Source organism: Rosa chinensis, chromosome 1 (assembly GCF_002994745.2).
Source record: "Rosa chinensis cultivar Old Blush chromosome 1, RchiOBHm-V2, whole genome shotgun sequence".
NCBI lineage: Eukaryota > Viridiplantae > Streptophyta > Magnoliopsida > Rosales > Rosaceae > Rosa > Rosa chinensis.
In genome coordinates this window covers 15,719,622-15,791,710 of record NC_037088.1, presented here as the reverse complement: position 1 = coordinate 15,791,710, position 72,089 = coordinate 15,719,622, and the positions used below count along the sequence as shown (strand labels likewise).

At 41.5% G+C, this 72,089-nt stretch overlaps 4 protein-coding genes and 1 pseudogene across 8 annotated transcripts; 2 read left to right on the top strand and 3 right to left on the bottom strand.

The window, feature by feature from the left end:
• Positions 1-7,648: 7,648 nt before the first annotated feature.
• Positions 7,649-11,103, top strand: LOC112202221 (pre-mRNA-processing factor 39). The gene is made up of 7 exons (XM_024343169.1): positions 7,649-7,816; positions 8,133-8,166; positions 8,460-8,563; positions 9,476-9,705; positions 10,343-10,510; positions 10,594-10,708; positions 11,044-11,103. Exons 1-7 carry the CDS (start codon positions 7,649-7,651, stop codon positions 11,101-11,103), a joined length of 879 nt encoding a protein of 292 aa, XP_024198937.1.
• A 31,381-nt stretch (positions 11,104-42,484) lies between these two features.
• Positions 42,485-47,042, bottom strand: LOC112202205 (disease resistance protein RPP2A-like). Of its 5 annotated transcripts, XM_040513679.1 has the most exons (7): positions 46,870-47,042; positions 46,253-46,756; positions 45,017-46,131; positions 44,171-44,467; positions 43,311-43,617; positions 42,742-43,126; positions 42,485-42,595 (listed from the first exon to the last, which is right to left on the bottom strand). In XM_040513679.1, exons 3-6 carry the CDS (start codon positions 45,230-45,232, stop codon positions 43,107-43,109), a joined length of 840 nt encoding a protein of 279 aa, XP_040369613.1. In that variant the 5' UTR covers positions 45,233-46,131; positions 46,253-46,756; positions 46,870-47,042; the 3' UTR covers positions 42,485-42,595; positions 42,742-43,106. The 5 variants fall into 4 exon arrangements, with proteins under 5 accessions (XP_040369613.1, XP_040369604.1, XP_040369609.1 ...); XM_040513670.1 differs by having other exon boundaries at positions 42,742-43,545; XM_040513673.1 differs by lacking the exons at positions 42,485-42,595; positions 42,742-43,126; positions 43,311-43,617 and adding an exon at positions 43,636-43,907.
• LOC112202195 (toll/interleukin-1 receptor-like protein) lies at positions 46,370-46,747 on the bottom strand. Its single transcript, XM_024343130.1, has one exon. It carries the CDS (start codon positions 46,745-46,747, stop codon positions 46,370-46,372), a length of 378 nt encoding a protein of 125 aa, XP_024198898.1.
• Positions 47,043-55,019: 7,977 nt separating the features above from the next.
• Positions 55,020-60,348, top strand: LOC112202186 (annotated as a pseudogene).
• A 1,375-nt stretch (positions 60,349-61,723) lies between these two features.
• LOC112193217 (dynamin-related protein 4C) lies at positions 61,724-64,061 on the bottom strand. Its single transcript, XM_024333292.2, has one exon. It carries the CDS (start codon positions 63,941-63,943, stop codon positions 61,943-61,945), a length of 2,001 nt encoding a protein of 666 aa, XP_024189060.1. The 5' UTR covers positions 63,944-64,061; the 3' UTR covers positions 61,724-61,942.
• Between the last annotated feature and the right edge of the window lie 8,028 nt (positions 64,062-72,089).

Genomic DNA, 72,089 nt, shown 5'->3' with positions numbered 1-72,089 from the left:
TTTTTTCTCATAAACCCTATGATGATTTATGAGTTTTTTGGTGCAACTTTGTTGTTTTTGACCATAACTTATAATCTACGGGTTAAAATATTTAAGGTTCTATATGATGACACAACCACTATAGTTTCATCAAATACCTCGATTATTTATTTTTATTGATTTGGATCTCTTTATATGCTGCACCTATAATCTATTTTTTCTACTGTTCCATATACCTTGTTCATACAACGATTTCGTTGCCAGGCATATGTTTAATCATACATGCAAGTTGAATGATTCATATTTATACACAATTTCTAATTAAATATTATTTATTTATTATTCTATTTGTTTGTTTCATCAATAGCTATACCATACCATAGTTACATAATCATGGAACTTACAAATTCGTTTTGAGATTAGGTTTCCTCTGGTCATAAGCCCCAGAAGCTCACGCATGTCTGGGCATAATTGATTTTCGCAGTTTATTTTAATCTCAAGTCTGTGACTGTACACACACTTATGCCGGTGAAATTTTTTTTTTGGATCTGCACCATAACTTTAGGCTTATCTCTGTTGATGCCAATTTTTTCGATTGTTTTTCACCAAGTATAAACTTTGGGTAATCCAGGTTATAAGAATTTCCAAAAATCCAGTCTTTCAATTGAAAGAATTTCAGGTATGTATTTATCTATTTTGACCATTTGATTCACCTTCTTCTTTCATTCAATTTGGAAAATTTATATGGTGAACTCACACTTATAACTACTTGTGAATTTTCTAATCAAAGTAGATTGAGACCCGACGTCTCTTGATTCAATTATAGAGGGCCTGAAGTTCCTCAAGAGTTACATATTCAAAATTGTGACATGAAATTTTCTCAAAGCTTCACAAGGGTCAGAAGTTCCTTAGAATTATACAATGATCAAAATCGGATGTTGCTTGATCCCTGATCATATGGGGACCTGAAGTTCCTCTAATATCATGAAATGTAAATTGGAAAATTGTGACATGAAGCTCTTTAGAACTTATGCAATTATGAGGGCCAGAAGATCCTCAGAGCTATATAATCAAGTATATGAACTCAAATGTTTCTTAATCCCCAATTATCAGAGGGCCTGAAGTTCCTCTAATTTTTTTTGGTATTGGGGTTCCCTCCTTCGTACCACAATGTGAATTTGAAGTTCAATTTTGAACACTTGGCTAAAACTAGAAGCCACGTTCTCCACAAGATAAAATTATGTTCTTGTGTGATTAGAGGGGAGAAAAAATATTATCATTTTGTGAAGTTAAGCAGACCAGAAGTTCTGTGTAATTTCTTCATTAATGGAACCAGAAGTTTCCACAATTAATTTTATTGCATAGTTTATCTATTTATTTGTCTTCCTTGCAATTTTTCTATTTTGTTATGTACTTTCGTTACAGTACTTATCTTTTAAATTTTTTTTGTTACTCATACGGACCAGCAGTCCTATACCTCGAACATATGAATTTTGAATGTAATATTTTTGAACCAGAAGTTCAAAATTTCATAGCAGAACTTGAAGTTCTAACAGTAAAACTTAAACCTGAAGCTTTGAGTATAAAATATAAATTAGTTAAAAGTGAACTTGAAGATTCACTTTAGTTACCTCGAGCCTGAAGTTTCGAGTACTAAATTTATTTGAACCCGAAGTTCAAATTACGAAATCTTAGAACTTGCAGTTCATTGAAAAAATATTCGAACTTGAAGCTTCGATTACACATATAATTCATTCATAGTTTATTTGACTTTATGTCAACTCGAACTAGAAGTTTCGAGTAATTTTCATATGTCGATTGATACATTCTTCTTTATGTATGCTTAAAGCATTCCACCTTAGAACCTGAAGTTCTAATTGTGCAGACTCGAGCCTTAAGTTTCGAGTGGATATATGGACAATTTATCGAAAAGTTTTAATCTGGGTCAACCTCAAACCTGAAGCTTTGAGGGGATTATTTTGACACCAATTTAAAAGTAAGCAGATATTTAACCATTGGTCTATGACGAATGAGTATGAGTATACCCCAAATTTGTGATCGTGGATTTTGTAATTAAAAGAGATCAGAACCTGTAGTTCCTTGATCCTTAATTACATGAGGACTTGAAGTTCCTCAATGATCAAACTAACTAGATGACCATCTAAAGTCCTTCACTCATAAGTTATGGTCATAAAGTTTAAACTCGATATTTCGAGTATATTATTTTGGCCAGAAGTTCAAAATGCATTTGATGTTAATCTACATCAGACAACAATACAATAATTGAACGTCATGTTTTAACTGTATAACACGGACCAGAAGCTTCGTGTATATCGTATGAGATCTACCGTTCAATTCTTACAAATTTGATTTGTGTCATCTTCAAACTTATGTTTTGAGTGATTTTCAGGCAATGCAATTTTATGCATGGTGTCCAGAAAATATTATTAAAGCTTATGCTTATGAGGCTAATATATCAATCATCTCAGATCTTACATATCTGATTGATGGCTCCAGAAGAACACACATTATTGTCCCTTTGCATTCTATGCCTTCAATATTATTAGAGATGTATAATCTCCCCGTCTCATAGATCTCATTATATAGTAAGAAAGCCGATTGACATGGCTATACCATGAAATGTCACCAGAAGTGGATCATGGCAAGAGAAAAATCAGGAGTCAATGTAAATACTGACCTAACATCCACATATGTGAGGAAATTGTAAATTGGGTGTGTGTCGCCTATGGTACACTATATGGTGGATGATTATCAAGCCACTTTCGAAAGGGCACTGGTCAAATTAAATTGCATTGACTAGTAAGAACATTGAGATCATCACACATCCCTGATGTCTTTTGCTTACAATAAGCAACTTGAAAGCACTATTGTGCTACTCCATAGATTTATTGTATCCTTTTGAGTTCCCATTGAAACTAAATATTTCTCAATCCGATTATCTAGGAACCTGATGTTCCTTAAGAGGTTATTATAAATTGAAAAAAATTGAAACCTCAAGTTTTTTGGATCTCCAATTATATGAGGGCCTGAAGTCCCTCCTCTTTATGACTACACATTTATATGTGACACAGAACTTGAGGTCCTCCACATGATAAAGTTACTTGTTCTTATGGATTGTAGTCTTTAACTCAAAATTTTCGAGTATATCATTTTGGCCAAAAGTTCAAAATGAAGTTGGTCCATTCCAATTATCAGTATTTCACAATTAATGTTTACTGAAGCTAAGGTAACAACCATATCAAGAGTTGTAGATCTTGATCTATGGCTCCAAATGAGCTACTATCATGTTACCGAATTTGAAATATTGTTGCATTAATTGCTTATTATATGGTTGGAGAAGACTTTATGCCATCAGATATATACTGTATCGAATTTTCTGCAGTAAATTAAGGCATATGATGTCATGAACCTGAAGTTCCCTTAACCAAATACTCTATTTTGGCATGACCGGTTACGTCATCTTTTGTCTACCATGTTGCATGGAATCACTTACGAGTTTGATGATTGCTAATCTTACTCACAAGCAAATTGTTTATTTACATATTTGCGAGTTGTCACTTTAATGAGACAATCCTCCTGCAATGAGGGGGAGAAATATTGTTCCTGAAGAACGATATGAATTGGTGTGAGATATTTATCCACCGTCTCATTTTGACTTTGAGAAATATCAAAACTAGTGAATTGATAAAAGAAAGTGACAAAATTATATGCTAAATGCAAAGGCATCTGCTTGGGTTAAAGTCCTTGAGACTGACTGCATTAATACAAACAATGTAGACTCCATTTGATTTATGGGATGCAAGTGTATCCAATTGACATGGTTCTCCTGAAGAGAATGTCATTAAACAATATCACAACTCCAAATATGGCTACACATATAAAGGGTGTAAGTACGCCATTATGAAATGATGTCTTAGTGATACAATAATAAATCAATATGGTTGATGCTAATGGACAAAACGTTTTTGACCTAAAACTTGGTTTGGGTTCGCCACCAGCCAATGAACACCTTCACTCCAAACAAAGTGATAGATTTTTGAATGCATCTTTTGAGCATGGTCATAATAAGACAGTCTTCCCGCCGTTAGGGGGAGGAAAGACTACTGTCATTTGAATAACGGCGTGAATTTGTGTGGATTGTATCTACTAGGTTTAAAGTTTTAAACTCCCAAAATAGGGAAGATTATACAAGCCCTATAATGCTCTATATGAGATTATAAGTAAAAAGATCCACATTCGCTACATAATTCATCTATGAGAGATGACTGTCCTAGAAGCGACAATGTATGCCCCAGAAGTGGCATGGGTACCCAATATCAATAAGCTTATTATAGCTAATGCATGCATATAAGAATGTGTGAGATCTATGATTGTTAATCATCGATGATAATTTACATTTGGTGGCTACCAAAAATATTTAAGGGCTGTATGAATGCTATACCACGTTTCACCATAAATATCGACAAAGTATATTATTGGCCAAATTGGAAAGAGGCAATTCCAATGAAATTGAATATTTGAAACGTGATGAAATACTTGGACCTTTAACCCTACATGGTACAAAAAGGTATTTATCAAAAGTGAAGATAAATCACTATGACACAATGTCTATTTATATAGACATGAGATTATGAATATCTTCCCTTATATGAATGACAATTTTCTATAAGTACAGTGTTACATATAGCTGTTATATTGACGAGAGATTTATGGCACTTTGTCGTTGTATATTATGAAGACACATTGCTAAAAGCAAAATCTCAAAAGCAAAGTGTCATAATAAGTGTATTTCTTATCAAATCCTCAAGGGATTCAAATACATGAATGATTCAAATGCAAGTCCATGAAAGGTTGAAAGAGCCTGAAGCTCATTCATGGAATCAAAGAGTCTAAAGCTAGCTCATATGTACTCATTTCGTTCTAGTCAACGAGATCTAAATTGCCTTAATGAGTACTATGAAGAGAATACTATCAAATTCGAATTATGAATATAATGTTGCAACATATTCTAACTTTCACAAAGTTATGAATTACTTAGAGCTCTTGAAGAGCTTATATGGACATATCAATACGCAAAGATATTGATGAGTATGGCTAGGTATGTCATGATGATTTTTCAATATTTTAAACTATACAAAGTTAAATGTGTCAATTTCTTTATATTGTTTAGCTCTTACTTTGTGTATGAATTTGAGCATATGAGATTGTTTCTAACCTTATCATACGAGATAAAGCTTATTGAAAATCGTCTAGTTTTGTTGGTATTGCTTAACCTTTGCAGGTATGAAATTTTGTGATGAGCCCTATATGCAAAGCACACATGGTCTCACTTCGGTGATAGACACATCAATCTACTATATATGGTACATGTAGCTTATCGCATACATAAATGAGGCTTGCAACAGTCAAGAGGAGATTCTCATCAAGGGGAGCATCCAGAAGCATGCTACCCAGGACATATGCGCGTTGTGCTCTTTTTGTCGTTCGACCAGGGTTATTTTTGTCCCACTGGGTTTTTGTTACCTGGCAAGATTTTTAACGAGGCAACAATAAGCGCGTCTAATACCATCATTCATTGATGGACATCCAAGGGGGAGTGTTGTAAATATTATTATCTATGTGGATGTCCATGTAAATACTCATTAGTTATGTACTTTGTTGTAAACCCTACCTCTATATAAAGGAGGCTAATGAGACTGAATGATACACTTCTACTTCCTCCCTACTATTCTCTCTCTATCTTCTCCCTACTTTATAACAAAAAGAACAGAAAATAAAAAACTGAGGGCATAATAGACATTTTGGTGTCAAATTAACGGCGTCATTGACGCATGTACTGATAGTGGGTCGAGTTTCAGATTTCGTGTACCGAAATAATTGGTTTGGAACTTTATGTATAAGAATTATTAGTGGCCTTTACTTGGTGTACTGTTTGTGAAATTTTCCCCTCATAATAATACAACTATAGAATGAAGGAAAGAATAATAGATATTAAATCTTCATTATATTAATAAAGATTAATCTCACAATAATATACTAAAAAAATATATTTTGAGTTTTTTTCTTTTTCTTTCTTATAGTGGAATATAAAATATTATGATTAGAAATCTAATTTTAAAAAGCTAAGATTAAGAAAAACGTTGTAGAACTTAATTTATTTTAATTTTCCAAATAGTTAAATAAAATTAATTTTTATTTGTTCAAATTAAGATTTTAAAATCGTGCCTTATAGTGGGTAGGCACGAGCACGACCCGTTATTGACCCGGCACAAGCACGGCCCGGCACGATATGGGCTAGGGACATGGGCCGGGCCGGGCTTAATGTTTAAGTAAATGGGCTGGCACGAGCCCGACACGATAATAAATGAGCCGGCCCAAGCACGACACGAAGAACGACTAAGCCCGCTTAAAATGGGCCGGGCCGGCCCGTTTGCCACCTGTGGCTGAGGCGCGGGTATCTCGCTCTCTTTAAGGAGATTCAAGCCCTCTGCGGAACAATGCTGGTGCACCAGAAATCTCTTGACTTGTCCCCTCCAGGATTCAACAGCCCAACAACAAATTGTATGGCTCACACTAATCTGCACAAATTGGAGGAACCCAAAGCTCCACCAAAAGAACACCTTTCACTACACCAATTTCGGAATCAGACAACACATATCAGATGACAGCAAACATTTTAACTGTCGTCTGATTTAATCAGACGACAGCAAGAAATATTATGTCATCTGAGTTTTTGAATCAGACAACAGTTGTTACATTGCTGTTGTGCAATTGTAATTCAGACAATGGTTATTTTTTTGATGTTGTTTGAATCAATTAATTCAGACAACAGTTATTACATTGGTATTGTCCAAGATTGATTAACACAATGGTTGAGAAAAGATGTTGTCTGATTGTTTTAATCAGACAACAGTTATTACTTCTCTGTTGTGCAATTACTATTAACACAATGGTTGAAATAGATGTCATCTGATTGTTAATTCAGACAATGGCTGAAATAGACGTCGTCTAATTGTTAATTCACACAACAGTTTTTAGTTGTCTGTTGTTCCATTCTCCATCAGACGATGTACTTGAATTGAATTGATGTTGTCTGAGTTTTAGGATTCAATATATATATGCTGGCGCCCTTCTTAATTGACTTTAACACTTGGCCAAATTTTCAATTTTTCACTTCCCACCATTCGACCAAAACCCGAGCTCGCGCTTCCCTCTCTCAAAATCACTCTTCATCTCCCCGAGCAGCCATCTATCTCTCCCACTCTCCCTGTCAGCTTTCTCTCTCTTCCACTCAACAAAACTACCTCTCTCTTCTCACAGTGCCCATCTTTCTCCTTCGCCTTTACAAAAATCAGAGAAAGTGGGAAGAAGAAAACATATAGCGCCATATAGACGATGATTGAGAAATCGAAACCCAAATTTCTCTTACTCTTTCTCTCCGCCCCCTTCTGCAAAACCCTAGCTTTCTCTTGCCGCCGCCCCATCAATTTATGTTTCAGAAGAAAGGGTCAATACAGAAGCCCACCGAACTGGTTGAAGATCTCTATTCCCGATGTAAGCAAATCTCCAAACCCTAGATTTCTGATGTGGGTTTTGTAATTTGGGGTTTTTTAATTGGGAGACCTAGAATTTTATATCAAAGATAGAGATGGACTCGAAGACGGAAAAAGTTTTGGAGATGGAGTCATGCCTGGGTCTTCAACTAGGAGGAAACTCTCAATATTTGAAGCTTGAAATTTGCCATATTGCTTCTCTTTGTGAGAAATTGGGTAAAGACCCTTTCCTTGCGTTCGTTTCTGGCTGTATAAATCAGAAGGCTAGATACTGACACCCTTTCTCCCTCCATTGTATTTTGCAGTGACTTTGGAAAGAGTGGAGCTTTGTGCATCGAATAGCCATTCAATTCAAAGATCAACATTTTGCAGGTGAGGCCAAAATCTGTTTTACGACCCATCCATCCGTCTGTTTTAGTTTTGGTAGTTGAGAGCATAATGAGAGATAGAAAGAGAGAGATATAGATGAGAGCAGCCCCAATTGAAAGCTGACGAATCTCTTCTTTGAAATTTGATAGATTTATCTCCCAATTGTCCCATCAGTTTGACCGATTTTGAGTCCTTCATCTTACTCTGAAGAATTTGAAGAAGGATGATCACCCAGATGGTTCTGGTATGTCTTTCTTGCATGTTTTTGACTTTTAGATGAGTTAAATTTGACTACAATACTATCCAGAAGTTAGGTTCGTGATTATATAATAGGACTCTGTTCAACAAAACTTATTTATGTAAATATCATCTGAACCTCGTTAAGGATTAGTTTGCAAAGTAAAAAAATCACATCTGGTAGTAATAATTAAATACAGCTGATAAAACAATCTCTTTTGAACCATGTTTCTGATCTTCATCTTTGCCAATTGCTCCTTTTGTTTTCTTATGTTATTTCTTTCTTTTTCTTTGTTGCAGCTATGTCTGCCAAAGAAGATAGACTATGGAACATTGTGAGGGCTAATTCTTTAGATTTTAATGCCTGGACTGCTTTAATTGAAGAGACAGAGAAGGTGGCAGAGGTATGTTATGTTTTGTGTCATTAGTTGGATCATATGGTTGACTGCTCCTGTTTAATTTTCTTCTGGTTAATTTTCATGGTTGTTTTATAAGAAACAAAAGAGAATGCTTTGGTCATGTTTCTTGCTCGGTTATGAATCGTTCATAAAATTTGGAAATTAACAATAAACTTTTCTTTTTAATAGCAATGTCATAATCAGCTGCTTGGGTATGTAAAATGGTTTTCTTGTGGGTTTTAATGTGTAGAAATGTGAAAATATGTACCTTTTGAATCTTTTTCGAAGTAGTGTTGCAATTTTGTGTAGCACTTTGAGGTGATATCTCACTCACCTCTGTAGTTTTATATGCTATTATATCTATAAATCTCTAGAGAACTAAGAGGTTAACTTTATATGGATTTTGCGGTCCAAACATCAAATTAGTAATAGTAATTGTCCTTGGCAGGGAGCGGAAAAGGAGGTTCATCCAACTATATAGTCTTGCTCTTTTGAATAGAAAATAATTAGATACGGGAAATTGGCACTCAGATTCTTGTTCGAACAAGTCAACCTTGTCTGTGTGTTTTGGTTCTTCAATAGTATATTGTCGCGTTAAAGATACCATCTAGTTGCTTTCTAAATGTTCTGAGTTCTCTTCCATTTCATAAATTGTCTCCCTATCAAAAAGAATATGATTATGTTATCCATTTCAATGTGAAAATAGTTCCTGGTTCCTTCAGTGAGAATTCTCCTTCAAAGGAACATTTAGTTTCTGACTGGTTTGATTTTCCGTGGTGTCTAAAGTTTCATATAATAGGTTTTGTAGGCTTTGTTCAGGCTTATGCATTCATTAATCACTTTGTGTATGAATTCTATCTATGTTTTATCTGTAGCTGTTTCCTATGGAACTAATTAATCTCCCTAATTTATATGCAGGATAACATCTTAAAAATTCGAAAAGTTTATGATGCTTTTCTAGCAGAGTTTCCTTTGTGTTATGGGTATTGGAAAAAGTATGCAGATCATGAGGCACGTTTTGGTGTTATTGATAAAGTTGTGGAGGTTTATGAACGAGCAGTTCAAGCTGTTACCTATTCAGTTGACATTTGGTTGCATTACTGCACATTTGCCACAACTACTTTTGGAGATCCAGACACTATCAGAAGGTAATAACTATGCCTTATGCATTCTTATTGTTAGTCATGTTGGGAGTTTATGATTGCATGGTTTTCTCTGTTGCAAAGAACTAGTATCCTTGTTTTCTAACCTCACTTCAGTATGATTGCAACAGTGGTTCCTCACATATATGACGGAAAGGTTTGGTGGGAATGCACTTTAGAAATGTTTTCTGATGTGCAATCCCTATGTTTTGAGGCTACTGTTCAGGTGTAGCTTTTTGTTTTGTCTTGTTCTTTTTCTCCCATCCCTAAGGATCTAATTCTATATTTTGGCTTCACTATACCCATTCTATCTCCCTTACCATGAAGACACACGTCTTCGTAATTTAGTGGTCAATGAATTCTGGCTCTATTTTAACTTTAACACTTTGAAGTGCATCATTATGCAAATTGCTGTTGGGAAGATCTCGTCCAGTTAAGGGCTTAGATGGCCTCTAGCACTGCTCCATTTGACAGACATAGTATGATTTATATCAGGAAGGTAAATGCAGTGTTTAGAAGTGTAATATGGTGTCTGTTCTGCGGTGTCTCCCCTTCATGGATGTGTTATCTCACCTGTATTAATACTTGTACCCATCTGATCTTTCTTTTTTTTCCTTCAATTTTTCTTTTTTATGACTTTCAGGCTTTTTGAGCAAGGATTGGCGTATGTTGGAACAGATTACTTGTCCTTTCCTCTTTGGGACATGTACATTGATTATGAATTTATGCAGCAAGCATGGGGCCAGCTTGTTGTGATCTACTCACGAATATTAGAGAATCCGTACCAACAACTGGATCGATATTTAAACAGGTGATTACTCTTTGAATGTGTTGTTTCATTCTAAGGTTTTGCAACTGTTTTGTTTGTATTCCTGATGCCAATGGTTTTAACAGTTTTAAGGAGTTAGCTGGAAGTCAGCCTCTCTCAGAATTGAGAACTGCTGAAGAAGCTGCTGCTGCTGCAGCAGCAGAAAGTGCCACTTCAGAGGATGGTGTACAAGCAAACGGGGTCAGTTTGAAATCGAAAATTGAAGCAGAAAATATATCTACAGAACTATTTCATTTAGTGAAGTTCACAATGAAATTGTTGTGCTCAAGGTATCTTTCACTATTATTGTTTACTTGGTTGTATTGATTGAATGCCTCTATTGATTGAATGCTTTAATTGCCAATAACTAAAATGATTGCTTGCTTAGGTTATTTCAGAAACTGCTTATAAGTATAGAAGTTAACAGTTCAAGCTTTCAAATAGCTTAAACTCCATAAATGAAATAACTTCTCTGAATAGATTGGATTAATCGTGCTATTACATTTGTTAAAATTATTGTTTACTTGTAAATGAAGAGGAGTAAACGGCCTTTCATGGGTGCAGAGTGTTGGATATGGTTGGACTTGATCTACTAATTAATGCAAAGTATCCTGATCATGAAATTATTAGGTGTACTGGAGTTGTTTATGGGATGGCATTTTATCAAGTTCAGTTTGCAATTAGATTAGTACAAAAGTGGCTCTTGCACTTGGATATTTGACATTCTTATTTTGATGCCATTTTGGTTTATGATGTTGTCTTAGTTGCTGGAATGAGACCATATATAATATTGATTCCTTAACGCTTTGACTAACTAAAAATTGATTGTGGCAAAGGCTTTTTCTTTATTAATAAGAATCTGATGCAATTATTAATTGTAGATAATGAAAGATAATTATAATCCTGAACTGTTATGGTTACTATGTCTTTGTTTCTGTTGCCAGTGTGATATCAGCTTCCTAGACGTTACAAGTTTACAATTATAAGCAGTGCTGCCATTAAAGGTGTGTTTACTTTTGTATAGTATATGGATTTGAAGAATTAATGATCTTTAAAGGTCGTGGCTTAGGCTCTGCATTTGGGAAAACTTGGCCAATGTATCTTGGTTATTTTATGTTATTTTCATGCAGCATCTATAATACTTGTTACTGTCGGACCCTGATCTTAGTAACTAGTTATGAGACATGTCAAAATTGATAACATCATACTTGAAATTGGTTTTGCAAAAAAAGAAAAGAAAAGAAAAAACTCTGTTGCAAATGATAGAAGAATTAATAGTTATTACTAATTAAAGGGTGTGGCCTATCTCTATGTTCCATTGATCTTTAGCCTTCGGCCCTGCAATTTGGAAAAGGTGGAAAGGTTATTTTAGATGTGTGATGTCCTGATAGTCCAGGAGGCAGTGTTCAAACTGAAGGTATTTTTACTAACTTGTTTTGCTTTGCTTTCATACGTTTGTATTGAATCTAAAAATGGAGAACTAACAACCTTAAAGCTTATGGCTTTCTCTATTATATCAGGAGCATTACATTAATCATCAAAAACACTTGGTTTCTGTGGCAAAATATAGCACATGACCAAAGAGTGTTACACCTTTAATGATAAGAACTGCCCTTACTAACATGTAAGATCATTTACCTTCCATATCTATCAATTGCTAGTAACAATAGAGGTACTAGCATTGAATTTCTATTTTTCACTTTTATATGCCAACTTCTGGATCCTCTTTTGATCAAAGGCTCAAAGCATCTCTGGTTGTTATGCAATACTGCCAGCCTGCAACTAAAGGTATTTCCATTTTTGAAGTCATTTTGCATATAATCTGAAAGTGAAGTTTCTTAATTTCCAGCTTCCAGGTCATCAGTTGCATATATTTACTTCTAATTATGGATGTAGGTTATGGAGAGCACCTGTGGATTCACTTACTCCTACAATAGTAGACATGCTCAGTGAAAAAGCTAAAGTAAATCAAAGCAGGTCCTGAGCCTTTGTTCTCTGTTAATTATATGCAGCATCTCAGCAAGGAAAATTTCTATTCTAGGACAACTTTAGGCTGTTGTTGATGCAGCTTCTGCTGGCATCCTCATTATCACCACAAAGTGTTCTTCAAGACTTGGTTGGTTTCAACATTTCAGTAAATGTTGTTAGAGAACTAGTTCTGTTGATGTAATGACTTTGTTGGATATATGGATGAATGTATCAGATTTTTACATAAATGAATGTGTTTTGGATGTGATGTCATTTTGAATGTATATCAGACCATTCAATTCAGCTAAAAACTATTGTGCAATAATTGATCATCACAAAATGCCTAACAAAAACTGTTGTATGAGCCATCTAATTACAATACTATAAAGACTAAAAGAACAAGAAAGTCATTGTCCAGCAAAACAACAAACAACAATTTTTTGAAGAAATCTATAGTATCAATAATGGATAGACAATGAGATTTGCAAGTACATATTGTCTGACCAAGCCTTCAGACAACAGCAAGCATATAAACCCCTGTTGTCTGGCACAGCCTTCAGACAATAGTAAGTATATAAGACGCTGTTGTCTGACTAAGCCTTCAGACAACAGTAAGCATATAAGCCCCTGTTGTCTGGCACAGCATTCAGACAACAGTAAGTATATAAGCCGCTGTTGTTTTTCTTGGCGTTCAGACAACAGACTGGGTAGTAGTCGCTGTTGTAGTAAACTTTACCAGATGACAGTTTTTTGGTATTGTCTGATCCATGTATTAGACGACATTGAGATAGACAACAGCAAAGTATATAATCAGACGACAGTGAAAAACTGTCGTTTGATTGAAAAATTGGTGTAGTGTTTCTTTGGCCAAAAAACACACAAGACTCTTTGAGGGATTTTGGAAAGAAAGTTGATGGGTGAATAGTTGAGTAAAAGTTTGATCTCTTTGAGCATGCAACAAATGGTGCTATGTATAGGCTCTTAGGACTCTCCCTAAAATCAATAGGGTAGTAACCAAATGCCATAGGTTACAAAAATTAAAAACCCAAAATAAATCAAAATAAATCACCATGAGTTACAAAATAAAATTCAAAATAAATTCTGAATTTTTTTTTTTAATCAAGAAGAACTTCATTAATAATGAATTGGTTACAACGAGTTTGGGCAACATCTCATACTGTACATACATGTGCATTTGCAAGCATAATTAGCTATAATGAGCCACGCTCATTGTACCGCCAGGGGTACCAACGCCCACCATATAAGTGACTGGCGTAAAGACAGCTAGCCAGGTTACCGCCTGAGCCCCGGAGCAACCCCAAAGCACCGCCGACGCGCCGCCACGCGCCGTGTCAAGTTAGCATCAGAAGCTACTGAAACTGGGAACTGAAGCACATCAGTCCCACATCGAAAACAAGGAGAAGATCATCCTCTTCCTCACCTATAAAAGGTCCTCTCCTCTCTCCTCATTTATTACGCATTCAATACTTGCTTACTGTTACTTTGTCAACATAAATACATCGACTAACTTAGGCATCGGAGAGCTGAAGACCGCCCAGCGCGGTCTCCCTCTGACGCCCCTTTGTATTTCACTTGACAGGTAACGGGAACTACAACAACATAAGTATCGATCCGCCCATCGGATCAGCGTTAGCTAAAGTCCAGCTACCGCTAGACTTTTAGACATCAACATTGGCGCCGTCTGTGGGAATCCTTGAACAGAAGGTCATCCCATCACAATTACCATGACTAACGGTAGCGGGGGAAATGTCGAAGAGCAGGCAGACCAGTCCGCCGTTCCCCAACCCGCCCACCCAGCGGTATGCATCAACCGCGCACTATTCAACACCCCGGTCAACCCAGGCGGTGAAACAAATCCAAGCAGCAGCCGTCCCCCAGGTCAGGACCTCACCGCCTTGTATGAGCTGGCGCTCGCGGACCTCCACAAAGCAAACAGGGAACGCGAGCAGGAACGCAAGGAGAAGGCGGAAGCCCAACACCAGGTGGCCACACTGATGACACGTTTCGACGAGCTAAGGCGGACGCTGGACGCAAACGCCAACCCCGCATGAAGTGAGCATTCACACAGCACCAGACACAGCCGGCCTACCGCTGGTATAGGACCCATCGTGCAAATGCAGGTACCGCCAAACCCACCTGAGCTGGCGGGAATGGGACCACCCCCTGTCCCACAACTGTTGGAGCAGGAGGCGGAGTCATCGCTGCGCACCCACCGCTCTAGGACTAGAGCAAGGACTGAGGGCAATCTACCCATTCCCGGGCGGGGGTTAGTTCCGCCGAGCGCCCGAGCGGGCCCCGCCGGCGACGCAACCACCCAAATTTTGGAGAGGATGCAGCAATTAGAACGGAGACTAATCCTGGCAGAGGCAGGCACCCCGGCGCCAGCCCCAAACCCACTCTTCGCGTCCAGGCCAGGCCCATTCACCGCTACAATTTTGCAAGCCGTCAAACCAGCGTTTGCAAAGACCCCAAAAATGTCACATTATAGCGGTAAGACCGATCCCTTCGTCCACATGGACACGTTCAAGAAGGTCACCAACAACAAGGGATTCGATGACGCCACCCTGTGCCACTTGTTCAGCGAAACGCTGGATAGTGAGGCAATGAGTTGGTTTTTCGAGTGTCCGCCAGGGTCCATCGACTCATTCCACGCATTATCTCATGCTTTCCTCTCTCGATTCATCTTATTGTCCGCCGGTCATCACAACACGAGCCAGTTGTTTGGCGTCAGGCAGGGAGGGGACGAATCGTTGAAGGCATTCGTCACAAGATGGCGAGCGGCAGCATCTCAGTGCCGCGATCTCGACAAAACGATGGCTTCGGCGGCTTTCAAGCAGGGACTCCTCAAGGGACCATTCCTCTATCACCTCAACTACAATCATCCCAATGCGGCGTATGATCACCTTATGAGTGAGGCGGTCATTCATGCCCAGGCGGAATTTATCACATATGGAGAAACCCCACCGCCACCAGCAACACCAACAAAGTCATCTCAACCCTCCTCCAGCCATCAGGAGACCACCAGCAAAGCCCCCACTGCACCGCCAGCTGACAAGAAGAGGGAATGGCAGCAGGGCAGTTATCAAAGCAAGAGGCAGAAAGACAACCACTACAAGGGCAACCGCCCATCCCATGGGGACAATCGCAACAAGCAGACGGAATCCTCTCAGCGGTATGTAGTATTCACCGTCCTCACAGCCTCGTACGAGGAAATTTACAATCAATGTAAGGATCAGATACCACCGCCACCCTTACCGAAATTCCCCAAAAAGGGTAAGCCAAAAAACACCGGCATGTGGTGCAAATACCACGAGGACAGCGGTCACAATACCAACAGTTGCAACGCTCTCAAAACGGCCATTGAGACCATGTACCGTGACGGCAAGATGGATAAGTTTAAGGTGCGCCAACCGCCACCTGTGATTGCCAACATTGAGCCACTGGGCCGCATCAACACCATCGATGGCGGGGCTCCAATCACCAAAATGTCTCACAGGGCAAGAAAGCGGTATGCACGCGCAAGTCACCCAAAGGAAGTCTGCAACATCCACTACGAGAGATCTGCCAAACTCCCAAAGTCTGGTTGGGAGCCCATCACCTTCTCAGAGGAGGAGGAGCGCGGAGTACATCTACCCCATGACGACCCATTTTTGATCGATGCCATTCTCGACAGATGGTCAGTGGGAAGAATCCTGGTGGACAGCGGATCTGCTGTCAATGTCATATTCAGCGGTTGTTACAACAACCTTAGGCGGAACAAGAAACTACTACAAGACCATGAGCCATTGCTTAGCTTCTCCGGCGATATCACTCAACCGCTAGGTTCTGATTACATGCGGTTAACCGTCGGTTCCAGTCCATGTATGGCACAGGTGCATACTGAATTTATAGTTGTGGATTGTTTCAGTTCGTATAATGCCATCATAGGACGGCCGGCACTCAACAAGCTCAAATGCATCATCGCCGGATACATGCTTCTCATGAAGTTCCCCACACCCAACGGCACGGGCTGTGTCAAGGGAAGTCAGCAATTAGCACGAGAGTGCTACTCAACCACCATTGCGCGGTCAACCCGCCGCCACGAAATCCTAACTGTAGGAAATCAGGCACCGCCACCAGATATCTTCGAGGATCCTAGGGATGAGGAGGAGAAATATGTAAGGAAGGAACCGGTCAATCCGGAAACATCGTTGAAGGTCATCAGCATCTCTGACGAGCACCCAGAGCGGACAGTCCGCATAGGAGCTCAGCTAGACCCAGAGGTGGCCGCAGAACTCACTCAATTCCTGCGGGACAACGCCGCCGTTTTCGCATGGTCATATGCGGACATGCCAGGTATCTCTCCCGAAATCATCACACACAAACTAACCATCAAGCCATCCTTCCATCCCATCAAGCAGAGGCGAAGGGCCTTCGACGAGGAGAAATACCGCGCCATAGGAGAAGAGGTCGCCAAACTCCAGGGCATTGGATTCATCCGCCAGGTAGTCTATCCCCAGTGGATCTCCAACCTGGTCATGGTCAAGAAGCCTAGCGGTAAGTGGCGGATGTGTGTCGACTTCAAAAATCTCAACAAGGCATGTCCAAAGGACAGTTTCCCTCTGCCACGCATTGACCAGCTGGTCGACGCGACCGCCGGGCATGAACTCCTCAGCATGATGGACGCCTTCTCCGGCTACAATCAGATCAAGATGCATCCCAGCGATCAGGAGTGTACCACCTTCACCACCGACAAAGGGCTGTACTGCTACAATGTCATGCCTTTCGGTCTGAAGAACGCCGGTGCAACTTATCAGCGGCTGATGAATGCTATGTTCGCTGAACATTTGGGCAAGATAATCGAGGTCTACGTGGACGACATGTTAGTCAAAAGTATAAAAGCCAGCGGACATGTGGCAAATCTCAAGATCATAGTTACCATCCTCCTGGCCTATGGCATGCGCCTCAACCCAGAAAAATGCTTCTTCGGCGTCACCGCCAGCAAATTTCTGGGTTATATTGTCAGTGAACGAGGAATCGAGGCTAACCCGGACAAGGTACAGGCCATACTCGATCTGGCGGACCCTGAGTATAAGATACACGTCCAGTGCCTCCAGGGCAAGTTAACCGCCCTTTCTCGATTCATCTCCAGGCTCTCTGACAGGTGTGCCCCATTTTTCAAGCTCCTCAAAACGACTCACAAGAAAGTCATCAACTGGAACCCAGAGTGTCAGACGGCGTTTCAGGGCTTGAAGGATTACCTAGCGGCAGTCCCACTACTCTCTATCCCTGTGCAAGGAGAGACACTGTTCATATACCTAGCGGTATCGGTATCAGCGGTGAGTTGCGCCATTGTCCGGCGGGAGGGACAGGACTAGCTCCCAGTTTTCTACGCCGGCAGAGGCATGAACGGGGCAGAAACAAGGTATCCACCCTTGGAACAGCTAGCTCTTGCGCTCATCGTTGCCGCCAGACGCCTCCGCCAGTATTTTCAAGCGCACACAATCCACGTGCTGACCAATCAACCACTAAGACAGGTGATGCAGAACCCTGAACATTCAGGGCGCCTCAGCAAGTGGGCCATCGAGCTCAGTGAATTTGACATAGATTACAAGCCAAGAACCACCATGAAGGGCCAGGCGGTAGCGGACTTCATCGCCGAGCTCACTGAGCGTCAGCCCAACCCCAGCACGGAGAATGAGCCCGGGACGGAAATGGTCACCGCTAAGGAGCCAGCTCCCCTACAATCAGATTGGAACCTGCATGTGGACGGCTCCACCAGCGCCAAGGCCAGCGGCGCCGGAGTCATCCTCACAGGACCTGGGGGGCTGAATGTGGAATACGCGCTAAAATTCAACTTCAAAGCCTCCAACAATATGGCGGAGTACGAAGCACTCATTGCCGGCTTACTCCTCGCCATCGATTCAGGGGCTGACAGTGTCAACATCTTCAGTGATTCCCAGTTGGTCGTTAACCAGGTCAATGACAGCTTCCAGGCCAAGGACCAACAGTTAGCGGCATACTTGGGGTACGTTAAGACACTCCTCAAGAAATTCAAATTTCATAACATCACACAAATCCCCAGGGAAAAGAACTCCAAGGCTGATTCACTGGCAAGACTGGCAACCGCCCAGCCACATCTGAGTCCAGCGGACACAAGAGTGGAGTGTCTTGACAAGCCAAGTATCACAAAAACCCTGGCGGAGATCTTCAACATTGAGGTCAATACCAGCTGGATGGACGAAGTCATTGAGTACAAGCGCAACGGCACATTGCCGGAAGACAAAGTTAAGGCACGACAACTCCAGTGGAGGGCAACCCGCTACAACATCCAGAACAGCAAGCTGTACCGCCAGGGATTCACCCATCCCAACCTCCGCTGCCTAACCCCAGAGGAGGGAAAGGTCGTTCTGGCAGCAATTCATAGCGGAGAATGCGGAAACCACTCAGGCGCCAGATCCTTAGCCAATCGCACAATGCGACAAGGCTATTTTTGGCCTACTCTCGGCGACGATGCCCGCCAGGTATCAAGATCATGCCACAAGTGCCAACAATTTGCTGACATCCCGCATGCACCGGCGGAACCACTATCGGTCATCGTCGCTCCATGGATCCACTCAACTTGGGGCCTGGATCTGATGGGAAAATTTCAAACCGCCAAGGGCCAGTTCAAGTACATCATAGTGGCTATCGACTACGACAGCAAGTGGATAGAGGCGGAACCACTAACAGCAATAACTACCGCCAAGGTAATTCACTTCCTCTGGAAGAACATCTACTGCCGTTACGGTGTCCCACACACGATAATCACCGACAATGGCACACAATTCAACAACAAGGAGCTCATCTCTTTCACCGCCAACTTGGGTACTAAGATGAGTTTTGCATCTGTCGCCCACCCCCAGACCAACGGTCAGGTCGAAGCAGCAAACAAGATAATCAAAAAGCTGCTGAAGAAAAAACTCGACAAAGCAAAGGGTCTATGGGCGGAGAAACTCCCGGAAGTTCTATGGGCCATCAGAACAACCCCAACTTCCGCAACTGGTGAAACTCCTTTTTGCATGATGTTCGGAACGGAGGCTGTCCTGCCTATTGAGGTCTCTCAACCTACCGCCAGAGTCGAGGGCTACCGCCCAGAGACCAACACTGACGGCATCAACCTGGACAAGGACCTCCTGGAGGAAAAGCGACACAAGGCCCACCTATGCAACCTGCAAAACAAGCAGCGGGTATCGCGTTTCTACAACGCCAGAGTCAAGGCCCGGAACCTCCAACTGGGGGACTGGGTAATGAAGGAAGTCATTCCACCGCCAACAAAGCTTCGCCCAACTTGGGAAGGTCCATACAAAATTGTGGAAGTCGTTAGCCCAGGCACCTTCTACTTAATGGACAAGGATGGCGTCACAACGACCCACCCTTGGAATACCGAACACCTTCGGTATTATTACAAATAGTCATGCCGCTACCCAAGAGCATCTTGACTTAGCTAAATTTTTGTTCAATATTTAGCTAAGGGAAGCTACCCAACGGGTACTACCCCTCTTTTGTAAACGCTGATCAGTCAGCTATCAATGAAACGAGGAATTATTCAAACCATTGTTACCAAGTCTAGCACTGAGGGCAACTGGCAACGCCAGGAATCGTCAGCGGACCACGTCCGCTACGTGGTGCACTTGGACCAATTTTAATTCCTTTAATGTTTCATTGCTTGGCAAAAGAAAAATCTCTACGTCAAAACTCTAGCGGTACAAACACATCATGACAAACGTCAAACTCTGAAATTTCATTTCAGGGCTGGGACTCCCCACCCAAAATAGTTCATTATTACAAAGTGTCAAAAAAAAAAAAAAAAAAAAAAAATTTGGAAGTCTCAGCTAGCTTCAGCGGTTGTCTTCAGCTTCTACGGCTTCAACAGGCGGCGGCACGACCGATCGGCTCGCCTGATCGGACCCTCGAGCTGTCGGACTGGGAGTCTCTATAGTACCATCCGCCCGGGTGTGTGCCTCCAGAAATCCGGCACGTGACACCTCCGACGGGGTCTGCTGGGGAGTCTGCCGGGACCTTTCCGGCGGATGGGAGCCACTTTCCCCGCTGCCCGAATGAGTACCCGCCGCAGGGTCAGGCACGACTTCTGTCTCCGGCGGGACACTCTCGACCACCGGCACGTCGGGCTGTGACGCCTTTGCAAAGTTAATGGCGCCCTTCCGCTTCAACATGTCTATATTGGCCCGGGCCCCAGACTTCGCCGCTTCGGTCAATGTCTTTTTATACTCCGCCGACAGCTTGAACGCTTCAACGGCGGCGGCAGCAGAGGAACTCTGTTCATTTTTCAGGCGGTTAACCTCCCCGTCCAGCCGCTGCACCTCATCCAGTCTGGCGGCAGACTCCCGCTGCACAATAATGAGCTTCTTATCTTTAGCGGCTATCCGCTCCTGCAGCAGCGCGATCTCCTGCTCCAACTTGGAGATGCGCTCATTCCTCTCCAGATCCCGCCGGATGGCCGCATTAAGCTTGCCACGAGCGTCCGCATAATCACACTCCGCCTTGACCAGTCCCCGCTCGACCTTCGCCAGTCTCTCCTTGGCCTCCGCCAACTCCCTCTGGAGACCTCCGATTTCTCCCCTGAGCTCTTCCTCAATCCGGGGTTGCTTAGACGCCGCCTCGAACATACCATGTAATCCCGCAGATATTTGACCAAACGCCGAGCTGAAGGGCGATTGGTCAATTGCCGTCGGGCGCGATAGGCCCGCCAGACCCCCGAACCCCAGCCGCTCGCACAAATGGAAAAGGAACGCCCGCTCCCCTTCTGTCATGAATGGCGCATACTCGGCGAAGGAGTCCAGATCACTGACGGCTGCCGCCTCTCCCTCCGCCGCTGCAACCTTCGACGCAGCTTGCCGGGCCTTCTTTTGTTGGCGGACTCCGATCACCACCCCTTCTTCCTCTTCCTCGACGGGGGAGTCAGGCTGCCGGCGTTTTTTCTCCAGCGCCCTTTGTGTCCCAGCAGCGGTCCTCGTCACCCGCACCGGCGGCTCACCCCTGGACTCGGTGGCAGTCTCCGTCGGCTGCACCGTCTTCTTTTGAGGACCGCGCCGGGTGGTAGGCATCCGCTCCCGCGGCCCGGTAGCAACAATCCCCCTATCCCCGCCGCCCGCTTGAGTATCCGCCTGTACTACCGGCAGACCATCCTCACCCAGATGGGAGTGGTGCGGCATCGGCAGCTCCACCGCAACCTCGGACTGGCTCAGCACCATCGTCTCCGGGTTCACCACCGTCTGCTGGGCCGCCAGCCCCTCGGCATACATAGCCTCCAGAAAATTTTCTATCTCGGCACGATCCATTGCTTTTTCGAAAGCGTCGCGACTAGATTTGTTACCGGGCGGGGTTTCTGCAAAGAAAAACACAAACACCCGTCAGTCCGGATCACTTACAAAAAAAAAGAGAGGTGTGGCGGAAGTGTTCTCACCAATAGAACGAGTTAGCCGCAGGTCGACCAGCAATTCCCAACCGGTCAGAAGACGGAAGTCAAGCAAATTGCGGTTCCGCCAGCAGCCACGGATCCTCGCCACGCGACACTCCTCTTCGCGCGTCAAAATGTACCTCAATCCCGCTGCACAAACACAATAATCATTAACAAAAAGCGCAGGTTTGCAAAAGTTTGAACCCGCCAGTTATTTTTAGCGGAAACCAGTTGCCAACCTCGGATGGGCTGGAATTCCGACTTAGTCTTAAACGTCGGCCCCTCCACATTCGACCTGGTGTGGTATTCCCAGCCATCTGTGGCGACGCAGAAGGTCCCCCGCCAGTAGGACATTGAGTCCTTTAGATTCTCAATCAACTTGGGCGCTCCCTGGCGGCGGCTCAGGTTCACACACCCTCTACAACCTCGGCGCTTCACATACACTAGCTCGTAGAAATGAAGCACTTCCGCCACGGTAGGCCCCTCGCACCCCGACAAGCGCCACAAGGAGTTCATCGCCAACATCAACCGCCACATGTTGGGACAGATCTGACCAAAGGCAAGGCCAAACTCGCACACAAGAATTTGGAGATTGGGCACCAGCGGGAATGTCACTCCTTGGCGGAATATGGCCTCGTGCACGGCAGCACATCCCGCTGAGAGCATCGAGGCCTTCTCATCCGCTGTCGGCGAGCGCAGCTTCACCGAGCCCGGCAACCGGAACGTCCGCTTCATCCGGTTAACAGCGGCGGCATCCATCCGCCCACCTGCCTCGTCGACGGCGGTGCCGTCTGAGAGGTACCATGCCGACTCGACATTTTGGCCCGGCACTTCCCCTTCGCCAGCGGAGCCGCTAGCAGCACTATTGCTCGCCAAGCGCTCGTCGCGCCTAGCAACCTCACCCGCCCTAGAGCTCTCTGGACGCGAACCACGACCCATAGCTACTTCCCAGGGGATGGTCTGAAGTGGCTCAACTTCAAGCGGTTCTGGCTGTGAGGTTCCTGCATGGGCAGACGGACGCAACGAGTCAATAAAAGTCATATCCGCCACGCTGAACGACACGTCAGACCCAGAATCCTCACTGCTCGAAATCTCTATGACGTTGGCCATCCCAAACCCTAAAACCCACATCAGTTAGCACAAATACAGATCTAACCTACTCTCACATCAGATATAGCCAAAGATGTCAAGAACAATTACCCACAAAAATACCAAAACAAAAACAACCACACACTCAACCCAGATTGGACCGTCTAGCAAAACCCAAAACCCCAACTTTCTGTCAAACACCGTAACCTCCCTCAAATCTCTCCCTACACCCTCCGAGAATAACACAGAAGCAATATCATACCATTAACAGAAATACCAAAACCCAGAAACCACCATTGCAGATTCAATGAAACAGGAAAAAGATCCGAAATACCAACCTCACGTCGAAGACTTTGGAGTGCAGCTCGTCTTCACTGACAGATTTCGTCCTCTCCAGTCCGACTACTCCACGCAAACCCGGGGATCTCCTTCGCAATTCGCAGACGAACAAGGCTCGAAGGAGGCAACTCAGATTTGAAGATTTTCCAGAAGTGTCGAAACTCGCTCAGTTCCCCCCTTTTTATGTCAACATCAAGTAATCCTGAGCCGTCCGCTACAAAACGACATCACGTAGCAACCGTACACGTGTCCCACGTCTTCACTAACTCCCTGGATTAGCCGAGGCGTCGCCTCGGTTACGAAATCCATCATTACTCACATTAATGACGAGAAGACGGCTAGGCTTAGCAGACAAACCTCCACACGCTAACCCTCTAAGAGTTGGCCACGTGTCAACCGTCGTCTTCCTCAGCTTCCAAGGGAAGTCACCACTTGAGAAGAAACCCCAAGTGACGGAGTCTCCGCTGAGCGGAACCCCGCCAGCGGATCTTCACTGGTCATTCAAGTAACGGATTCTCCGCTGAGCGGAACCCCGCCAGCGGACCTTCACTTGCCATTCTCCAAGTGACGGATTCTCCGCTGAGCGGAACCCCGCCAGCGGACCTTCACTTGCCATTCTCCAAGTGACGGAGTCTCCGCTGAGCGAAACCCCGCCAGCGGACCTTCACTTGCCATTCTCCAAGTGACGGAGTCTCCGCTGAGCGAAACCCCGCCAGCGGACCTTCACTTGCCATTCTCCAAGTGACGGAGTCTCCGCTGAGCGAAACCCCGCCAGCGGACCTTCACTTGCCATTCTCCAAGTGACGGAATCTCCGCTGAGCGAAACCCCGCCAGAGGATTTTCTCACTTGTCATCTCAGGTGACACTCCACTGAGCGACACCCCGCCAGCGGAACTTTTCTTGTCACCATCGAAGTCTCCACCGGAACTTCCCTCGTCATTCGGTAAACGGGGCGTCCTCCGCTACACAGCACACCGCTAGCGGACCCCCTTTCTCATCTGACAAGCTGCGTACTTTATTCAGCGCAATACCGCTCAATAAAATACCACCAAGCACGTCTACTTGACGCTGCTTCCTGCTACATCTAGCAGGGGGACTTCCGCCAGCGGCGGATCCCGAGGCCACGCCTCTCTGACAACGCCGCCACGCGGAGTTACGGTCAGAATGTCCCTACGGGACACGGGGACTAGTCAACAGTCTACGACAGCCCTGATCAGGTACGTTGACCCCCGTCACTTGGGTGCTAAGATTGGGCTCGCAACCCAACACCCTCTGCTCCGTGCAGCGCTGCTCCATGCAGCTCCCCCTCAACAAACAATAATAACGACCATCCGGAGGTCCATCTTAGCCAGGGAGTGGGGGACTCCCTGGGGGCCCAGCAGGGGCCCACCCGAAAGGGCACAAAGCGTTTGCTCAGTAAATCCATGGTTGACGACGCACTGACGCTAATTATGCTTCTGCAAAGTCTAGCGGGAGAAACGATTCAAACCGCCGATCAACTCCCCAACCAAGATTGCCCTCCTTGACTGGGGATTTGGGGGACTTGTACATACATGTGCATTTGCAAGCATAATTAGCTATAATGAGCCACGCTCATTGTACCGCCAGGGGTACCAACGCCCACCATATAAGTGACTGGCGTAAAGACAGCTAGCCAGGTTACCGCCTGAGCCCCGGAGCAACCCCAAAGCACCGCCGACGCGCCGCCACGCGCCGTGTCAAGTTAGCATCAGAAGCTACTGAAACTGGGAACTGAAGCACATCAGTCCCACATCGAAAACAAGGAGAAGATCATCCTCTTCCTCACCTATAAAAGGTCCTCTCCTCTCTCCTCATTTATTACGCATTCAATACTTGCTTACTGTTACTTTGTCAACATAAATACATCGACTAACTCAGGCATCGGAGAGCTGAAGACCGCCCAGCGCGGTCTCCCTCTGACGCCCCTTTGTATTTCACTTGACAGGTAACGGGAACTACAACAACATAAGTATCGATCCGCCCATCGGATCAGCGTTAGCTAAAGTCTAGCTACCGCTAGACTTTTAGACATCAACTGTGATGCCCCGGAAATTCGTAATTATTTTCTGAGGAATTTCCGGAATCTAATTTATGGTTGTTGGACGGTTTCGTGGCTCGTGGACGGAGCGGAAGTGTTTCGGACGAATTAATTATTTGAAAAGTATGACTTTAGGGGGGGTTCAAGGTTGACTTTTGATACGTTGGGATTCTCCGAAAACTTCCTTCACGAAAGTTGTAGAGTGCGTCGATACGAGTTCGTGGACATGTGGAACGCGGAAATCGGAGTTCGTATGAGAAAGTTATGAGCGTTTGAAGTTTAGGGAAAATTCTATAAATAGTAGTTTCCATTTTCGGAAACTTACTATTTCCATTTCTTTCATTCTTCTTTTTCCGGAAACCAGAAGCTCCGTTCTCTCTCATCACCCGCGCTCGACCCGACCCGAACCCGGTGACCCGACCCGGCTTTTCCGGCGAGCTCCGGCCATCTCCGGCGACGAAACTTTCCAGATAGCATCGTCTCCTCCGTCTGGTCGTCCCTCTGGTGTCCTCTAGCGCCGATTCTCCTCCACAGCGGCGCTACAAGGCGGTGCAGGTTGGTGTTTTCGGACCCGGCCGGAAAACACAACTCCGACGTCGGCAAGGCTTTGAGTTTCCTTAGTTGAGTTCAGAACAAGCTCGCCGATCGATCCTTGGTGGTTGTTTGGATCGATTCACGTGAAACTTCGATCAACTCAGTTGGGATCACTGTTCACGGCTTGTGAGGTAGTTTTCGATCCCTTAGGCTTGTTTTCTGACTTCGATCCTGTTATGAAAGTTCACAAGCATGCTTAGATGAAGCTTTTTGATGTTGGGAGTTTTGTGAAATAATGTGTTTTTGGCCGGCGGCGGCGCACCACCGTCTGTGGTGGCGTTCCGGCGGTGTTCCGGCCACTTAAAGAAATGTTTCTGTTATTATATATGCTCTACTCGTTGATACGAGCGTTTTGATATATAATATGCAAGTTTTGGAGTTCGTTTGGAATTGTTATGATTTTTGCAGTTTCATACCGACCAATTTATGCTATCCGTGAGGATTTGAGCATCCGATCGACTTGTGGTTTGGTCACATCGATCGTGGGCGTATCCCAGAGACGTTGGGAGGTCTCGGATGTGGTTTCGCCTCGATTGGCACCACTTTGGGGGGATTTTAGTTCAAAACAGGGGTTTCGAACTTAAATCAAATATAAATCGTTACTAAGTTGGAACCGTATGTGATTAGGTACTTGACGAAGTATTTGAACGAGTTGTTGGTGATAGTTTGGTTCGGTTCTGTATTGAAGACGCAGCAGGAGTTCGAGATGAGTAATCTCACGAAGTTCATTTCACGAACGGGAATACCCTTATTGTTTTGAGAGTTAATTGGTTAACTGCAAACTGTAGATGGTATTAGTGACATTTCCGTGTAGATGACTATGTGTGTGTATATATATATTATGGGATGTATATATATACATACGTATTCATGTATTAGTTGTGGATTTGTGAAACAATATGCATGAAACGATGCTTTTTATTGTTTTGGGTTGTGGCTTTTGGAAAACAATTGGTGGGAAATGGTATTTCTATTGTTTTGAAAAGTGTTTGAGGATTTGAGAGTCACAGGTTGTGATTTCTCCTTTTGAATTGATTTAACGTTTTGATCTGACGACCGGTGGTCTGAGGATTTGAGAGTCACAGGTTGTGATTTCTCCTTTTGAATTGATTTAACGTTTTGATCTGAGGGTCAGGTTGGCCTAAGGATCCGGGGTTGCAGGTTGCATCCTCATGGCAATATTATATCGTAAGATTGAACCTTGGCCGGGTGACAGGTTACGATTCAGTTAGAGCTCTAGTCTGTCTGCCATCGTACTTTAGGGATCTAAGTAGGTTACTTAAGACTCCTGGGTACATATTTTGTCCAGGTTGGACCGATTTGTTGTTTTATCCAGGTTGGATCGATTTATCATATTCTACTTGTTAGGTTAACAATAGGTATGATTTATTTGTGTTGATGCTTTGTCCAGGTTGGACCTATTTGTTGCTTTGTCCAGGTTGGGCCTATTTATTGTTTTGTCCAGGTTGGACCGATTTGTTGTTTTATCCAGGTTGGATCAATTTATCATATTTGATTGTTAGGTTAACGATTTATATGATTTTGTCACGATGTGACTTTCGTTGTTTCTTTTGGGAAAAGAGTATTGATTTTGGAAGCATGGTATGTTTTCTTTATTCGCGAGTTGAAAGTTTTTCCTCGTTTTTGGCGTGAGTTGTGCATGTGTGTTTTGAGTTACTCATACGGGCTTGCAAAAGCTTACCGGGTTTGTTGTGTGGCAACCCGGTGCACCATTCCAACGGTGTAGGGGTTAATCCTGCAGGTTAGGAAAAATCGAGGTTGAGGCAGCAAGCTAGCAGCTTTACGGTAGGAAGCCACCTTTGTGACTTTACTTTTGATAAGGACTTCCGTTGTATAGTTACTCTGAGCAGCCTTTACGTTTTATTTTGTTGTTGACAATTTAATTCGTAAGCTTGTGTAATATATAACTCTTTGGATGCGAGTGTATATTAACTTTGAGGGTTCAGGGCATCAATATGTGTGCAAGTTAAGGGAAAAAGATTTCAGGTATTTGTATTGATGACTGGACGTTCACGCATATATAATTATGGGGTTATATATATCGATTTTCATGTGTGTAAAAATCAGGGGCGTGACATCAACACATACATAGAAATGGCCACTAGACTTCACACTAGAACTCTATAATGACTGACTGAATGGGCCAAAAAGGCTCCGACTCCAAACAAAGACATTTTTGCTAAACGGTGAGCAATCTTGGTGCCATCACATTTCACAAAATGGCAACTACAGACTTAAAAGACACTAAAAGAAAACTTGCACAACAACTAAATGGCAAAGACAATATGCGCAGGAGCAGTGAATTCTTGATAACTCAACTTTGTCAACACTAACTTGCCACCCAGAGTCCACTGACCTGCCTTTGATCGACCAAGCCAACACTCGTTGTGACTCCGACCCGACCAAATTGAATTGCTGGACCGTCAGACCTGGGACTAAAGTAAACCCAACACCATCACCACTAATGTCAACATCGTCAATCCACTACTACTCCAAATCGCCATCGCCTCCGACACAAATCATGATAGGAACGACCCACTAGAAGGCCAAGGATGATTGTCTATGCCACAGCCAGACTTTTTCACCATCGCTGCTGACCCAACTCCAGAACAGGAACGACCCTCCAGACGGCCAAAGAGAAGATTGTCTCTGCCACAACCTGCAGTGCACCCCAACCAACAGTTAATACCTAACTTAGACCCTCATCGAAAACCATGACGACAACCTTAACTCGAATGAGTAAGGACTTATTGGAGATCTAAAAACAGATCCGAAAACTAAAAACAACCAACAACTACTAACAAGAAATAACCAGAAAGAGACAATAGATCTCCATAGATCGACAACCCCCAGCTACCACGGCGGACCACTCATCGTTTGGTTGGAATACCTCTTTAATGATATGCAACATCAAATCCTCTTCATGCTTTGGCTGGTCAACACCTCCCTAATAGCTAGCAGCACCTGCTAATCGCGATTTGCACACACAAATCCACCAATTGCCACACCTCCCACATTAACATCCCTTCTTCCGATTGCAGCGGGGAGGGTAAAGGAACACGAACCAACCACACCCAATCCGCTCTCTGTACCTCAGCCATTGCCACTTCCCAACCACCGTTGCACCACCAACCGCGTCCAACCCACACCTACCCGACACGAACCGCAACTCCTTCGACCGATTCATCTCACAATCCCTCCAAACCACTCCTGAATCAAGTCGTCTGCCACCCACCACCTCACTATCGACTAGATCTGCCACCTCTCTCCCACCAAAAGCCGCTAACGACCGTCCCTTCCACCGACCGGAGAGTCCACAAACCATCCTCTGCTATCCCATCGCTATGAGAAAGCAAAAAAAATGAAACCCGTCCGGCGACCACGTCCTTGAGACGCGCCGCCGGACGGAGATAGTAGAAAACAGAAGGGGAGGCGCTCTCTAGGTTTTTTTTTTTTTTTAATTTGCCTATTTTTGGTATTTAGTTTTTATTTGGAAACTTGAACGGCGGATAATAATTTCTGAATTTAAACACACAAATAAATTCAAAATTTAAACACAAAATAAATTCACCCAAATTTAATTTCAATAATAAATAAAATATTAAAATGTTACAACAAGTACAAGCAACTCTTTTAGTCAAGCAGTCAAGCATGTGTGCCCGTCTGAACTTTGATTGGCCAAACCAAAGTCAGCAAACTTACGCCTTCATTTCCAAGTCCAAGAGTATGTCTGTTCCCTTCATGTCTCTGTGATAAATGGCAGGCTTGATCCCATTGTGCAAGGAAGCAAGCCCTTTTGCAATATCTAGTATCTCTTTCTCTGAGCCTCTGAGGGGCCGTCAATTGCTCCAGTGGTCTCTACTCAGATTCCCATAATTCCCTTTGAAATCGTCACTCTTAAGAGCACTACAATTGGATCATGTCCTAGCTCAAGTATGCATTTTCAAACTAATTAGTTTCAGCAATATCAGGTAATGAAGAATAAGATAGAATAGGTTACTAGAAGTCATGAGCTCTTACCGCACCCTGCAAAGGGGATTCCGTTAACACAACAACATTGTTTTCATCAACATGCCAGTCATCAGCAAGACCACTTGACAAGCCACCTCACTTCGCAAAAATATAAGACCTGCTAGTGCGGCAGGCTGAAACTGGATCATGTTCTCCTAGTTCAAGTATGCATGCAGTATCAGATTAATGAGGTCAAGCAATATCAAGTAATGAAGAATAGACTCCTCTCAGAACCAAAGAGTCAAGCGTTTTCTACCATCTCCTGCATGCAACTCGGAGTTACTGGGAATGACCCAGAAGCTTTGCCTGTTCCTCATCCAGAATGCATATTCCACACATTTTTATCTTCAGTTACACCAACGCATGACTCCCAATGATTGGAAATCATTAGCTAGTATGGTCGCAAGCAAGTCTTGATAGCCTTCAAAATCGTTGGTTTTGTAATGTCACTCGCATGTAAAGTCCTGCAGAGATTTATCCACTGGAACAACAACGCTTAAGCCTAAGAAGATTTTTGTATGAAATCAATATGGAAGAAACTCGATTTTGATAGAACATCTCTCCACACCATAACTAAACCATTCCGGAATTTTATTTTTGTTTGAACCTATATTTGGCAAGGCTCACGTGTCAGATAGGTGGGCCCAACCCACAAAGCGTAATGAATATCTGCGGCTAATTTGCCGCGGCACATTAAATGTTTATTGTCACGTGGCAGATAGGTGGGCCCGACCCACAAAGCTTAATGAATATCCGCGGCTAATTAGCCGCGGCACATTAAATGTTTATTGTCACGTGGCAGATAGGTGGGCCCGACCCACAAAGCTTAATGAATATCCGCGGCTAATTAGCCGCGGCACATTAATTGTTTATTGACAAATTGATGATTAAAAATAACGTGTGCAGAAAGCCATTATTAAATCGGAAGAAATTAAGTGAATCATAAAGTTTAATGAATGACAGCAGATCCACAAGTCATAATGAATGACCGCGGCTAATTCATCAAAGAGGTTGATTGTCAGGAGAAACGTTACCGAAGTTTGGCACAAGTCATAATGAATGACCGCGGCTAATTAGCCGCGGCACATCAAAAAGGTTGATTATCAGGAGAAATGTTACCGAAGTTTGGGGCAATTAACTTGAACGAGCATTAGGAGGTGTTATTGCCAATCATCAGTTACAAGACCTGATTGATTGCTCATGATAAAATCAATCATTGATAATGATATCACAAACATGAATACTGTTCTATTTGTAATCAATGCGGTCTTAACTGTAAAGGTTGAAATTGTTTCTTTTCCTTCATTCAGTAGTTTAGTTTCACTATAAAAAGGACCATAGGATTCATTGTTAGAGGTCCTCGACCAAACGCTCTACGCGATTACACAAATTTTATCTCAATACATTTCAACATTTCAGCAAAACTTATCAATCTTTACGTGTTTATCTTATCGCTTTCTTTACTGGTATTTATCTTTCCTGCACTTTACTTTGTTGCTCTTTACATTCAAGCAGTTTATCTTCCTGCACTTTACTTTGCTGCACCTTTACATTCCTGCACTTTGTCTTTACCTGCACTTTTATTTTCTGTCGTTTACTTTACGTTATTTACTTTATACAAAATATAAAATCACAAAAAAGAATCACTTTCACCTCAATCACCGAGTTACACAGCACGAAGACTGCGGCTAGTTAAGGCCGATCCGTGCTAAAGTCCTTGCATTCAAGGCAGAGAGAACCCCGCGGCCGAGATCGATCCTTCCTCGGCCCACAATCAACTGATCAGAAGTCACATCAGCGCAAGATCTACAATCTACAACAAAACCTCGCTCGGCCTACCGGCCTCGAGTTGGCACGCCCGCGCACACGTCACCACTCCAGAAGGACACGTGTAAGCCAAAGAAGACCTCGGCCCAGTGACACGTGGCCGAGACGGTTTTTGAGCGAACATCTTTTGGCATGCCCAGTGGGACAACACTCGGTGAATGTTATCAGATCCCTACGCCAAGTCTCGAGGGAATCGTTGTTACAGGTGTAGGCAACAAGGCCACACCTCTTCTTTTTGTCCAAACAGATCAGCTGCCTCTAGAGATCTCATTGTGCCCATGTCAAGTCTCCCAATGACATCAGTTCAACCATCGGCTTCGACATCAAGTGGGATCTCTACTAGTGGAGTCATGGCACGTCCTGCATCATCAGTTGCTACGACAGCCACAGTAGTGTCAGCCTCCACTATTGTGACTCATCCATCTTTCAGTCAGCAGCCGCAATCACATATCGTCCAAACCTCAGGGACAACAAACCGAGTTGATTTTACAACTGCGGTTGGTGCTCGACCGTACGATCCTGTAACTTATCCATGGGGCTTGCCACCTGGGTATACTCCTCCTTATGAGTCAGTCAATGTACCAGCAGCTGCAATCGGTACCAGATCGTTCCCTTGGGGGTCCTCTGCGGGCTATAATCCGTTGTATGAGCCGTTTAATGCGTCTGCAACAGTTGGTACAGGACAGACTCCATGGCCATCAGGATTTAATCCATTGTATGAACTAGCACCTACGAGCGCACCAGCAGCCACTGCGGCAGATGTGTCTTGGCAGAGTCTTAACAATGATCTTGACAACGTTGAAGATGGCATCGGTCGGCTGGGTCGAAGTTTTGAAAATTGTTTCACTCGGCTCGACCGTAATCTTGAAAATGGTTTTGGGCAACTCAACCGCAGCATGGGAGTCCAATCTGATATGATGAATGCGTGGCTACGTTGGTTTCAGACTGGAACATGAACACAAGTGCTGCATAGCAATCAGAATGAAGGCAATAGAAATTGGTCTTTTGAGCAAGGTCAAAGCAGTCAAACACAACAAATACCACATCCAACTGGACAGGCTGCACCATTGCCGATGAGACCAGCCGCGACTGTTCATTCTCTAAGTCAACAACATTCTTTCTTAGAGCCGTGGCAGCAGTCAGTTCATCAAGTGTCAACTCAACAAGTTTTTCCTAGTGGACACTTAGGGCAAAATATAAGTAACCAGAATCATGTACACCAAATTCCACGGCCTCAGAACCACCTGGCTCATCAAACCCTCAACCAAAATAATGTTGCGAGACATGTTCAACCCCTCAATCAACATGTATATGCGCAACAACAAACTACTAGTCTGCAGCCCTGGCCGAACCAAGCGGCAAATCAAGCATATGGCCAACAAGTTCCTCTGCATCATAATCCACCAGATCACGCGGAGCATGGAATACAATGGCAGCCTATCCAAAACCAGCAACAACCAATGCAGCCATGGCATGGTGATCATAATAGACCTGTTCTCTTTAATGAAGTTCAAAATCTGGTGGAGGGCATGGTAGGTGATTTGCGCCAGCGGATAGATAGACCTACTTATATGAAGCCGTATCCACCTCATATCGACCAAGTTCCCTTACCACATCGATACCGTGTTCCCACTTTCCATTTGTTTTCTGGGGATGCTTATCAGTCTACGGTTGAACACATCGGACGGTTTATTTCACAGTGTGGTGAGGCAAATAGTGAAGAGAACCGCATGCAATTGTTCGTCAATTCTCTTACCGGTCTAGCCTTTTCATGGTTCGTGAACCTACCACCCAATTCTATCCAAAATTGGAGGGATCTTGAGCGAGCATTCCATGACCGATTCCACAAGGCAGAGCAGAACATACCGGTAGCTGAGTTGGCTAAATCATTTCAGACGGCCAATGAGACTGCTCAAGAGTATATAGGGAGATTTAAACTCCTAAGAGCCAGATGCAAAGCGCAGTTACCCGAATCTGAGTTTGTAGAGATGGCATTGGCAGGACTTGGCTTCGAGTTTAGGAAAAAGTTCGAAGGTCTGACATTCAGAGATCTTTATGAACTTGAATCCAGAGTCATAAGATACGATGCAATTTTGAGAGAGGAGGTGCATAAAAGGCTTGCTTCAAAAGGCACATACTACACTAGTCAGGCCGTTGGCGCGGCCCATATTGAAGAGTGGAGTAGCGACGAAGATATGGCCGAAATTAATTCGGCCGAGCTTACTGTGAAACGGCCTTTTGTATGCAAGGCTTTAGAGAAAACGGAGTCAGTTGCACGTTCTCTACACGACACTTATAAGTCTCCACCACGCACGTATTCGTTTGACATTCGCAAGGCTGATTTGATCTTTGATCAACTTTTAGCCGCGAAGTTAATTAAATTATCTGCTGGACATGTTTTACCATCTGTTGAACAAATGCAAGGAAGAATGTTTTGTAAGTTTCATAATTCCTGGAAACATTCGACTAATAACTGTGTTATCTTTCGTGATGTTGTGCAGGATTTAATTGATCACGGAAAGCTCAAGTTCTTTGGCCCGTCAAGCTCTACAATGAAGGTGGATAGCGACCCTTTCCCGGCTGCCAAAGTGAATATGGTTAGTGCTGGGATTCCCATGGCAGCCAACATAAGTGCAAAGCAGAAGGACCTCTCTATGGCTGAAGGAGTAATGGTAGGTTCAATCAAGCTTTCTCCTTCTAAGTTAACAACTGTTCAAGTCCCAGTGGCCGCAGTGCTATGCGGAAGGTGCCAGAAGGAGGTTGGTCTTGATAAAGTTCTGCAACCAAAGACTCATGACAACCACAGAGTCAGGGAGAAGGTTAAGCTACTTGATCAAGGGGTTTCTCAAAAGTCTCAATCACAAGTGCAAGGCAGTCAGAGAATCTCTTCGGCCGCAGAACCAAGTTATTATAGAAGGCATGGGCAAGAGTACACTAAGAGAGACAGACCGATAGCCACAAAGATTTAGCCAAAGCCTGTGCGTAGAAGGCTTTATTATGATAACCCTCCTTATGACAGCAGCAAGAAGGAAAGTTCTCCAATAAAGCATGGTCAGACTGATCGAGAAAAAGGAAAGTCTCCTGTGGTGTATGACCGTACTAGCTGCACTAGTTGGGCTAGCAGGGGAGGCACCCGGGGATATGACGAAAGGAGACCACGGACATACAAGCCTCCGGTCACCCATGACAATAGGTGGTATGGCAGAGTGTCTAGAGATCACCGCATTGAGCCTTTATCCAAAACCCAGAAACGTCGGCAGCAACGAGAGCTTGCCTTGGCTAGAAGGTTGGCGTTGGTGAAAAAAGATGAAGAGGCACAAAAGAAACCTGAGGACAAAGGCAACATACAAAGTTTTCATGGATGCCGGGAGAGAGAAAATCAACAAAAGCCGCATGGTAGTCGTCATCCAACAAGGAAATTTGATTCAGGATCCACTTCTATGTCAACAACACCCCTAAAGCCGCTCGCAGAGGGTGAGAGGAAAGTAACCAGTTATGTTCCTACTACAGAGAAAGCTCCAGCAACTACATCTAACAAGCTACGCCCAGGAGTCAAAGGGAACTATCAAGTTGAGAAGTTGAAAGTTGAAGTCCTGAGAAACAAGCTACCTCCTTTTTCCTCGAAGAGTTGGACTACCATGAAGGAGTACCACAAGACTCATTCGGCTTTAGCTTTATATGGGCCGACGTGGGAAGAACTTGATACTATGAAGGCTTTAACAGAAAACCCAGGGCTTGAGCCTTTGATGGTGCAAAGTACATCAAGTGCAGGATTGAAGATTTTGTATCAGGCACAATTAGATGGTGTGGAGTTGGTGGCGGACACTGTTGATTTACCAGTATCTTAGTGAGATCTCAAGTATCTCAAGGAGTACCACAAAATGTATTCGGTTATCAGTACATATGGAGTAACTCCACAAGAGAGGAAGTTGTTGGTGAAGATGGAAGAACGCATTCGCCAACGAGAACTTGAATATGCTGCGGAGCTCGGCAGGGAGATTCTGATTTTGAGTTGGAAGTGCAACTAGCAAACATGGACATAGACTGCAATAACACTCATCAACAAACCAGTTCTCTTGTGTGTGATGGAAAAGCAAACCAAGTACCGGCTGATGGAAAATTCCATATTGAAGATGAGCAGCCAATGATTGAGGTAGAAGAAGAGCGAGAGTTTGAGAAGCCAACTGATGTTAGCTTTGAAGAAGACTTCATTATCTGTGATGAAGATCTCACTGGCCACGGCGGAAGCTTTAATAGCCGCGACCATGATAAAGACCTCATTGGCCGCGGCGGAAGTTTCAATAGCCGCGACCATGGTGAAGACCTCACCGGCCACTGTGAAGGAGGTGAGGTGGATGAAGGAGTTTAGCATCATCATCGCTGAATCGGGAAATGACATTGCCAGATAATGGAGGAGAGGTCGTAGTGAGCATGGTTTATGTTCTTCCCATAGATTTTTTAGCGCAGCCTGACCAGCCACAGTCAATGGAAGGGGATGTTGAGGATACAGTTGTACCAAAAGTTCTTATTGAAGAGCATTCTCATGCTCAGTTTTCCGAACCAACTCAAGACATGGTCAAGCACATCAAACCATTGTATATCACTGCATGTTTTGAAGGATATCCAGTGTCTAAAGTCCTAGTTGATGGTGGTGCTGCGGTTAATGTTATTCCAATGACCGTAGTTTCAAAGTTGAAGAAAGGAGAGAAAGATATTCTACCTGCTGATCTGGCGGTGTATGATTTTTCTGGTAGCAAAAAGAAGACTATGGGAGTGATTCCGCTGGAGATTAAGGTTGGGAGCAAAAGCATCATTACTGGCTTCTATGTGATTAATGCTGATACTACCTACAATGCTATATTGGGCCGCGATTGGATCCACAAACACATGTGCATTCCATCCACTCTTCATCAAATGCTTATATTCTGGAATGAAGATGAGATTGAGATCGTGAAGGCTGATGATAAGCCGTTCAAGGCCACGGCTAATGTCGTAGAGGTTGCATACTATGATGAATAGGTTGGCCCATCTGAGATCCGAAGGGAAGACCACACGGGAAAAATTACTGGTGTTACCATGCGCAGGATGATTTCACTTGGCGCCGAGACTGTTTTGGAAGACTCGGAGCGTCCTGCCTTGGCTAAGCTTTTTGATTTAGTCCTTAATGAGTGACACCAGAAAAGAAGATGAGAAGATGGCCGCAGTTGAGAATTCCATGAGCAGTCTGCTGGCCTATTGGCACGAGAGGGCCGCCCACTTAGGTGCGGCCATTAACTTAGTAGAGTTTTTGTCTGAAGGTAGACATGAAGATGAGATCCAAAGGGAACAGCTCGGCCCTGCTCCAGCCGAGTTAGAAGATACTCCAGCAGAGGTAGAAGATCCTAGAGAGGAAATCAATCTTAGTACTCTTGAAAATCCGAAGCCGCTCTTCATAAGCAAGCTGCTTTCCAGTGAGTTTAAGGAAGAGCTAGTAGCTTTACTTAGGGAATATAAAGATTGTTTTGCTTGGGATTATCATGAAATGCCTGGTTTAGACCGGAGCGTTGTAGAACATAAGCTACCTTTGTATAATGATTGTAAACCACATAAACAGCCACCGCGGCGGTTTTCAGCCGAGGTGCAGCTAGAAATAAAAAATGAGATAGAACGATTTCTTTATGCTGGCTTTATTCGTACTGCTAGGTATGTAGAATGGATATCTAATGTTGTGCCAGTTAAAAAGAAGAATGGCAAAATTAGAGTGTGCATTGACTTTCGAAATTTGAATGCGGCTACTCCTAAGGATGAATATCCCATGCCCATGGCCGATCTTCTTGTGGATGGAGCATCACGCCATGAAATTTTATCTTTCATGGACGGCCACGCTGGGTACAATCAAATCTTTATAGCTGAAGAAGATGTGCACAAGACAGCTTTCAGATGCCCCGGTGCACTTGGAACATATGAATGGGTTGTTATGCCATTCGGCCATAAAAATGTTGGGGCTACATACCAACGGGCCATGAACATGATCTTCCATGATCTTATTGGCCGGACAGTAGAAGTATACATAGATGATGTCGTCGTCAAGTCTGGCAAGAAAGTGAACCACATTGCTGATTTAAGACAAGCATTCGAGAGGATGCGAGCTCACAAACTCAAAATGAACCCACAAAAATGTATTTTTGGGGTTTTAGCTGGAAATTTCTTGGGTTTTCTTGTGCATAAATTGGGGATTGAGGTGGACAAGAATAAAGCAAAATCTATCATCAGTGCACCACCTCCGACAAATAAGAAGGAGTTACAATCTTTTTTGGGCAAAGTTAACTTTTTGAGACGATTTATAGCAAATTCAGCAGGAAAGATCCAACCATTTTCACCTCTGTTACGGTTAAGGAATGAGGAACAATTTGTTTGGAAGGAGGAGCACCAGCGCGCATTGGACGTCATTAAAGACTACCTTGTAAACCCACCAGTGTTGGTACCTCCAGTTAGAGGTCGGCCGCTCAAGTTATACTTAGCCGCGGCTGAGAATTCCATTGGTAGCTTCTTAGCCCAAGATAACGATCAAGGGAAGGAAAGAGCTGTATACTACCTGAGTCGAATTCTGACGCCTGTAGAGGAAAAGTACACCCCTGTTGAAAAGTTGTGTTTAGCATTGTACTTTTCAGCCATAAAGCTACGACATTACATGTTGCCGTCAGTAGTCCACATTATATCAAAGACAGATTTGATTAAATATATGCTTACTCGGCCAATCATCCGCGGCCGTATTGGCAAATGGACTATGGCTCTTTCAGAGTTTACGTTTAAATATGTGGCGCAAAAATCAGTTAAGGGACAAGCATTGGCCGACTTTTTAGCTCACCATCCGTCCACAGAAATGGAACTAACGGAAGACGTTGAAATTGGAACCATTGACATAAAGCCTATGCAAAACAACTTTTGGACAATGCATTTTGATGGTTCCAGTACAGAGACTTCAGCCTGAGCTGGAGTTATGATTGAATCTCCTGAAGGAGAAGTGTTCCAATTTGCCTTTCAACTGGATTTTTCTTGTACTAATAATCAAGCTAAATATGAGGCCTTGATCATTGGAATGGAGATGCTACAAGAGATGGGAGCTCGTCGTGTTCTCATACTTGGGGACTCACAGTTGGTTATTAATCAGGTGTACAAGTTGGTCCTTATTACCGTATTATGCATTCGCAGACCAACTGGCCGAGGCTTTTGATAGGATTTCTTTCGTCCATATACCGCGAAAGGAAAACTCTGGTGCCAACGAAATGGCACAACTCGCTTCTGGTATGAAGTTGGGAAAAACTAAGACAAGTCGAATTGTAAAGGTTATGAGGAGAACGATGCCTGCCTTGCAAGATCGTGGCGTACCCGTGGAAATTTTTGTAATTACTGTGGATCCATCCGATTGGAGATATCCCATAATTCGGTTTCATGACAATCCTGAAGGTACACACGATCGTAAGATCAAATATTTAGCCGCGAACTTCATACTCTACAAGGATCAGCTATATCGCAAAAGTGGTGATGACTTGCTTCTATTGTGCGTCGGGGGACAAGATGCTCTTAAAGTTATGCATGAAGTTCATCAGGGTATTTGTGGAGCTCATCAAGCAGGGATAAAAATGCGTTGGTTAATTCGTAGACATGGTTACTATTGGCCGACTAAAATGAAGGATTGCATTGAATTTTCTCGTGGCTGCAAACAATGTCAAATCCATGGTTCACATCAACGAGTACCGGCTGATTTATTGCATCCTATTGTTAAACCGTGGCCGTTCCGTAGTTGGGCCATGGATATAATTGGAAAAATTCATCCCCCATCATCTAAGCAACATGTGTGGATCCTTGTCGCGACAGATTTCTTCACAAAATGGGTTGAGGCCAAGCCGTACACTTCTATCTCAAGTGAAACAGTGATTACCTTCATTAAACAAGAGATTGTGCATCGGTTTGGCGTCCCAGAAACAATTATTGCGGATCGTGGATCTGTCTTTATCTCTGATGCTGTGCATAGTACTGCTAAGGATTTGGGAATACGAATGATTCATTCAACCCCCTACTACCCCAAAGCAAATGGCCAGGCAGAAGCTTCTAATAAGGTGGTGATTAACGTATTAAAGCGAATGATAACAGATAAGCCGCGCGATTGGTACAATATTTTGTCTGAGACATTATGGGCCCTTCGAACCTCCAAGCGGTCAGCAACTGGTACAACACCATTTGCTTTGACATATGGCCACGATGTCATGCTTCCAGTTGAAACAAAAATCAAAGCCCTACGAGTAGCAGAACAAAATAGTCTAACTACCGGTGACTATACTCAAGCAATGCTACAAGAATTGGAAGAACTGGACTAAGCTAGATTGGATGCCTACAACAGGATTGAAGCTCAAAAACGTGCAATGGCAAGGGCTTATGATAAACGGGTTCGAGGCAAGAACTTCGCTCAGGATGACTTGGTTTGGAAGGCGGTCCTTCTTGCGACCGCGAAAGATCCAAAATACGGAAAATGGTCACCCAAGTGGGAAGGACCCTTTGCAGTGGATCGAATCCTTGGTAATGGAGCGTATCATCTTCGGGACCTTGATGACGAGCTCCATTACATGCCTATCAATGGCCAGCACTTGAAGAAGTATTATCCTACTGCATGGGAGATGTCAGAACCTTAGTAACAAGTTAAGTGATTCGACTTGATACTTACACAATCAATAGTCAACTCACTTGGGGGGCTGCATCTCAAGAATTCAATGAATAACCGTAGCCAGCAAAGGACCATATTTGGTGGGTACATGAACGCTTTGGTGGGTACATGAACGGCTAGCTGTATGGTGGGTACATGAACGGCTAGCTGGTATCACGAGTACCACGGTTTTTGAAGAGTCGCACTTGAACGGACGCGGTTAATAAATTTAGATGGTACCGGCGAGTTTTTCTAGCTTTTGGCAGTAACTAACGGTTGAATAGCCGCGGCTATCAAATGATCGCGGCTAGCAAAGGACAGCGGCTAAATGTCAATAATTTAATGAATCATGGTTAAATGGCCGTGAAGGAGTAAGCCTAGAATCAACGGTTGAATAGCCGCGGCTATCGAATGATCGCGGCTAGCAAATGATCATAGCTAAATGTCCATAATTTAATGGATTGTGAAACCAACGGTTGAATAGCCGCGGCATAACAAGGAGCCGTGGTGAGTGGCTGTTGCGTGACGAATGTCACCAACGCTATAATGCGTGAACCTTGCCAAGAGATTTTTCTAGAAACAATCTTTTAGTCCCTTAACCACTCGGCATCAATGCCGAAGCTCAAGGGACTAGGGGGGCTTTGTTTGAACCTATATTTGGCAAGGCTCACGTGGCAGATAGGTGGGCCCAACCCACAAAGCGTAATGAATATCTTCGGCTAATTAGCCGCGGCACATTAAATGTTTATTGTCACGTGGCAGATAGGTGGGCCCGACCCACAAAGCTTAATGAATATCCGCGGCTAATTAGCCGCGGCACATTAAATGTTTATTGTCACGTGGCAGATAGGTGGGCCCGACCCACAAAGCTTAATGAATATCCGACGCTAATTAGCCGCGGCACATTAAATGTTTATTGACAAATTGATGATTAAAAATAACGTGTGCAGAAAGCCATTATTAAATCGGAAGAAATTAAGTGAATCATAAAGTTTAATGAATGACAGCAGATCCACAAGTCATAATGAATGACCACGGCTAATTCATCAAAGAGGTTGATTGTCAGGAGAAACGTTACCGAAGTTTGGCACAAGTCATAATGAATGACCTGATTGATTGCTGCGGCACATCAAAAAGGTTGATTATTAGGAGAAACGTTACCGAAGTTTGGGGCAATTAACTTGAATGAGCATTAGGAGGTGTTATTGCCAATCATCAGTTACAAGACCTGATTGATTGCTCATGATAAAATCAATCATTGATAACGATATCACAAACATGAATACTGTTCTATTTGTAATCAATGCGGTCTTAACTGTAAAGGTTGAAATTGTTTCTTTTCCTTCATTCAGTAGTTTAGTTTCACTATAAAAAGGACCATAGGATTCATTGTTAGAGGTCTTCAACCAAACGCTCTACGCGATTACACAAATTTTATCTCAATATATTTCAACATTTCAGCAAAACTTATCAATCTTTACGTGTTTATCTTATCGCTTTCTTTACTGGTATTTATCTTTCCTGCACTTTACTTTGTTGCTCTTTACATTCAAGCAGTTTATCTTCCTGCACTTTACTTTGCTGCACCTTTACATTCCTGCACTTTGTCTTTACCTGCACTTTTATTTTCTGTCGTTTACTTTACGTTATTTACTTTATACAAAATATAAAATCACAAAAAAGAATCACTTTCACCTCAATCACCGAGTTACACAGCACGAAGACTGCGGCTAGTTAAGGCCGATCTGTGCTAAAGTCCTTGCATTCAAGGCAGAGAGAACCCCGCGGCCGAGATCGATCCTTCCTCGGCCCACAATCAACTGATCAGAAGTCACATCAGCGCAAGATCTACAATCTACAACAAAACCTCGCTCGGCCTACCGGCCTCGAGTTGGCACGCCCGCGCACACGTCACCACTCCAGAAGGACACGTGTAAGCCAAAGAAGACCTCGGCCCAGTGACACGTGGCCGAGAAGATTTTTGAGCGAACAATTTCACAGGTGCATGACACTAACTGAATCCTTTGATGCATGCACCACCTGTACCACGAGACATGATATATGAATATTGTCTTAAAAGAGCGTGCATGTGTCACAGAGAGAGAGAGAGAGAGAGAGAGAGAGAGAGAGAGAGAGAGAGAGAGAGAGAGAGAGAGAGAGAGAGAGAGAGAGAGAGACGGACATACCGTGTACAAGCTTGTCAAGATCTTCTACGTATGATTGAAGGGGTCTGGTCCAAACTTGTACAACCAAGAAGCCATATCTTAATATTTGGATACCGAAAGAAATCAAGATTTTTGACATATGGAGGGACATGAACCAAACTTGTACAGTGACTAAGATCTACTCTCTCAATATCAGGACACCCAGAGATATCAGGAAATTCAGTCAGCTGAGAGCAAAAAGGTGCATCCAAGTTTCGTACATTTTTTGGTACTTTCGGGAAGACTTTTAAGACTCGAGCAGTTTTTCAGATACAGAGAAGTAAGCTTATCAAGACTTCTAACATATGAATCAGGGACCTGCACCAAACTTGTACAATGACCGAGATCTATTTCCTCAATATTTTCACTGCAGCCAGAGAGATCGGGAACTTCAGTCAGCTGAGAGCAATAGGACAAGTTCAAATATCATATATTGCGTGGTAACTCGGGACAAACTTTAAGACTCGAGCATTTTGCCAGCTGCAGACGAAAAAGCTTGTCAAGATTTTTAAAAATTGATTTAGGGAGTTGAACCAAACTTGTACACCTACAGAGATCTATTTCCTCAACATTTGGACACCGAGAGAGATCAGGAACTTCAGTCAGTTGAGAGCAAGAAGACAAATCCAATTGTCGCAAATTGCGTGGTAACTCAGGAGAAGCTTTAAGACTAGAGCACCCTGCCAGCTCCAAACGAGTAAGCTTGTCAAGATTTTTCATAAAAGATTTGGGGACTTGAACCAAACTTGTACACCAACAGAGATCTATTGCCTCAATATTTGGAAACTGAGAGAGATCAGGAACTTCAGTCAGTTGACAGCAGGAAGACAAATCTAAGATTCGTAAACTGCATGGTATCTGAGGAGAAATTATAAGACTTGAGCAGTCTGCCATATTAAGAGTAGTAAGCTTGGCAAGATGTTTAAGATATCCATCAGGAAGTTGAACCAACTTCGCACAACGATACAGATATAATTTCTCAATATTTGGACACCGAGAGAGATCGGGAACTTCAGTCAGCTTAGAGCAAGACAAATTTAAGTGTTGTACATTGCATGGTATCTCTGGATAAAATTTAAGACTCCGGCATTTTGCAAGTTTCAGAGTAGTAAGCTTGTCAAACTTTTTAACATACAGTTTAACCAAACCTGTACAACCGGTAAGAACTAATTTTTCAATATTTGGACACTGAGAGAAATCGGGAACTTCAGTCAGGTGTTGGCAATCTCTAAGATTCAACCTTTTCAAGTTCCCAATTTCTGTAACAAAAAAATTAAATAAAAAGAATCAATAAGTACTTGGGTAAAACACGAAAACCTTTTTTTTTTGTATTATTATTATTACACGAAAACATTAGTTATTCCAAGTCCAACTACATTAATCATTTTCATAATTGGCAAGCTGAAGTTACCTGACCATTATGCGAAAGCTTCTTAACTTTGCCATTGGGCATGTGAAGCTCGACTAGATTGTGTGGAGAAAATTCTGATGGTAAAGATTCAGAAGGGTATCTCTCCCAATATAGATATCTAAGTTCTTCAGGAAAAGACTCGAGACCTTCAGGAAGGTGCATTTTGTTGTCCACATTTGGCTGTGCCGAAAATTTTAGCAACCTTAGATTGTGCATATTTTTGAAGGTGTCAGGATTCAGTTGTAACTCCGGAATGGTAGATATGTCTGAATGTATGGCTTGGAGTTTTGTAGTTCCCTAGAAATCAACAATAGAGTACAAATCAGCATACAACATTCAGAGAATCTATCAAAAGTAGCTACCATAAAAGTTACTTTTTTCTTTTTACTGGTTTAGATAAAGGTCAATGTCATTGCCAAAAAAGAAAAAGAAAAAAAATACATCTGTCATGTCGTCCGAAATTATCCAATGTCAATTAATTGGAATAATTAGTAGTAGATTATATAATTAATAATCATATTGGTTCAAAATTTATTTTTGAATGCAAATTTGAAGATGTAACTAAAAGAATCATATCATCAAAAAACAATACCACAAAATCAGGTCAGTTGATAAAACATTTTAGCATATCATCACCCTAAGATCCTACCATATATGATCAGTACAATTCAACCACAATGACCATCTTCCATTAATAATATGTCGGCCAAAACACCAGCAAGTAAACTAGTAAAATGTATATGGTGATTTTCGTTAGAAGAAATGAGTGGTTTCTTGACATTTTTTTTTAAATTTATAAGATTGCAGTTTTTTCATCTCTTTAAGGATAATGAAATTAAAACTTACCATCCTATTTTTCAATACTTGATAGACATCCTTGGCATTCCACAACCTGCTGCGTTTTCCAAGGTTATGAGTGCATTGTTCATGAACGATGGACTGACCCATTTCTTGCAGCAAATCATGCATCTCTAGATGATTGTCGCCTGAAATTGATATGAGAGACTTATTGATGAGAACATCAATTCCCCTCCGTGCAGAGAACCCGTGCATTTTTAACATTCTTTCTGCCTTCCATCTCTTTTCCCCTTTAAAAAAACATGCAATATCAAGAAATATTCCCTTCTCATCCTCTTGTAATCCATTGTTGTCTCAACGCATCCTCAATTTTTTTGTTCGGAAAGTCTTGCCACCTCTTCAATTCATCTTCCCAATCTTCTCTGGTATTGCAATGACGAAATAAGGGACTCAAAACTTTAAGAGCTAATGGCACACCATTACAAATCTCTGCCGCTCTTCTTGACAAATCCGAACAATCTGTTTTGGGAAAGCCATCTTTGGAAGCTTTCAGATGAAAAAGCTTAAGAGCATCATTAATCTCCAACCCCTTCACCGGGTATATATGTTCATCCTCCACTTTTTCTTTCAATAAGCTCCTATCTCTAGAGGTTATAATGATTCTACTTCCCCAGCTAAACCCAACGTGATCTCCAAGTAAAACTTCTAATTGGCTTGAATCGTTCACATCATCTAGAACAACGAGCGCCTTCGTACGGGACAACCTCTCTATAATATGTGACCCTATAGATGGAGAGCCAATATTTAGGCTTTCGTCCCTTAATAACTCACGAAGAAGTTTATTTCGCACATGATATATTCCGTATTTCTCTGACTCTTCCCTGACATTTGTAAGAAACGAACAAGAATCGAATTTAGAAGAGAGTCGGTGAAATACCTCATCAGCAAGGGTGGTCTTTCCGATACCACCCATGCCCCAAATACCTACAATGCGAATCGGAACATCTTGTGTATGAATAGATAACAACAATTCAATTTGTTGAATCTGAATATCAATCCCAAAGAGATCCCTCATATTAGTTGACGAGTTGCGATTCAATTTATAACTCGTCAATTTCATCAAAATATCTTTGACAATTGTCTCAACCAATGCATGCTCCGGGCTAGCATATATGAAGAACAGAAATTCATAATTAGTATGGGGTAATTATTAATTAATCTTCTTTAAATCAAATTTACCAAAAGTAGAAGCTAATAAAAAAATGAAATTACAAAGTCAATTACCTGAAATTTTTTGAATGAAACCCAGACAGATTAGCTGCAGTTGACACAGCTTTCCTCCAAATGAGCACTTTGCCCATGTTGTTCTTGAAAACTTCTTCATGTCTTCCAAATGCTTGTTTATAACTCCCCTCTTGTTTCCTTACATTTGATGGATCTATTTCGTAAAATACTGGTACAGTAATGCGTCCATATCTTTAATTGCTTGCATTTCAGTATATGCACAAGTTCATCCAAGCACCACCTAGAAGAGGCGTAGTCTTCCGAGAAAACAATTATCGAAATCTTTGATTGCTCAATTGCTTCCATCAGGGCATGTTCAATTTCATCTCCTCTCTCAAGCCTATCATCCATGTAGGTATCAATTTTCCTCTCCTTTAAAGCATAATAAAGATAGCTGGTAAACTTCTGGCGCGTGTCTGTACCACAAAAACTAAGAAAGACATCATACTTGTCTTGAGGGAGAGCATGAGCAGCAGCAGTAGAAGAAGAAGCCATATTAATAACCTGCAAATCCATATTCATATAGAAGCCAGCAATTAGTGCCCCTATTTAATAAATGGTTGTATATATTCAGATCTAACGTAACATAGATATATAATAGAGGAACGAGGCAGTACCACACTATGGTACTCTGATCCAAGGATGAGCAAGGTAGAAACAAGTACTTTGAAGAGAGATTTATTGCTTAATCAGGAAGCAGCCAGCTAGAGATAGAACTTGCAGGGAAGGATATCAGAGGTCAAATGCAGGTTCAGGGAAACCATTTTTAAACCAAGATATTGCTTTTCCGCTGCACATGCATCAGTTGAATCTCTCTCTTATTCAGATTGCTTTTTTTATATGTAAGCCACATGTCTATACTTACATGCATCCACTACAGTCAACTCTTTCTAGCAGCGATTCAATGTTAAAACAATACTTGAAGCTGATCTTAAAACAATTTGCGGTCACCGATGTCGTCAGTTAAAAAGACATTTACTTAATTTAATCTTGCTGCTTATCATCCTGGCATTTTTTCACCAGCTACTAGTCAATTAGTCAGTCTTCGAATATGATTCAAAGTTAGGTATTAATTTAACATTGATTAATTTCCCCCTGCAATTAATCTTATAGCTACTCATCAGCCAAGAGTCCAAGACTCTGTCTAAGAAAAAACAAATCATGGATAGAGGCTGATGTAGAACGGTTGGCGAGAGGAATCGAAGAACAGTTAGATTGTGCAAAAGGAGGAATACCCAAGTTACTATTGCAACTTTCACATTCGGTGTCCGATTTGAGCACTCTTGAAAATGTGAATGTGGCTAAAAATGTATAAGTAAAGCTCCATCAAGATTACGCATACAAATAAACATTAAGTATTATAATTAAGTACCTTATAGTATCACACTAACTTGAAGGAAGTAAAACCTCTTTATACACAACATTTCTTGTGAACACCCCTTCCTCTCCTTCTAATGAACCTTTCTTGATTAACACTTTTGTGGTAGCTCTTGAAATTACTCGTGATAAAGCTACGTATAGTTGCCCGTGACTGAATACATAATCTGGAAGGTAGATGCCAATATTTGGTATTGTTTGAAGTTGTAATTTGTTTATAGTAAGTGCAAAACTTAACTTTACATGAAATTGCTTCCTTGTCATCTCCAAAGGAAGTCCAGAGGTCTTGGCACTCTCAGAGAGATTCTTGGTAGAAATACTCTAGTTTTGACAAATTGACCATTCAAAGTTTCTGCGTCAATAAGGTTCTTATATGATCCACAGATCCATGGCAAGTCAATCTTGTACGGCAAGTCAATGTTGTACCATTTCATAATCCCATTTTTGCACCAATGTTTCTCAAAAATATAATTGGGGCACCCTTTTTAATAGTTATTTGATGGGGGGGGATACCAGAAGGTGAAATTGAATTTGAGAATTCTCGTTGGTACATATTTCTTGTGTCATCCTCAACTGAATCAAAAGAGTACTGAATGTGTTTAGGCCCCAGAAATCGCCTTATAATCATCTCATTAAGTATGTCAACGTCATCATTCTTTGGAGTGATTATTGCCCTTCAATTAACCAAGTACGCTGCGTCATTTCCATGAGATTCTAAATTAGGAAAAAATTAATTTAATTGGTTGATTGACTGTTCATCCTCCCATGGTATCACCATACGTGTGACAACAATTGTATTATGTCCTCAGTCACATATGGTTGTTAACCATTACCAACATTAAGTAAAAACTTTGAGAACGTACTCTGGATCATTGATGGATCTCATATTCTGTCGCAAACGAAGAATCTTCACATCTTTCCAAAATGAAGCATTGATTAGACTGGCCTAGACCATCTCTGACCTTGTACCTTTATGGATAACAGGCAAAACTTGTCGGAAATCTCCCCTGAAGATAATCACTTTACCTCCAAATGGCAAATCAACTCTTGTTATGTCTTTAAAAGATCGATTAATAGCTTCAAATGCATATTTATGCGTCATTTATTTCACCATTCCCCTTATATTTTAGATTCATTGAATATGTTAGATCGGTCATATAAAACTTACTTCTGTTGGAGCACAAGGAAATGAACCTTGGATTGTAACCCCCCAAGCTGCACTTCACCAGCTTATCTCAGCTCCTTTTTAGGAACGTTTTTTTTTTCCGAAATATTTTCTAAAAACCTTTAAGAAACATTTTTTGAAAACTTTTCCCAACGTTTTTCAAAACTTTGTCTTCGAAACCGAAGTCAAACATTTTCAAACAGCAAGTAGAAATTCTCTCAACTTTCCAAGTCAAAGGTTAGCTCAAATATCGGAAACACGTTCTCAAACAAGAATTCTTCAAGTCAACTTTTCAATAAGATTTAAAAAATTTCACAAGCCGACAAAAATTTTTGTGGTATCCGAGATTTTAAATAATTGAAAATCGAAGATTCGAAGCATTGCTCTGATACCACTTTCTATAATTCCCAAGCTGCATCTCACTAGCTGATTGACTCCTTCTTCGAAACCTTTTTTTTTTTTTTCCGAAACATTTTCTAAAAATCTTTAAGAAACACTTTTTGAAAACTTTTCCGAACGTTTTTCGATACTCTGTCTTCAAAACCGAAGTCAAACATTTTCAAACAATGAGTAGAAATTCTCACAACTTTCGTAGTCAAAGGTTAGCTCAAATATCGGAAACACGTTCTTGAACAAGAATTCTTCAAGTTGACTTTTCAATAAGATTTGAAAATTTTCACGAGCAGACAAAACTTTTTGTGGTATCCGAGATTTTAAATCATTGAAAATCGAAGATTCGTAAGCATTGCTCTGATACCACTTTCTATAATTCCCCAAGCTTCATCTCACCAGCTTATCACAACTCCTTCAAAACCTTTTTTTTTTTCCTGAAATATTTACTAAAAATTTTTCCAAAACACTTTTCTAAAACTTTTCTGAACGTTCTTCGAAACCAAAGTCAAACATTTTCAAACAATAAATAGAAATTCTCACAACTTTCCAAGTCGAAGGTTAACTCAAATTCCTTTTCTTAGGTAATAGTTTTGACATAGTGATGTGCTCAAGCTGAAGAGGTGCAGTTTGGGGCGTTACATGGATGGCTCCGGAACTTTTGAACAATACTAGAAAGAACAATTTGGTGGTACAAAAGGTAAACAATAATCAACGTTAAACAAGCAGTGTCTATTTATTTTTTCCCTTCTGTCAATTATATACGGGCTTTTAACGACTTCTCCTTTACTTATGTATAGCTCAATGTATATTCATTTGGCATTGTTATATGGGAACTTTTGACTGGGGAGGAACCTTATGCAAACTTGCCCCCAAAGGAAATAATAGGTAGTATGCAATTTCTTTTGGAAATTGGCTACTAACTTGTTTTGTTTTCTTCAACTCTCTGATTGATCAATTGGCTGAAACATGAAAATATTTTCTTATTATGTTTTCAGCCGGTACAATCAATGGCAAGCTAGCGTTCTGAAATACCTGCCTGGTGTGATCCAAAAATGGAGATCGTTAAAAAAAAACTTATACATATATCTGGTTTCTACATATGATTTAATCACCATAATTTCCTTTTTTGGGTGATTATGTAATTTAGTTCGGTGATCATATTCGTATGGAAGGATTAAAGACAAAAGATCAACCAAATCAAAATCAACTGGATCGTTTGAAAATAAATATAGTTTTCTGGACAAAACTGAGATGGAAATAAGGCTGTAATAAAAAATAAAAAATAAATGTTTTTAAAGATGGTTACAATTCTTAGAGAATTGATATATTTCTCACTTAATTCTTATAATGAAACCATCATTAAACAACATGCCTAAAAAGCAAACGTCCGCGGAAGTTGTTTTCTAGAATTACTCTCATTAGATTACACATAAATCATTATGAAACAATATTAGAACACAAACTTGTGTTTCTATTGTACTGTTATTATTACTACAAACATGAACGGATACATCTCTCTCATGCATTTCCTTCTCATGTTCGCTGGGAAAAATGAGTGTGTCATCACTCATCATAGTGTTCATAGACAATTGAGTTATCAAAGAGGCCCAACATTTCTTCCAACTGTACATAAATCAACAACAAATTCAAGAAAACAATGAAAGATAATGCAGGAATAACAAACATGCACAAAAAACGTAGATCCCAAGAGATTTAGAAAAGTTAAATACGGAATATGAAAATACATAGAACCTGAACTAGAAAAATTAAGAACAGTGAAGATAACTAGATCCAAAATTGATACACTCAAAATGAATGTTCAACTTAAACCCTATAGAAGATTGTAGTATAAGTTAAGCATGGATCATTCAAACCAGGGATCGAGGGTAAACCTATAATTTAACGTCTGAGCTAAGTATTATCGAAAATATATAATAGGATTAAAAGATACAAACGATAAGAACGAATCAAATTTGATTAAATCAACAAAATTGAAAGAGGTGAACGCATACTCTTGCTGCCATTATCGTTTGCTTCGTTCCAAGCTTTCTCTCCTTGTCTTCTTCTCCTTGTCTTCTCCTCTCTCTCTCTCTCTCTCTCTCTCTCTCTCTCTCTCTCTCTCTCTCTCTCTCTCTCTCTCTCTCTCTCTCTCCCCTCTCAATATAAATGGTAGGTGGCTAAGTGCATCAAGAGATGAGAGATTCTGTTAATACAACAACAAGTACAAAGCCAAAAGCCGTTTTGAAACAAGTTAATTTTTTTCCCTCACAGTGTTTTATGTGTGCTTGGAAGACCAAAATTTCATATGGGAACTACCCGCCCAATGACCGTGTCAGTTAATATGGTCAAGTCATTGCTATCACAATTCTTTTGCTTCCATAGCACAAATTGCGAATTAAAAAATAAACATTGTTTTACCACAAACATATTGAAAATGAATCAATTACACTCATGAGTTCAATTTAGTAAAGAGCTACAATCATAGTACGCAAACCTATTGATAAAATGATAAAATCATTCAGAAGTATGATCAATTTACGATTAACAACATAAAACAACATATACAAACTTCTAGACAACTTATCTACTCTTCAACACATTTTAGAAGTTAGAGGACTTCAAAAATAGTTCTAATAACATTCTAGAGATGCTCTCACCATAATTCAATTCCTACTCTTTGTTTTTACAACTTAGTTTAATTTATTTTAATTTAATTTCATTAAAAATTTATAAAAATAAAAAACAGGTAAACTTTGGTTGAAGCGTTGGGGAATTCAGAGGAACAAAAGGATGCAATGGAGGTGAGGCTAGTGAAGTGGAATCTTCACTGGACATGGTGCCGGATCTGGTTGAGGAAGTGACTAACTCAATTGATGCTAATTTAGAGGCTTATGTCTTCGCTTGAGGAGAAAACATTGATAAGAAATAAGTAGCTTCGTATTTATTTTATTTGTTTTTGCTTGAGGAGTTACTATGTTTTTTTTTTGTTTTGTTTTGTTTTTTTTTTTTGCGCTTATTTTATAAAAGGTAGGTCTGTTATGAGTGTACTTTGTAGTATACTTGTTTTTGGATGTGCTAGTTGTGTACACTATAACTTTCTATGTAATGACTTTTTCTACGGCCCTTACGGACAAATCAATATTGCACTGCTCGTTGAAATTCATATGGTGAATTTTGTCCACCAAAAAGAGAAAAATGTGTGAATAATCACCTCCTTTATTATTTCACAAGTAACATAGCGTACACCAATTGAGGTCTCTACTAGTATAATCACCTCTTTGCAAAAATGAGTGAATAATCACCTCTTTTCATACACCAAAAATGTCTCTACTAGTAACATAGCATACACCGATTGAGGTCTCTACTAGTATAATCACCTCTTTGCAAAAATATGTGAATAATCACCTCTTTGCATGCACCAAAAATGTCTCTACTAGTAACATAGCGTACACCAAAAATGTTTGAATAATCACCTCTTTGCAATCTACTAGTATTTTTTTACACCAGTTGAGGTCTCTAGGCAAACTTACTTGTTGTTCATTTGCTTCGAGTCATGTATCTTCCACTAGGTTGCGATTTTCTCTTGTTTGTCGCTTGTCTAATTGGGCGCATTTGTTTACAATGAGGGTTACTTGTCATTTATTCGGCGGCTGGTGTCATCTAGAACTTTTAGTATGAGATAACTTATGATGTACGTGCCTTCTGGCCATAGATAAGTAACGTAGCGTACGCTAAATTAATTGTGTAGAAACTTCCAGAGGTTAGGAAGATAGAATTGTTTGCAGGAATAGCTTGGTGGATTTGGCGTGATAGAAATAATGCTTTTCACGGGGGTAGGAGCTGCAAGCTTCTGAGTTGTTACACAAAGCAGTAGAGTGGATAAAGGAATGGTCCAATGCAAATGTAAAGGACCAGCAACCTTTGCAATCTAGCGACAATGATGCAGGTTCATTAATTTGGGAGGCTCCTCCTCCTAGTTGGGTGAAGCTTCATTTTGACGCTGCATGTGATGTAAAAAAATGGAAGGGTTGGTATGGGTGTAGTAGTTCTTGATGAATTTGGAAGGATGCAGGGTGCATTGGCTATTCTTGTTGATGGGACACTTCGTCTGTTGGCAACAGAAGCTGCAACTTTAAGGTATGGAGTCCTTTATTGTAAAGAGTTGGGTTTTACTAGAGTTGAGATTGAAGGTGATGCCTTGAATGTGTTGAAGGCTTTAGACTGTAATGGCTTTGACTTGAGTGGATTGGGGCTGTTATTGAGGATGTTAAACATGGATGGTAGAGATGGAGATAGTTAAGTGGAAGCATGTTGTTAGGAAAAAGTACAATCAGCGTGCTCATGCTTTAGCCCGGTCAGCTTTGGCTATGACTAGGTGTATGTTTTGCAAGGAAATAGGCCCTATTTGGCTACAAGATCTCGTGGAGAAAAATACTATGTAATAAGTTTGGGGGCAGAGGCATCTATGTGCTACTATATATTACCCTTTTTGTTTTTGGCATCAATGAATGAAATTATCATTTTGAATCTAAAAAAAAAAAAAAACTTAATAAATTAACATTTACCTTTGAAATTTGGCAATTGGCACTGTATTGAGGTGCAGACTAAATGGTTTATGATTTTAGACTTTTTAATGACACGTTTACTTACTTGGAATGAAAAATAATCATGAATCGGAGACAAGTGGAATGAGAGAAGAAAGGAATCGGTATTGATTCCGGAGGAATGATTCCTAAATCCATCTCCCCCCTTTGTAATCGAATTATTGAGTATTCAGGAATCGATTCCTGATAAGGAGGTGGGACCTACATCTATTCTGATTCCTTCATGTGTTAGTAAACGCAGGAATTCTTTTACCTGGAATCATTCCGATTGCTTTATGTGTTAGTAAACGCAGGAATGTTTTTACCCGGTAATCATTCCCTTTCCTTCCAAATAAGTAAACGTGCCCTAAGTGTAGTCATGTAGGATACCAACAAAGCCTTGAACCCTAAGCCTTTGTGTCTTTACACGATGGAACAAATATTATAGGGTTTGAATGTTGACCCTACTCTAGCACACAATTAGAATAATACAAACACCAAAATTGCTGACGCAGTGTAAACCTCTCCACTGAGGAAACTTCACTGCGTGGCTTTTTAAGTAGCCAACATGAAGAATCAATACAATATGAAATAATCAAGCTTACAGTATACAAGTAATGTTTGTTCACAACAAACACTTTCACTTAGCAACAAATGCTAACTTGTTTTACTACTGTTCTAACTTCTAACTTATTCAACATCAACTACTAGCCAATTTGTATTCAATCATCCTCGTACTCAATCTTCTCAATGATTGATTAAGCAATGAAATACATGAAACAAAAATACTGAGAGTTTTCAAAAACCGAGTTGAACAACAAAACCAGTAGTTCAAGCAAAAACCAATTTTATGCAAATAAAAAACTCACGTCGATAAATCAGTTTGAAAACCCTTTTATAGGGGCAGGACTCCCCCTCAAACAAATCGTATCTTAATCACAGAATAAGATAAACATGGAAAGGTTTTAAAACTGTTTTGAACATGTAATCGGATATGCATATATAAAGAGAACTTTATCTCAAGATCAGTGAGATAGCTTCCTTGAAATTCTCTTCATGCGATCTTCCTTTATTTCCTTTGTTTCTACGAGCAATTAGGAGAGATACGCTCCTAATTCTTTACATGTCTGTTGTCCTTGAGATCTTGGGAAAGTCATGTGTTGAAGGGAGTAGTCCAAGTGCTTACACTTTGGGTCCAAATTAGTTGATAAAATTGCTGTTGAAATTCTCAAAAAAAAAAAAAAAAAAAATGACATCACCTCAGATACAAAACGACATCACCTCAGATACTCCTGGTCATGTCAATTTCTCTGCTGAAATGACTGCTTCACTTAGGCTCGCTGATGGTGCTGTCCTCATTGTTGATGCTGCAGAAGGGATGATGGTAATTAACTTTATCTTTCTATTATTATTATTATTCCATAGATAGTGAAAATGTAACGGTTCATTGTCTATGTGGATGAGAGTCCTCGGTCATGCTATCATTTTCTAAATTAGAACTGGATTGTTTCAACTTATCAGCGGAAGTTTGAAACCCTAATCCAATGAGAAACCTACCTTCATGTAAGCAAAACTTAGAAAGTGGTTTGGTATATTCGGTGCCAGTTGCAGGATATACTTGCTTAAAAAGCTTATAACATGTTTCAACATAACAAGGCTACCATATATCACTGTCTCAGCTTTAGAAGAACTAGCCTTCCTGCATGCTTGCTGTTGCAAAATTCTTTCCCTATATATTCCTGAGATTTAAAAGAAGTTAATTGTTTAATTCTCATATTCCAGTGAGTGCCTTATTGTAGATATTGTAATTCACTTTAAACATTCAATTAAATTGCTGTAATTTCTTAAATTTACAATGATTTTCAATAGTCTCTCTACACAAGCTCATGAGTGCGAGAGGCTTCTTCACTACATACATTAATATCTTATACCCAAGATATTGTAGCTTTTTACTTTTGTTCTGACCATTGTAGCCTATTTGAAACATAGTTTTCTATTCTTTTTAATGCATTTACAGTTTTAACTTCTGAAATTATTATTTATGTATTAGTTGTGTGGCTTGGTTTTGTGGCATTCCTACTTAGCATGGTTATAAAATTTTATGATTTTGATCAACAGGTAAATACTGAGAGGGCTATACGCCTTGCAATCCAAGAGCGCCTACCAATTGTGGTTGTAATCAACAAGGTAGATTTTCTTTTATTCACAGGCTGTTCTATTGCTCTTTGATCATTCTATAAAATGATGTACTTCCATTGACTATACTATTATTCTTATGGGTTGCATTTTCATTTCAAAGGTTGACAGGTTGATAACAGAACTTAAATTGCCCCCAAGGGATGCTTACTTCAAGCTTAGGCATACTCTGGAAGTGATTAATAACCACATAACGGCTGCCTCTTCAACTACTGGTCATGTACAAGTTATTGATCCTGTTGCTGGAAGTATGCTTTGCAAGCGCTACTGCAGGATGGTCGTTCACGTTGCAATCATTTGCAAATCTATATGTTAAGCTTCATGGGATTGCTTTTGACGCGGATCAGTTTGCTTCTCGTCTATGGGGAGATATGTACTATCATCCTGAGGACCTGGCTTTCAGGAGAAAACCCCCTGCAAGTGGAGGAGAAAGGTCGTTTGTCCAGTTTGTGCTTGAACCCCTCTATAAAATTTATAGCCAGGTGATTGGAGAACATAAAAAGAGTGTTGAGGCAACTCTTGCTGAACTTGGTGTCACCCTTAGCAATGCAGCTTACAAATTGAATGTTAGGCCTCTACTGAGGTTGGCTTGTAGCTCGGTTTTTGGATCTGCCTCGGGCTTCACTGATATGCTTGTGCAACATATTCCTTCTCCTAAAGATGCTGCAACAAGGAAAGTCGACCACACATATACTGGACCAAAAGACTCTTTGATTTACAAAGCCATGAAAACTTGTGATCCCAATGGCCCGTTGATGGTAAATGTTACCAAGCTGTATCCCAAGTCCGATTGTAGCGTGTTGGATGCATTTGGTAGGGTATACAGTGGCAAGATTCAGACAGGACAGTCAGTGCGAGTATTGGGAGAAGGGTATTCACCTGACGATGAGGAGGACATGACAGTCAAAGAAGTAATGAAGCTATGGCTTTACCAAGCGCGAGATAGGATACCTATAGCTGAAGCTCCTCCTGGTACTTGGGTTCTCATCGAAGGTGTGGATGCTTCCATAATGAAAACTGCCACTCTGTGTAATGAGAGTTATGACGAGGATTTATACATATTCCGTCCTCTTCAGTTCAATACACTGCCAGTGGTGAAAACGGCAACTGAGCCTCTAAATCCCAGTGAGCTGCCAAAAATGGTGGAGGGTCTTAGAAAGACCAGCATGAGTTATCCTCTTGCCATAACCAAAGTTGAGGAGTCTGGGGAGCACACAATCTTAGGTACAGGAGAACTGTACTTGGATTCCATCATGATGGACCTCAGAGAGCTCTACTCTGAAGTAGAAGTCAAGGTATATTCTGCTCACACTTGAATCACTTCTTCACTTTTCTCATGCGTCATGGCAAAAATATCAAATTCACCTGTTGACTTATTTTCAGTGCTGAGTTTTTTGGTTGATATTTTATAGTGTAGTTTTTAAGCTTCACTTACAATGTAGGTTGCAGATCCTGTTGTTTCATTCTGCGAAACAGTTGTGGAATCTTCATCAATGAAGTGTTTTGCTGAAACACCAAACAAGAAGAATAAAACTATGGTAAGAACCAATCTAATTTTCAGAAATTATGCGATTCAATTTCACATTATGATCAGCTAAAAACCTTTGATTTGTAGATTGCAGAGCCATTAGAGAGAGGACTTGCGGAGGACATTGAGAAAGGTGTTGTAAGCATTGATTGGTCTAGGAGAGATATAGGTAATTTCTTCCAGACTAGGTATGAGTGCGATGTTCTTGCTGCACGGTCCATATGGGCATTCGGTCCCGGTCCATATGGGCATTCGGTCCTGATAAGCAGGTAATAATCTAAATAGAACAAATTTATGGTTCTAAATTGTAATAGTTATTTTATAATTATAAGTATGTCTTTATGAAAATTTTGTTTTATTCATCCCCTTTCCTTACCTAGTAGTCATACATTTCATGTCTTTATATGCTTTTATTGACAAAGGGTTGTATGTTTTAGGGACCCAACATACTACTTGATGACACACTTTCAAGCGAAGTTGACAAGAGCATGCTGAATGCTGTGAAAGACTCCATTCTGCAAGGGTAATGAATAAATCATTGTTTGTTTTTGCCCCAATATTGTGGTTTAATTATTACTCACCATGTTGTTACTGTTGACAGGTTTCAGTGGGGTGCTTGAGAAGGACCTCTGTGTGATGAACCCATCAGAAATGTTAAGTTCAAGATTGTTGTTGCAAGGATTGCACCTGAGCCGTTGCATCGTGGATCTGGTCAAATCATTCCCACATCTCGATGTGTGGCCTATTCGTCTTTCCTAATGGCAACCCCACGGCTCATGGAGCCAGTATGTTATGTGGAGGTAAATAATCCTCAAGTCCATACGACGATAAGATTTGGTTCTCAGAAATCGATTATTAACATAGCTTGTTTCTTTTTTGGTGTAAATGTGGAACAAAATGGTGGTAACAAGCTGCTCAGTTTTAATAGAATAATTCTATTAGACAATAGCCATTTATGCTATTTGAAGTCAAAGCATAATGTCAAACTAAACCAGGGTACATCTTGTTGCTTTCCTCTTTATTTCTTTCTATGTTAGATTAATATTTTCTTGATATGTTCTGTGTCAAGCCACAGTCATTTAATATTTTCCTTTTAAATAGAGATCCTGAGGAACCAAAATTGTTTAACATATGCATATCCAGACACTTAGATAAGCAGTGTACTTTTGTTGTCTGATACGTTTGGTGCTCTTGTTTCAGATACAAATGCCAATCGACTGTATATCTGCAATCTACACTGTTTTATCTCGCAGGCGTGGACATGTTACAGCCGATGTTCCTCAACCCGGGACCCCAGCTTACATCGTTAAGGTACAGTGGTTGAACTTCGTTGTGCAATATTCGAGTTACATTCGAGTTACTTCGTCCTGGGTTTTATTGTGATGTGATTATTGCTGATAAGTCTGTCCATTTGGATGATTTGGGTTTTTACTGAATGAGGGATTGAACCTCAAAACATTTTTTTTTTTAGTTTGGTCAATAAACAACATATAGCCATGCTTCCATACTGCGTCGTAGATATTGTGATTTCAAAAATCACAGACTGTAATACATTGTCAGTTATCATTTCAAGTCAGTAACACCCGATCTTTTTTGGTCAGTAATAGGGTACCTACCTAATCTGACTCATGGAAAATTCATGAAACTTAATTGTCATTGTCATGTTGTGATTTTTTCTTTGTGTTCCTAGTATATATGTATGTGTGTTTATTTTCATTCCCTTTTTCCTTTTCCTTGTAATTCAGGCATTTTTACCCGTCATAGAATCGTTTGGTTTTGAGACGGACTTGAGGTACCATACTCAAGGACAGGCTTTTTGCCTCTCAGTCTTTGATCATTGGGCTATAGTTCCTGGGGATCCTCTTGACAAGAGTATTGTTTTGCCACCACTTGAACCCGCACCGATTCAGCACCTGGCTCGTGAATTTATGGTCAAGACAAGGCGTAGAAAGGTATAAGCATCCCCGTCCTTTCTCTTTCACAGTGACTCATGTCTCTACTGTTTTTTTCTTCTTCTTCTTTTGGTCAATACTGTTTTCTTTTACATCTGGTCGAAAAAGATGCACCAAATGGACTTGTTTCTTTTTCTGTACCTCCACAAAACTCAAGCCTTAACTCTTAAGTTTCTTCACAGCAACTCATGTCTCTACTGTTTTTTTTTCCTTCTTTCGGTCAATACTGTTTTCTCTTACAGCTGGTCAAAAAAGATGCATCAAATGGACTTGTATCTTTCTCTGTACCTCCACAAAACTTAAGAACTTAAGTCTTAAGTTTCTTCACAGCGACTCATGTCTCTACTGTCTGCCCCCCCTCCTCTTCTTTTGGTCAATACTGTTTTCTTTTACAGCTGGTCAAAAAGATGCATCAAATAAGACTTTTTCTGTACCTCCACAAAACTCATGTATTAAGTTTCTTCCACATGCATTGCTACTATAGATAATTCGCAAACTGTGGAAGAAAAGCCATATCTAGGCATAATGGGTTTTATATTGAATTTGCAGGGAATGAGCGAGGATGTGAGCATCAGCAAATTTTTTGATGAGGCCATGATGGTGGAACTGGCTCAGCAGGAAGCTGATATTCACCAGCAAATGATATGACTGGCTTAATGATATGGTGTCCACAAATCCATAGACGAGAGAGGTTGTAGGCAATTTTAAAAGGATGGAGCAGAAACATTGAGCTCGTATGCCAAAAGAGAAATTATACAGTTGTAACTTCCGGCTGTCGCAGCGCTTTCTAATTTTGTTGGAAAAATGATGTGACCTACTAATGCAAAGATGCTGTATTGTGATATTTGCTACTATTTGCTACGGATCCGTGAACATCATTATTATTTTTTGATCAGACCCTATTTCATCATTATCTTTCATTTATTTTCAGATATTGGACAAGGAAGGATCAATTGAACACAACTTTTTGTTTCCACCTGATGATCTATATGTTATCTTGTAGGAGTGAACTATGATGAATGACTTCATAATTTCATATACTATGAAATTAGGTATCATTTGTGTGCTTCATGCTTAGAATTTCATGGATGTCAGACAGTTTTTTTATTTTAAGGCAATAATTCATTGAAATATTAGCGATAGAAATTGCACAAGAGGGCATTTTAGATAAAAGTGGAAGCATAAATAAGTCGGGAAAGGCTTGACCCTAGAGCTAAAGTAGAATAAACCAGAAGGTGTACTACACTGCTTGTACAAAACAGCTCCGAAACACCTATATAGAAACTAGTAAAAAAACTGAGGATAAACTCTCAGCCTCCCCAAAATAATTGCTAGAAATAAAACTAGGGCTGCCACATGGTTTGGTAATTGCCAAACCGACCGAATACCAACCAATGTTTTAAGTTTGGTAAACCGACTTTTTGGTAACCGAGACCGATAAAACCGAAATTGAAATTACCGAAAAAGTTGGTTTGGTTTTGGTAAATACCGAATCTACCGATTATCTAAATATTAGCTTTATATATTATGGTTTTCAATACACATACATGTATATTAAGAAATGAACATAAAATTTTTCATAATAGTATGAATATTACTACATATACTACATTAATAGTACATGTATTTTAAGTAACTTAGTCAAAGATGGTTAAATAACCTAGTTTTACTGAAAATGACTCAAACTTGATGTCATATATACAAAAGAAAGCTATAATTAGGAGATGAGTACAAAGTTTACGACTATAAAATTGAAGAATCTAGTTTTATTCGTTCTAATTTTAATTACAATAAATTAGTTGTTTTAAAGTTGGTAATACCGAAAACCGAAATACCGAATTTGGTAGTTATGACTAAAAACCGAAAATTTTGGTTGGTAATTGGTAGCTCAATTTTGAAACCGAAAGTTTTGGTTTTGAAGTTGGTAATACCTATAACCGATTCGAACCGACCGAGTGACAGCCCTAAATAAAACCATTGTCATGCCTTTCCTAATCAATTTGCTAACCCAGTAATTAAAAATGAAGCCACTCCGAAAACTCTTTTAATGGAGCTATTTGTTTAGATTAAACCTAAAAAAAAAAAAAAAAATTCTTCTGGACCTGGATTAGCAAATTTAGCACTCAGTTAGGCTTTGGCCGGCTAGGTGGGTTCTACTAAACAATCATCAACAAGTACTGACTTGAGTACTGAGCAATACATATTATCTTATTTCATGAACACTATCAAACCTTAAATGAAGAAAGATTCCTTCAAGAAACTTAAGCCGCATCAAAATTAAAGCAAATCCACTCTACTAATTGCCAGAAATAGATAGTACATAGTTACATACAAACATGATAAACAAACCTTATTACTTTCAGTACTAGCTAGAAACTTAAGCTGCATCAAAATTAAAGCAAATTCACTGTACTGATTGACAGAAATAGATAGTTCATACAAACATAACATGATAAGCAAACGGCACTATTTTTAGTACTAGCTAGAAAGAGACCATTAGGTAGCAACACCATCCAAGATCTTAGCAACAACCTCTTTGGAATCCCTGAGCTTTTTGATGCTCTTAATCAGCTTCTCGCGCTTGATGGCAACTGCTGGAGATTCCTCCAGCATTTTCTCAATCCCACCACCACAATTTGGTCCCATCAACTCATTCACAATCTCACTCTCCATCTCTTGGTTCACAAGTTTCGAAACACTCAACTGCAAATGCAAAGCCATACAATCAACAAGCCTTCTCAGAACAACTTTCCAATAGGCAGTCATCCTCATTTTCAAGTCGAAAGCCTGAGAGAGAACTTGAGGATACTGCCGAAGGACTCCAACTTCAACTTCCCCAATACCCTCCACATCGATCTTAGAGTGGTATTCATTTAACACCAAATGTATAAATGTGCCTTGTTGACCCATAAGCCTACTACATTCGGATACATATTCTGGATTACATGTATAATCAGTCAGGTTCTCCATTTCCACTATCTCCATCATCCACTGAACTGACCTTTCTTTCATCCTTGTTATAAGATTACGGCCAGCTCTTCTGGTGCATACCTGAAGCTGATAATAGTTTTCTGTATTATACATTAACACAGACATAACCACTTCTTCAATATAACTCCAAACCTTCTCAACAAACCCAATAGGTATGCTCGAAATTCCCTTCACTTTTCCCTGCAAGATAACAAGAAAAGCATTGCGGGGAACATAATTCGGAAGACTAATACCTTTTGCTTCCTCCAAAATCTTGATCTCCTCTACTAAGAAGTTCTTTTTCGGGTCACTTTCTTCACACTTTTGAAGTTGATCTGAGTACTGATTGAGCATCTCATAAAGCCGAGCAGTGCAATGCATGCGCTTGTCATCAGGGAATTCATCAAATTCTCCTCTCACCAGAATTTTCCTAAGTGATTCTTTTGATGATCCGATGATCTGCATAAACGTGGTCATGGCTTCACTAACAGATGACAGTTTCTTTGGCATCTTGTTCAACTCCAAAAGACAAGAACTCAGCTTGTCATTTATCTTCTTGACGATGTCTGGCAAGTTTCTAGCTATGCTAGAAGCTTGAATTTGCACCAACTTTTGAGCCAGAACTGGAATTCCAACCATAGATTTATCAATCTTGGACAGCAAAGGATGAGTTTGAAAAAGTTGTTGAGATATAGCCCTTGCCTCCTCATAAGTTTCATCTCCAATCCGGTTCCTCACACAAACATAACCAAGACCAATACTAACATCATCTGCTGTAACCTTCTCTAATAGTCCTTCGGGCGCCTTATCAACCTTTGTGACCACAGCCAGAGTCCTATCACCAGCTTTATCCACAGTCTGTGACATCCTGATGGATTCACAAGTTGTAAAATCGACAGTAGCAGACAACACATTGAGAATGATGCTCTCTTCAGGCTTGATATACTCCATGATCATGTCTTTGATTTGATCATAGATATCCTCAGGCTGACCATGAACAGGAACTCTAGTGATTCCAGGGAGATCAACCATAGTCAAATCAGGAACACCATTCTTTTTCACCAACAGAGTCAATGGGGTGTTAGAAATTCCCTTACCTCCACCAGCAATAACATTGGTGGCATTGACAATATCATCAGCAATGTTGACCTCATCAGTGTGCTCAACTTTGCCATTGTACTCCAACCGGAACTCTGGTTCAGGACTAGAGTGGTGTTGAAGCCTCATTATAAGGGGTACTCTGGTGCAGATACCTTGTCCACGTGGCAGGCTGATGCCGGCTAGGGATTCAAGGACGCTTGATTTGCCAGATGATTGGTCACCTACAACAACAATGGTGGGGAGCTGAATGCCTTCCTCCATAACCATGAGGCTCCTGAGCTTGTCAACAGCGTCAAGCAGAGGACGGATTTTGTCCTTGTAGGATGACACAATCGGTGCGGCTTCAATGATGGCATGTTGTTCTACACATGATGATCCTTCACCTTCTGAAATGCATGCTAAATCTGTTTGCTTTGCTGCTCCCATCTTCTTGATAATCTGATGTATTGACTGAAAGAAGACTAAAAGAGTGATATGGAGGAAGAGACGGGATGAGAGTAATAAATAACAGAATACAAAGTAAGGTGTAAACAAAGTAGGGGCGTTTAGCTAGACTTTATTCTTTGTTTGGAAAAGCCATATATAAAGATGACTAAGAACAGTAGGAAGATTGTTAAAGCTCATAGATGACTAGGGACCTTTATTTCTGCCAGGAAAAAAAATATGTAAAACGTATACAAACAAAATGTTAAAGAAACATGGTACAACAAAGTAAAAAATATCACTTACTTTTACATGTACAAGAATGTACTACGTTGCTTTACCATTTCCTTTTATTTTTACTTTTTTTTTTATTATAAAAAAAAAAGTAAAAATAAAAGGAAATGGTAAAGCAACATAGTACAAGAAAGTAAATGTAAAAGTAAGTGATAAAGCAAAGAGTTTTGGGAGATGATCCCCTCCTAATCTCTTTATCCTAAGCTTTCTACCACAAACTGACACGTGTATATATTACATCTAATGGCTGTTATTCACTCTCATACTATTAAGAGGCATCTAACAGTTCTAATATGAAAGAAGGCAAAATAGCCAATTACCCCATAACTTTTCCCATAGCTGCCAGTGTACCCCCTGACATTTCAATTTTGATTTTTCACATCCTAACTTTTCTAACTCTTGCCGATTCACACCCTACTATTAACTTTTAGATTTTCCATCTAATTTCTCCGTTAACTTACTAGGCGTTTTCGTTTTGCCAATTGCCAGCAAAAAAAAAAAATTAAGCATACCTCAAATGAGACTCCTTTTTTTCTTTTCTTGTCGAGAGAAATCAAACGACAAGAGCGAAGAGATGAACCGATGAAGCGTTCTTTTCTTTTCTTTTCTGAATATGGAATGGAGAAGTGAAGCTAAGGAATAATGGAGATGTTCCAAACTAATGTAAGTGACTAACCTCTAGATTTTTCCTTGTCTTTTGAGTTCTAATGAATTTTGAATTAGGGTTTTCTGAAGACGTTGATTTTGGTGGACTGGTGTATGGTCCCAAAACTCTATTCTTTTGTTTGGTTTGTTCAATATCAATTAGGATTTCTCAATTGTGTTTTGTGTTGATCAAACAGTTATACGAAAGAATAGAGAGTTGGGAGTTGTTTATGTCAACTTGTGTCTTTCTTAATCTAAAATATGCATAGGCTTGCAGTCAATAATGCAGGAGAAGACTTGAAGTCAATAAGTGAACCTTGTCATTCAGTTTCCTACTTCAATTGATTTTAGGGCAAGTAAACAACAACATACTACACTACTTTATGTTAGGGCTCTATTAGTTAACTCCTTGGATTACAATTTTATGTTATCTAGGTCATTTAACTATTCAAACTTACCCATAATGTGGGTTGATTATATATATATATATATATATATATATGCAGAACAAGAATGCAATGCTGATCATAAAGATGATAGCTTTTGTAGATATATACATTAATCAAATAAACATGCAGCAGCAGCAACAACGTCTTATATATATATATATAGGATTAATTTCAGTTTACCCCCCTGAGGTTTGGGGTGTCATCATTTTACCCCCTGTACTTTCAATTTTGAATTTTTACCCCCTAAACTTTCCAATTTCAATCAGCCGTGTCCAATTTCTACTATTCCGTCCAAATTGGACGTTAAGTTTGACTTTTGAGGGCTAAAATGGTCATTTCAACATAAAAAAATTTAAAAAAATAATTTTTCTTTTCTTTTATGTTTTTTAGTTTTTTCTCGGTTTCTTTGCTTTTTATTTTTTTTCTTCTTTTTTTTTTTTTCTGTTTCTTCGTTTTATTTATTTATTTATTATTATTTTTATTTTATTTTGTCTTCAACCTATACACCACAAGTTATAATAGGTTTATGAAAACAAAAAAATACTGTAGGTAGTTGAAAGCCGCTCGCTGGTCTACGATATTTGTGACATATCTCTGATAATGTGAAGAATTTAGGATATATCCCCAATAAAGTGAAGAAATATCTGTAAAAAATAATTTTACACTTTAACTGTAAATAAATCTCTGTAAAAAATGATTTTACACAAATATTTCTTCACTTTATTGGGGATATACAGATATTTATAGATAAAGTGTAAAATCATTTTTTACTGATATTTCTTCACTTTATTGGGGATATATCATAAAATTCTTCAATTTATTGGAGATATATCACAAATATCGTAGACCAAAAATGATTTTACACAGATATTTCTTTACTTTATTGGGGATATACTGATATTTATTTACAGATAAAGTGTAAAATTATTTTTTACATATATTTCCTCACTTTATTGGGGATATATCCTAAAATTCTTCACTTTATCAGAGATATATCACAAATATCATAGACCAGCGAGCGGCTTTCAACCACGTAGAGGATAACCACTTGGAAGGGTTGCGATGGATTATTTCCTTCCCTCTTCCTCCGGTACAGACAATAGCAGCCGCGACTTAGATCAGAGGAGGGATGTGGGTGAAGAGAGGAAGAGCACGAGTGGCTATACCACAGCCCCCTCATCGCCACAAGATCCAGAAACTCTTAGAAGATCCGCAACCTTATGATTTTTCAAGCCACTTTTGGCCTTGTAACTGCGAATGTAATCGTTTCAATTTACACTGCCTTTGGCCGCAAAGCCACTTTATGAATGAATGTTTCTTCGAGCACAATGCAAAAATTGTTATGTAGAAAATTGTTATGAAATAAAGCCTCATGTGTAGGCCATCATGTATATTCTTAATACACATTGTCAAGGATGAATAAAAATTGCAACAAAACAAAAGTTGAAATTGCTATAAAGTAAGGCCTCAACTAAGGCCTGGATGTATAGAGTGTTGCCCCCCTAGTATTCATAGGTGAAGCAAATACATGAGACTAAGGCCACAGGAAAAGGCCTGAATATAGATGGATGATGCGAGCCGATGAAGACTATGGTTGCCCCCCTGTCCGGGAAGACGGTTAATCCGGTGGATCCTCAAACTCCCAAACACTAGGGTAATATTTCTTCAGGAACCGCCAGTTGATGGGATTGCGATGGATCGCCATCCAAATCTTTGAGGTGAAAAGCCCTGCGCTCCATAATACTGTGGACAACAAAAGGTCCTTCCCATCATGGAGTCCACTTACCGCGATCGGTCAATTTCTCACCAAAAGGCAAAACAGCTTTCCAAACCAGGTCCCCCTCTTTGTAACTACGGCCACGCGTTCTCTTATCATAGGCGCGGGCGATACGCTGTTTTTCCATTACTAAATTATCCAAAGCCGCTAAGCGCTGCTCGCTCAAATCCTCGTGTTCTTGCCACATCGCTTGGACATAATCCTCACTGATTAAGTGATGCTGATCTTGTACGTGTAAGGAGTGAACATTGATTTCCAAGGGTGTTGTAGCAGTGGGATTCCTCTTGCAGGTACGGTAAGCCCATAGTGTCTCATGCAACGTGTCGTGCCACTGGCAAGGGTTTTCAACCAGCATCTTCTTTAGCAGGGTAATAATAATCTTGTTACTGGCCTCTGCTTGACCGTTGGACTGAGCATAATACGAAGTGCTGTGGATGAACTGGATGCCCAAGTCATTTACGAGTTGCTCGACCTCACCTCATCGATGCCACTGACCTACAATGGAGTGATAGGCTCCAAATAGTACCTGGCATCTACATAATTCGCGAAAACTGGGAATGGGCGAGGATCCGCTTTGATCACCTCAGCTTTATCTGTCCCTCTGTTCCACATAATTAGTTCCTGATGGAGAGTTGACGGAACACAGTAGCTCCGGTGGATCCAGTCTCTGCCCAGAATAGCACTGTAGGCTGCATAACAATCTGTCACAAAGAAAGCATAGACGCCCTCTGCAGGGCCAACCTTGATGCGTAAGAAAAGTAATCCCAGGGTCTTTGTCACAGTCCCTGCGAAGTTCTTGAGCGTGAGGGACGTAGATTGGATTTTCTCTTTCTTGATTCCGAGCAAGTGCATGGTCCTAGTAGTAATGACATTAACACCAGCTCCGGTGTCAACCATGATCTTACTGACTTTGGTGCCGCCAACTTCTGCTGTGATATACAGAGGTCTCATGTGTTGGACCATAGCAGGTGTCGGCCTGGTGAAGCTCATGAAGAATTCCTTGCTGTGAGCATCCTCCGTTTCGAGAAAGACAGCTTCTTCCACAGGTGTCATGACCGCCGATGTGATCTGCAAAGGCTGTGCACTACTTTCCTCATCTTCCAAGCAGTCTTGAGCAGCGACAGGTAGTGCATACCTCGCCGGGAGCACGTAAACCATGTTGCAAGACGTATCAGTCATATCTGTCTCCTCCATGTCATCTTCCAGGTTAAGCTTTGGTTCGTCGACAGGGGTGTCAGTGTTGAACTGCTTAGCCAACTGGTGTACCAATGATTCCTCTGTAAGGCCCTTTACCTCACACTGCTTGTGCCCCTGTATTACGGGATCCTGCTTAGGGGAATCTGACTTCGGTTCCCTTACTATGCTTAACTCTAGGGGAGCGACCACTACACTCTGGACCCTTTTTGGTCTCCACTGTAAAGTATCGGCAGTCTTGTCTTTGCCCCCCAGTCTTTCAAAGACCGAAGATTTATCTTCTGGTTCTTCGCGAAATAACCTGGGCCTGACATGTGGTTGCCGAGTTGGCGAACTCTCCTTTCGAGCTAGCGGAGGTGTTCTCTCTTCAGTGATCTTGCAAAAAACACTGGGCTTAAGTGCCCCTGTTGCTGAGCTTGCTTGTTTTTGAAGGCTGCGGGGAGCCATTAATGGCTTAGAAGCTAGTGCCTCCATTTCCTTTTGATATTGCTCAGGTGATTTGACCAATTGCGAAGGCTTGATCAGGCCTTGATCTAGAGCCTCTAGCGCGCGCTTGGCTTCCCCAAACCTGGGCTGCAGTTTCCTCTTCTTGGAAGAGCTTATTTCCACTGCCTTCCCCTTTTCCTTGGTGTACCACTTTCCTTCCTTGATGGTGGTGGCTGACGCTGGCGGGATGTAGGGCTTGGTCAGAATGTCTTTGCGCTTGTTCGTAGCTTTCTCCTCTTCCTTCTGATCAACTGCAACCGCTCTCAGCTTCTTGAACAAATTGGAGTCCTTTGGGGACAGTGGTGGCTCCATTTTTTCTTTTTCTCTTGGGCTAGAAGGTTGATAATTTCGCGATGGCGAAGCCCACCTGATGGGCGGGAGAGAGCCAAAACAAAATGTCTGCTCGTCCTCTTCATGCGACACTTGAATGCCACACTCTTCCTTACATCGCAAGCATAGGACCACGGGTGAGGCTTGACCAACTGGTTTAGTTTTCTTCTTTGCAGGGGTCTCATCCTCCGCGGACTTTCCTTCGCGCCCTTGTGGACTCAAATCCAAGGTTGGTTTCTTCTGATTCTGCTTGGCCCAGTTCACATTGATCCCAGTGTCAGGAAAATGGTTTAGGTTTACTAGCGTTGCTACCGTTACTAGAGCTTCCACCTGCAAACTGCCATTATTAAGCCATACTTGAATCTGGTCTTTGAGCTTCACACAGTTCGCGTTGTTGTGATTCCATAAGTTGTGGAATTTGCAGTACTTCTTCCCTTTCAGCTGGTCTGGTCAAGGAAAGGGTCCAAAGTCGGTCTTCACCATCTTCGCAGCGATCATCTCATCCAGAATCTCATGTGCCTTATTGGCATCATAGGTATATGTCGCGAATTCAGGTTTGGTGAAGGCCTTCAATTTGAGCTTGACAGGTTCCTTGGAAATTTTCAGTTGCTTCAGTGCTGGATTCTTCCTCCTGGTTAGTTCATAAGCAGCGATATCATTCTCCTCTTCCACATCGTCATCCTGAACTGCTTCTTCGCTGTGATGATGGTAATAAGGGTCATAAGTAGCCGGCTGGTAGCTCAGGGCCGCTACGGAGCGATGTTTTCCTGGTACATATGTCCCTTTGGACGCATTCTTCCTTGCGTCAGTTTCTCTGAGGAGATGTTCAAAGCTGCCCACCTCTGTGATGAGTTCTCCCATTGACTGGATCATGCTGCCATGTTGTTTCTTTCGCTGACGAGGTTCGAAACCCTTGACTGCGAGCTTGACTAATTCTTTCTCAGGCAGGATGAAGTTCAACTTGGCTTTCTGAATCTGGAAGCGCTGAAGATAGGCCACAACGGACTCTGTAGGCTGCTGGGCCATCTAAGTGAGAGAAGCCAAGTCAACCTCAGGCTCAATGGCTCCGAAGATTGCTCTTAAAAGCATTTCCATTGCGGGCCAATCCGCGACTGTTCCTGGTCGAAGCTTGGAAAACCATCTAAAGGCAGCTCCCAAAAAAGTAGTGCCAAAGATCCTGCATTTGAGGATATCATCATTCTGGTACTGGCAGCATTGCACCCTAAACCTGGCCAAATGAGTTGCCGTATCTTCGGTATCTTCCCCTGAAAAAGTAGAAAATATGATATTTTTATTACCCCTGGGAAAGGGCGTGAGCATTATATGCGGTGGGAAAGGTCCCTCATAGACCCCATCCATTTGGGTCCTAGGATTAGCCAGCCTGAACATCTCCTCTACCTCTTCACGTCTTACATATTCTGGGCCTGGAGGAGGAAGAGGAGGTATTGCCACAGTATGGCGAGCAGCCTACAAGGGTATTGCCTGGTTTATAGCCACTGTCCCTTCTCCTACATGTACAACACGGGTTGTAACTGGTTGCTGAAGAGTCACTGCTGGTATATGCGTCTCTTTTGCCATGGCTGTTATCTTAATTGGGTTACCAGCCTGGTCAATCCCATAATAGCTTCCTGGCAGTTCTTGGTATATGTTTTCTGCCCTATCGCCGTCGTATTGAAAGAATGTAGCAGAGTCGGACGAAGCTCCACCAACTTTTGATGCGTCATGCTTCTACCTGGTGGTCTGTCCGCCTGACGAGATGGCATTCTCCTTGCTGCCACCGATAATCAGAGCTTGCTCTTTACTTTTCTGTGGTGTAGCGGCAACGGTCGTGGAAGGTGTAGCGGTATTGCTGCTAACCTTCTCTCGCTGATTCGGCGACACGTACTTGCCCGAGCCAGAAGGCTGGCCAATGGAACCAAGGATAACATTAGGATCCCCTAAAGCTTTGTTCAACACTTCTCTTGCCTGGTTCAATTCGGCTCTCTGCATGGCCACCTCGGTTGCGAGGTTAGCGCTATCCTTGCGAAGACCTGCCATATCTGACGCAGTCTGCTTGGTTTGGTTTGTGATAGCCTCCATGATTTCTTTCTGGCACTGATTTTGCTCACTAGCGATACCTGCGGCATGAGCCTTTACTGCATTCTCTGATTGTGCGATTAGTTGCTGAGTATCCTCTGCATGTCTGGTAATGCGCTGGTCTAGTTCGCGTATGAGCTGGTCCGTTTTCGCAGTTTTCCTTTCGAAATCAGCAGCTATCTTCTTGTGATTTTCAATATTCTCCATGATGATCGCGAACTTCACCTCTGAGGTCGCTCCCTCTGGAATAGGCTTCGCAACGAAAGCCTCTCTTTCCCCACTTTCCACTGTATTGGAGACAGCGGTAGTGATAACAGACTCACTGGCCTGATTAGTAGTGACATTCTGGCCCTCAGTAGCGGCCGGGTGATTCTCTCCACGTTCAGTTGACATATCGGGTGTTTGGCGAGAAAATCTTTGGGTCACTTGTTCTTCAGGAAGACCACGACAGTCCGCGCGAGAATGTGGTCTGTAACAGGAGGTCTTGTGTTTTGAGCAGTTAGCTTAAACCTCTTGGTAAGGGTTTTCGCTTGACTTCCCAATGGCTACGTTCACGAAGAGACACTATTGACGTCCCACTGGGAGTGCCAAAATGTTTGGCTCCAAAACCAGTTGGCATGCAAACTGTCTCTTTTGAGCGTGTGCGCAGACGTGCCAGCACCGTGGGGTGCAGTCATCGGGGGAGTCCCTTGACCTGACTTCTTCTTCAAGCATTGTGGACGAGGAGAGCACCAACCTCACCACAAGGTTCTTCTCTAGCCTTCCGAGAAAGGACTTCTTGCCTTATGGATAAGGACTTTGGGTGTGATCTCTTCGCGTCACCGAATCGATACTCAACGTTGTAGGCTGAGCAGAGCAATCACTGGGAAGTTTGGAGAAAGCACAGGTTCTGCTAAAG

What these genes read in the sequence shown, in the direction of transcription:
- LOC112202221 (XM_024343169.1), top strand. Translation starts at nt 7,649, where the DNA reads ATGGACTCGAAGACGGAAAAAGTTTTGGAGATGGAGTCATGCCTGGGT. An exon ending in GATCCAGACACTATCAGAAG is followed by an intron (nt 9,706 to 10,342) that starts GTAATAACTATG and finishes TATGACTTTCAG; the next exon opens with GCTTTTTGAGCAAGGATTGG. An exon ending in CTGGATCGATATTTAAACAG is followed by an intron (nt 10,511 to 10,593) that starts GTGATTACTCTT and finishes TGGTTTTAACAG; the next exon opens with TTTTAAGGAGTTAGCTGGAA.
- LOC112193217 (XM_024333292.2), bottom strand. Translation starts at nt 63,943, where the DNA reads ATGGGAGCAGCAAAGCAAACAGATTTAGCATGCATTTCAGAAGGTGAA.
- LOC112202195 (XM_024343130.1), bottom strand. Translation starts at nt 46,747, where the DNA reads ATGGCTTCTTCTTCTACTGCTGCTGCTCATGCTCTCCCTCAAGACAAG.
- LOC112202205 (XM_040513670.1), bottom strand. Translation starts at nt 46,329, where the DNA reads ATGGGCAAAGTGCTCATTTGGAGGAAAGCTGTGTCAACTGCAGCTAAT. An exon ending in TTTCATTCAAAAAATTTCAG is followed by an intron (nt 46,132 to 46,252) that starts GTAATTGACTTT and finishes CATATATGCTAG; the next exon opens with CCCGGAGCATGCATTGGTTG.